Source organism: Coenobita brevimanus, chromosome 25, assembly GCF_032717465.1.
Source record: "Coenobita brevimanus isolate Jiangsu-jjx chromosome 25, ASM3271746v2, whole genome shotgun sequence".
Taxonomy (NCBI): Eukaryota; Metazoa; Arthropoda; class Malacostraca; order Decapoda; family Coenobitidae; genus Coenobita; species Coenobita brevimanus.
In genome coordinates this window covers 13,062,033-13,134,121 of record NC_136978.1, presented here as the reverse complement: position 1 = coordinate 13,134,121, position 72,089 = coordinate 13,062,033, and positions in this window count along the sequence as shown.

The following is a 72,089-nucleotide window of genomic DNA, read 5'->3' as shown; positions in this document are numbered from 1 at the left end:
GTAAGAGGAGGAGAGCTGATGAGACGAAAAGCCTTTGACTTCGCCCTCATGAGAAGAACTGTATCTGGGGAGCCTCCCCACACATGAGAGTTGTACTCTACACAGGGGCGAATAAAACCCGTGTATAAAGTCAACAACTGTGCAGGGGTAAAGGAGGTACGGAGTCGGCTTAGCACACCTAATCTCTTGAAAGCAGATTTTACAAGAGATGCAACATGTTCTTTCCAAGGTAAGTTCCGAGTGAATGAAACCCCAAGCATGTTCAAGGATGATGCAGGATTGAGCTGGATATTATTAAACATTAGTGGGTACTTCTGTTAGAAGATTGTGTCGTGTTGATAGGTGTAGAAACTGAGTTTTTGATGCATTAAAACCAACAAGATTATTTTTACCCCAGTCAGAGATACAAGCCAAGTCAGACATTAGGTGTGTCATAGCCTCATCCCTTGTTTGTTGAAGTAACTGCTGAGATGGAGGTTGTGGGAACTGAATGGAAAGGTGAAGGGTGGAATCATCAGGATAGGGTTAGTTGTACAACTTAGAAGGTCATTGATGAATAAAGGAAGAGTTGGTGATAGGACAGAGCCCTGAGGAACTCCACTGTTGATAGATCTAGCAGAAAAACGATGGCCGTCTACAACAGCGGCTATAGAACGACCAGAAAGGAAGCTAGAGATGAAGGCACAGATAGAAGGATAGAAACAGTAAAAGGGCAGTTTGGAAATCAAAGATTTATGTCAGACTGGATCGAAAGCCTTTGAGATGTCAAGTGCAATGGCAAAGCTTTTGCCAGAGTCCCGAAAGGAGGATGAGCAGGAGTCTGAAAGGTAGGTGAGAAGATTGCCAGTGGAGCGTCCCTGATGGAACCCATACTGACGATCAGAAAGAAGGTTGTGATAGGAGAGATGCATTAAATTTTTTCTGCTAAGAATTGACTCGAAAACTTTTGAGACACAGGGTGTTAAAGCAATTGGATGATATTTAGAGGGTTGGGAATGGTCACCGTTCTTTGGGACTGGCTGAATGAGAGCAAACTTCCAGCATGAAAGAAAGGTACAAGTTGACAAAGGCGAAAGAGTTTACCTAAGCAGGGTGTAAGCACAGAAGCACAGTTCTTGAGGACAATAGGAGGGACTCCATCAGGCCCATATGCCTTGTTAGTGTGAAGGCCAGCGACAGCAGAAAATACATCAGCAGAAGAAATTTTAATGTCAGATATGAGGAAGTCAGAAGGGGGAAGTGATGGAGGAACAGTACTGGAATCGTCTAAGGTGGAATTGGAGGAGAAAGTCTGAGTGAAGAGATCTGCTTTATCAGTAGAAGAAATAGCTACAGAGCCATCAGAGTAGAGAAGAGGAGGGAAGGATGATGAGGTAAAGTTGTTAGAAAGGTTTTTGGCAGGGTGCCAGAAGGAGCGGGAAGAATTCGAGTTGGAGAGTTGAGAGCATTTAGTACAGATGAAATTATTTTTAGCAGAGCGAAGAACAAACTTAGCATGATTTCGGGCAGAAACATAAACAAGATGTGATTCAGGGGTGGGTTGGCTCTGGTACCTTTTATAAGTCCTCTCCTTGTTGCAGATAGCATTAGAACAAGCGTGATTAAACCAAGGCTTTCTTGCATTAGTCAGAGGATATGAGAAGGGAATGTATGTTTCCATGCCTGAGAGAATAAATAACCTCCGTAATGCGCAGTGCACACTCAGATGGCTCCTGGCTGTGGAAGCAATAATCGTTCCAGGGAAAATCAAAGAATTACTGCCTGAGGGCCTCCCAATCTGCAGCTCCAAAGTGCCACAGACAACATTTCTTTGGAGGGTCCCCAGGCTGTACCGGACCAATAGGAGAGGTCAAGGTAATAAGGTTGTGATCAGAGGAGCCCAACGGAGAGGAAAGATTAACAGTGTAAGCAGAAGGATTAGTTGTAAGGAAGAGGTCAGGTATGTTGGAGCACTCTCAGAGGGGGTCAGGGATATGGGTAGGGTGCTGTACAGGCTGCTGTAGGTCATCAAGGATAGAAAAGATGTAGGCTTGTTCGCCAGGTGAATCAGCGAAAGGAGAGGAGAGCCAAAGGTGGTTGTGAACATTGAAATCTCCTAGAATGGAGATTTCAGGGGAAGGAGAAATAGACAGAATGTGTTCCATCGTAGAAGTAAGATAGTCAAAGAATTTTTCTTAGTCATTATAATTAGGAGATAAGTAAACAGCGCAGATATATTTAGTCAGAGAATGACAAGAAAGCCAAAGCCAGAGAGTAGAGAATTCAGAAGAATCAAATTCAGGAACACGAGAGCAAGATAAAACGTTGCGTACATGTACACAGCAGCCGACGAAGTTGGAGGAGGTTATGTATTCACCTACGTTTGTATGTCTGTCTGTCTCTTTCTGCAGATGATATCTTCAGAAGTTCTTAATGAATTTCAATGAAATTTTGTGGAAGGGTGAGTTATGGGCCAAGGAAGAAGTGATTAAATTTGGGGTCAGATCCAGATCCGGGTCATCCTGCACATTATCTTCAAAAGTTCTCAATAACTCAGTGAAATTTTGTAGAAGGGTGTGCCATAGGCCAAGAAAGAATTGTGTAAATTTTGGGTGGATCCAGGTCCAGATCCAGATTCTGTCTCCACGGATCCAGATCCAGGTCCTTTTTAATGGCAATGGCATTGGCGGAGGTATGTGCTCTCTGAGTTCTTTCTAGTTGTTATATGTTGTTGTAGCTCCAGATTCACCTGAAATGTGAACCCAGTGAACTGCAGTCAGAAGCTGCCCTTCTCCTGAAGTCCACCATTCTCCTTTTGGGAAAGGAGGAGGAAGTTGAGGGACCATTTTATAACAGAGCAGTGAAGCTGCCCGATCATATCGGTATCACAACCGGAAGCATTTCTCACCAGCACGGCTCTAGTAGGAAAGGAATTATTACGACCTCTAACTCCTCACGGTCAGCAGTCTCTCTTAAACCGAATAAATCCATGTGGAAACAGCAAGAATAAGAAAAAATCATCATCAGAGTGAAGGGTTTATCCTTACAGTCATGTGTAGGTATTTGCCGTCGTTGAATAGTGTTTTTACATTTTGTATTACCGATACATCAATTTGCATTCATTTACTTTCATATTTACATTAATGCATGGAATCTAAATCGTTTCACAAAGTTTATGACTTTTTACATTTATTGTTACTATTTAGAGACAGTTTTTTTCTGCCTGAAAGAAACTTTATCTGGAAGGGTTAGATATACCCTCCTAACCCCATCCCGTATGAGAACTCATTCATAAACGAAATCAGCCATAGTAGCATGAATATACTGAAAGATGTTACTGTTGTTGTTGTTGTTGGTAATCAGGCCAAGCAGACTCACCAACCACGGGCAAACAGCTCCCCCTGCAGGGCCGCCCTGTGCAGTGAACCGATGTTCTGTCGTGGTTAACAAGTTTGGTTCCTGGATGGATGTCACATTTGTGTCTCTCCACCCAGTTAATACGGGCACCATTGGAGGCTTCACTTCACCCGGTAATGTGGTTACTGAATATAGTTACCACCCAACACTGTACATCATTTCCTGAGTTACAGGAAATCACTAGGCTTGTCACTCAGTGTAGAGCCACATGAAGTGGAAAGAAAAGTAATAAAATGTGACAGGAAGGAAAGAGAGAAGTAAGAAAAAAGGAGGACAGACATAGAATGAGAAAGGGGAAGGAAGAAGTAGGCAGTACTGCATCATGTTAGTGGATAATAATCACCACTACCTACCACCTTGTCATCATAGTGAGGGGAATAACCAGTCTCTCTCTCTCTCTCTCTCTCTCCACAGCAGTTAATTAGAAATAATTTAGTTTTCTCTTTTTACTTTGAAACAGGTACTCATTCTAATTGGACTTCTTGTTCTCTTCCTTTTCACTGTGATTTTTTGCCTCAGCCAACAAAGTTGGAGGAGGTTATGTATTCACCTATGTTTGTTTGTGTGTCTGTCTGTCCAGACGATATCTCCAAAAGTTCTCCATGAATTCCAGTAGAATTGTGTGGAAGGGTGGGCCATGGCCCAAGAAAGAAGTGATTAAATATTAGGGTGAATCCTGATCCGGATCTGGAGTATCCCGCACAATATATCCAAAAGTTCTCTGCGAATTTTAATGAAATTTTGTGTAAGGATGGACCATAGGCTAAGAAAGAATTGATTAAATTTTAGGACGGATCTGGATCCTATCTCCATGGATCTGGATCCGGATTCTTTTTAATGACAATGCCATTGGTGGAGGTATGCGCTTTCGGAGTGCTTCCTAGTTTTTCTTTGTATTTTATCCTCATTCTCATCCTCATTCTTTTTCTATTCCTCTTTTTTTTTTTTCTTTTTTTTTTACAAGCGCGCCCCTGAGGCAAGAGGGTATGTTTTACACGTTGTGTGTGTGTGTGTGTGTGTGTGTGTGTGTGTGTGTGTGTGTGTGTGTGTCTGTGTGTGTGTGTGTTCTTACCTTACCTAATTGTTCTTACCTGATTATATCTTTACAGGAAGGAGTCAAGCCCGTACTGTCCCGTGTCTTAAACCATATTTATCGTACATATCCTTAAATTTGTGAATTGTTTTGGCACACACTATTTCATTCGGTAGTGCATTCCATTGATCAATTGCTCTGTTTGGGAAACTGAATTTCCTTACGTCTTTATCACCTCTCTTCTTATGCAATTTTTTACAGTGTCCTCTTGCTGATGCTTGTGCATATGTTAAGTAATCATTTATGTCTATTTTCTCCTTCCCTGATATGCACTTATATAGCATTATCATGTCACCTCTTTTCCTTCTCTCCTGTAGTGTTGGTAGATTCAGTTTATTTAGTCTTTCTTCATAGCTTAGGTCCCTTAAGCTTGGTACGGTATCCATCTTGTAGCGGCCCTTTGAACTTTTTCAATCTTGTCTACAGTATGTGCTTTTTGAGATGAGGACTCCAGACTACTGATGCATATTCCAGGGTTGGTCTAATGAATGATGTTATTATCCTTCTTAGCATGTCTTCATTTATGTATGTGAATGCTATTCTCATATTTGCAAGCAGTGTATACATGTTCCGTACCTTCTCGCTGATGTGGTCAGCCGGAGATAGTCTCTTATTGACAATCACACCTAGGTCTCTCTCTCTTTCTGATGTGTATAGGGTTTTATTTCCTAACTTATAATCCCAATCAGGTCTTTTTCCACTTTTACCAAACTTGATTACATGACACTTGTCCACATTGAATTCCATTTGCCATGTACTACTCCATTCATGAAGTTTATTTAATTCTTCTTGTAGCTCTTTACAAGAGTCTGTTAGTAATTCTCCTTTGTATTTTTGCATCATCTGCAAACATATTCAGATAGCTCTCATTTCCAGTGTTACTGTTTATATCATTTATATACACTAAAAACATGATTGGTGCCAGCACTGAACTCTGTGGTACTCCACTAGTCACTTCTTTCCATGATGAGTAGTTTCCTCTTAGTACTGTTCTCATTTCCCATTTTATGAGAAAGTCTTGCATCCAACAAAACAGCTTGCCTTGAATTCCTCCTTGATGGTACAGTTTCCATAAAAGTCTTTGGTGTGGTACTGTGTCAAAAGCTTTCTTGAAATCTAAATAGATACTGTCCACCCATCCTTCCCTTTCCTGTATTGTGTTTGTTACTCTGTCATAGTAGCTCAACAGATTAGTATCACATGATTTTCCTTTTCTGAAACCAAACTGTCTTTCTGTTATCATACTGAGTTCTTCTAGATGATTTACCCAAGCTTTTCTTATAAGCTTTTCTAATACCTTGCTTACAACACTGGTCAGTGATACTGGTCGGTAGTTGAGTGGATTTTGTCTATTTCCTTTCTTGAATAAGGGGACAATATTTGCTTTTTTCCAAATATCAGGTAGTTTACCTTGACTCAAGGATTTCTTGAAAATTAAAAATAATGGTTTACTTAACTCCTTTGCACATTCTCGTAGTACCCAACATGAAATTTCATCAGGACCACTTGCTTTTCCTCTGTCTAATCTACTTAACTCCTCCTGTATTACTTTTTCTGCTATTTGTATATCTGGTAGTATGTGTGGACATGCATGTTCCACATAGTCCCTCTCAAAATTTTTTTTCTTCTGTAAAAACTAATTGGAAATTCTTATTTAGTGCTTCACAAATATCTTTCTCTTGTGTATAAGTGATTCCCTCGTCCGTAATTGATTGTATTATATCTTTTACTTTGGTTTTGCTTCTAATATAGCTGTAAAACAGCTTTGGTTGATCACTACTTTTATTTATTATATCCTCCTTAAACTGTTTTTGGGCTTCCCTCCTTATTCTTGTATAATCGTTTCTTGCCTGTTTGTAATTATTATACGCCCTTTCAATATTGTGTCTTCTGTATCTATTCCACAACAAATCTCTTCTTTCTTTTGATTTTTTACATTCTGTATTGAACCATTTCTGTATTTTCTTATCTGCTTCTTTGTGCTGTGGGATGTACTTCTGGACTCCTATTTCATAAAATTCACAGAATTTTTTATATACAGCATTTAAATCTTGTCCTCTAAGCTCATTTTCCCAATCAACTTCTAAGAAATACTTCTTTAGGTCTTGATAATTTCCCTTTTTATAGTTTAGGCTCTTTTTGTAACTGTCATTGCTGTTTACTATGTCATATGCTATCCTGAAGTTATAATTTAGTACTGCATGATCGCTTTTGCCGAGTGGAGGGTGATATATTAATCTGTCAATATCATTTTCTTGCCTAGTAAATATTAGATCTAGCACTGAAGGTACATCAAGTCCTCTTTTTCTGGTGGTTTCTCTCACATGTTGTGTTAGGAAAAACTCGTGCATGAGATCCAGGAGCTTTTGGTCCCAACAGCTTTCTTGGCTAATTATATCTCGAGTATTCCAATTTATATTTGTATTAAAATCCCCAGTTAGTATAATTCTTTCCGATTTCTCTTCCATTTTATGTAGTAATGATCTTAAACTCTGAATTGTACTCTCTGCCAGGTCCTCAATTCATCTCTTTCCCATGTGTTTGATCTGGGTGGCATGTACAAATTGGCTACAATTATTTTACCTTGAGATGTGTTGATCTCTACTGCAATCAGTTCTACTTGTGATGGTATATCTATTTTTATTTCATTGACTTTTAGATTTTTCTTAGGTAATATTATAATTCCTCCTCCTTTTTTTAAATTTCTGTCTCTTCTCCATATATTGTATTCCTCTAAGTTTAGTATGTCATTGGATATCCTTGGTGTTAATTTTGTTTCAGTTAGGCATATTATTTGTGGTTCATTTTCTCTGACATAATCATTCATCTCCAGTAATTTAGATACCATTCCATCCACATTTGAGTACATCAACTTCATCATCTTGTTTATATACTTGTCATGACATGGTTTTACTACCTTCCTCCTTTTTATTCCATCCTGTTTGTGTACCACGGTACTTTGTAAAAAAAATTCTTCTTCTCCTCTTCTGATCTTCCCTCATTTTTTGTTTTTGCTTCCTCCCTTTTCTCTTTCAGTAATTCCAGTTCCTCTTGTGTTAGGCATCTTTTTATCCATACATTTTTGAACTCCTCTTTTTCCATAAGATTCTTTGCATTTTTTAGTATCTCTTCCACAGTGTTAACACTCTGGAAAGTCACCTTTAGAGGTCTTGTCTTGCTTTTCTCATATTTCCCTAACCTTTTGTGTTGCTCTATGTCTTTACTACAGATTTCCTCTGATACTTCTTTCAGTAAGCTCATTACATTTGCCATCTCCTTTTTGTCTCTTGTGGTCTTGTTTTTTTACTTCTTCCTCTTCTATACCAGTGATTACTATACATTTGTTTATATCTACTGAATCTCTGACTAACTTTGGATTGTTTTGGATTATTCTTTTCACTTCCTTTTTAATGCTTTTTTCCTCCACCCTTGTTTCTAAGTCTTTCTTTACTTTCGCCATTTCAGCATACGTGGTTTCCACATCATTTTTATAGCTTTGCACAGCTTCATTCACCTATGTTATCTTCTCCTCAATATCACTGCTCTGGTCTATAAGACTGCTTACTTGCCTAATTGTCTCTGTGTCATTTTTGAACTCTTCCATAACACTTTCGTGATTGACTACTGTACTTGCCATTTCACTCTTTTTCTTCCTAAGTGTACTCAATTCCACTGTTAGTTCACTGGTGGTTGTGTCTTTCTTGTTGGCCTCCCTTCCTAGTTTTTCTATTTCTTCCTTTTGCAAGTGCATCTGCTTCTTTATTTCATCAACTTCATTTTTGAAAGCCATTTCTAGTTTGTGTACACGTTCAACCAGCCTATTGTGAGTCTCCACTTCAACCAGTTCTTGGTAGAAATCATCATTTTGCTTTTTACCTTTATCCCTTTTCTTTTCCAAATTTGCTCTACTAAAGTATGCATCCATTTTGCAATACTAAAAGTACAGAGTATGTACTTACAATCCCCGTGTTGCTGTAGTCTAAACAAACCTCAGCTGACTCAGCACATTCTTTCGTCTTGGTTCTCTTTCCTGTTTGAACAAGGTCTTGTTTAAAGTTATTATTTTTTTCCTTTTAATAATGAAAAATCATTTAGTCTAACCTGGTACAGAACTTGACTCATACAAAGATACTAATTTAGGTAATGCCACTGGCCGTGTTGGTTCGGTACGGAGCGCCGATGTTGCACGTACGCCTCGATTGACTCCCTGTGTGTGTGTGTGTGTGTGTGTGTGTGTGTGTGTGTGTGAACAAAATAACACATTTTTATCCGATTTTAACCAGACTTGGTGGAGGGGTTGAGGGAAAGCCAAAGGATTGGCCTATTGTTTTTGAGAACAATACTCCCTATGTGTCAAAAAGTGGGTTGGTGGAGGGTTAGTGCCCCTCCCCGTAAAACAAATAACTAAGTCAAAGGGCCACCCCTTACGGGATTATGGCGTCTGGCAATAGATAGATAGATAGACGAGTAGGTTAGACGTCAAGGTCGCAGGTTGAGTTCAAGTGTTGGCTAGCAGTGTGAGTTTTCATTTAGACCAAGTCTGGGGGAAGGTTTAAGGGAAAAGCAAGAATGGAGGAATTCGATTTTGAAAATATTTAGTCAAAGGTCAAGGTTGCAGCAAGATCAGAATATGACCACTGTGTCTGTGTCTGAACAGAATAACTAAAGCAGTTTGATCTGATTTGGATCAGGCTGGGTGGATGAGTGTAGAATCACTCAAGGAATTAACTTTTTTTTAACCCTTTAACCACGGGTGTCATTCCAGAATGACATTGCAAAAACTGGACCAAACCGCGGGTGTCATTCTCGAATGTTTGTGAATATTTTGAATACCCCGTGTTTTTTCCGTGCGCCAATTGTTTCAAGGGAGAGTAGCTATTAAGTTCTTTCACTCCAGCCGACCTCCACCTCCCTCCTCCCATCCCCCGGGCCCCCACCTCCCACCCCCCAGTCCCCCCACCCCACCCCTGACCAACACGCATCAGTATCTGTCCAGCTGTGTGAGTGACAACATCGCTGATGTGGCAGTGAAGTGCGGGCAATTACAGTGCCTTTTACCTGCCTCAGTGAACACAGAGTGGGTGTTTATCGTATGTGCAGTGTTCATATATGTTTATTGTATTATTATCAGAATGAGGTTGGCATTTGGTAATGGTGTGTGAGCGAAAAATAGTGATTACAACACCGCTGATGTGGCAGTGAAGTGCGGGCAATTACAGTGCCTTTTAACTGCCTCATTGAACACAGTGTGGGTGTTTATCATATGTGCAGTGTTCATATATGTTTATAGTATTATTATCAGAATGAGGTTGGCATTTGGTAATGGTGTGTGAGCGAAGGTAATGGTGTATGAGCGAAAAATAGTGATTTTAGATCGCTCACTTCTAACGGCACTGCCCATCCAGTGATAGTCAACGAAATCATGAAACCTACATCAGTGCAAAGCCGAAGGTTAGTACTTTCTAATGGTACCTTATTTTTCGTTCTAGATTTATTCTGTGCAGAGTTATAAAGGTTTAAAGTTTGTTTACATTTTGGCTGGAACCCCCGCGGGAGAGGCCAGTCGGGTCAAAACAGTGCCCGCGGTTAAAGGGTTAAACAATAGGTCAAAGGTCAGGGTCACATGGCAAGGTCAATTAAAACTTTTTAAAATCAAACTTTGATGAAACTTTGTGGAATGGCTCAGTTCAGGCAACGATGATGTATTTTGATTGAGAGAGAAATCGACAAAGGTCAAGGTCACAGGATAAAATCAAACATATACAGTATTTGGACTTTGAATGCTCCTTCTTTTGTCTTCTTATTTTCGTTCTCCTCCTCCTCCTCCCCGTCCCACATAATCACATTGTTGACTCCCCTCCCTCGGTTGCCCTCCTCCCCTTTGCTAATTAAGGTGTGAATCACGTAGTGCAGTATGTCCATAGCTCAACTGATCTATAATCTCACCTATGCTTATTCTGTGTTTAGGATTGCTTGTGTGTACTTTTGTCTCCAGTCCCTCACCGGTACCAAACACTTCATTGATATAACTTAAATTTGCCCGTGTAGTAAAACACGTTTTTGTGTACTTATACAGCTACCAAACAGTTGTCATATTAGAGTGAATAGTTTAAGACTGCATGTAGGACTATGTACGTTTGCCTTCATTCCGACAGCTACCAAACACTTCACAATCAAATTAGCGAAAAATAAGATGACTTGTATAAAAGTTTGCATTCATTAATACAGCGACAGCAACCAAACACTTCGAAATAAAATTAGAGTACTTGATAAAGTAACAGCGTACGTGAAAGAAAAGGCTTTATGATAGTAGTTAGTTGTGAGGGAGGCTTGTTTGTTGTGCAGCTTTATTTTTAGTACTGTGGTAAATGGGGACGCTCCACGTTCACGCAGTGTAGTACAACCTTCAGGTTACTTTGCACTGTGACAAGCCAAACGGTTTTCTGTAATCTAGGGAAGCTTTTACTACGTTGGGTGGTAACCATACAATTGGGCAAGTTGTCTAGTGGGTGAAGGCGCTTCAACCGGCTGGGTCTTGTAAGAGTTACCTTCCAAGGAATGGTTCATATAATGCCACACAGATGGCGGTCGGGAATGAGTAATTGCTTACCTTTGGGCCCCTACACTCCTAATGGGGCAAGAAAGGATTAGATGATAGATAGATACCTTCAGACGATTTTACTTAGTTTAGGAGTGCCACCTGGTAGTGAGGGGCTAACGATGACTTCATCTAACTCTTCTAGTTCGTCAAACGACTTTATGCAGCTAAGACTTGCCCTCTGATATTGAAGGAATTACTTAATACTGTATCGAACCACTCTATTTCTCACAGCCAGCCCTAAGCTGAATAAACTCCTCAATCAGTAGCCACTACCGGTTGATTATATATTCACCTAAGAAGATCCCTCTGTTACTAACGGGGTTAAAGAAAGCTATATCAGATGCAATCCCCCCAGTTCAAAAAGTCTCTTCGATACTGGTTTAAATCGTCTAGAGGTAGCAAGGCTGAATTATGAAAAACATAATTTTGATGAAGGAGGAAAGAAAATATGAAAAAAAAAAAAAAAAAAATGTAAAGCTGAAACAAAATAAAGACATAGACATGCTTAGCAAAGGGTATTTATTCATTTTCTCCCTCAGTTTTCACAATTTAACTCAAATTTAACTCCCTCATTACGATTTTTTTTATTCTCGCTACCACCAGACTACTTTAATCAGCGTCGGGTAGCACCTTAACGGTGACGGTAAAAAAAAAAAAAAAAAAAAAAAAAAAAAAACGTTCAGTTTGAAGTCTGTCTTGAATCGTTTCTCGGTTTAATGCTAGGTGAAATTAGACTCGACTTCTCGTTCCTATTTCACCTAACGTGGAGCGGGGTCCTCTTTCGAGACCGGAGCTAGTGCAATAAAGAGAGGCAGGACACAAAAACTCTAGGCAACAACCACAGTCAGACACAGGAAAAATCAGCAGATATTACAGCACACTATATAGCAATATAAAACCTTATCTAGGATATGTGTATCTCGCAGGATACTTGCTTCTCTGATAGTAATGACAACACAAACAATCCTAGTGTATCAGGAGTACAGTAGATATAGGCGCGCGCAGGGACGGGACGGTGGTTGAGTCTCACTAGGAGGAGATAGGGGAGGTGCGGGGAGTGACTTGTGACGGCTAGGGGAAAGTTATGGTAATACTGGAGGGCGGCAGATATTAGCCGTGAAGTTTATATGGTTTCCACTAGCCAAAATACTTTGGTAATTGATTTTATTCTTGATTTACACTTACTTGAGATATGGGAGTGAGAGCGGGTGGTAAACAAGATTTATGGGTGGCGTGGGGGAGGGAGAGAATACCATTAATACTTCCTTTCACAATATTCTTTCACAGTAATGGGGGTATGTCTTTATAGGGGAATCTGCCGGCGGCACAGGCTTATTAATTGTATAACAGGGATGTCACTCACACGTATATAGTAGAACTCGCCTAAGTTTGCGGCTGTGGTGTGGCCCGCACCTGTGTACAGTGTGCCACGTTTTCTATACTGTTATCTCTCTCTCTCTCTCTCTCTCTCTCTCTCTCTCTCTCTCTCTCTCTCTCTCTCTCCTGGCGGGAGATGTGAGCCACCCTGAGTACTTTTGATTCTTTTATAAGTTGTTTATAATTGTGCTTTCATTTGTTAATTTGGTTTTGTTATATTTAGTGATATTTATCATTTTTTGTATATCGCGACAGATGAGCCGTTATTGAATTACCATGATTGATTTTCATTCATTCATTCTCTTTCCCCTTCCTCCATCTCTCTCACAGCCTGACAATGCCACCACCACCACCACCCCCCGTCATGCCGTCAATGCATTCAGCCTTGCCCCTCTCCTGCCTGCCCCTCTCTCTCTCTCTCTCTCTCTCTCTCTCTCTTTTATTGCAAGAGACATTTTGGATATTTTCTTTTACATAATATTGTATATATTGTAAATTTGACGTCATTTCCACACCACCCCTGAGATCAAGGCCACCGACTGGGTGTGGAAGTGTTGCCGCTCGCGAGTGAATAATGTTTTTTTTTTTTACTTCAGTATTGGCATATGCCTACTATTTTGTCCTACATATTAGCTTATGATTATAGATGTGATTATTTCTCGCCTTTAAAATTACGGTAAAAGCCAGTAAATGTGAGCATTTTTCCCTAGCAACACCTGTACAAGCTATGCTTGGGTCTATGGAGGTACGTACTTTACCTTAGGCCAGACTGGGTGTGTCAGTATTGCCACTCACAAGAATTATATGAATTATTTCTTTTACTTTGGATATTGGTATATTTCTTCTTTTTTCAGGCTCATTCTCTTATATCCATAACTGTAATATTATTACCCACCCTAAAACTACGCTAAAAACCATTAAAAGTGACTACAATTTCTTTTAGCAACACTGTACAATATGTATGCCATGTTTCTGTGTTACTGTATAAATATTTTATGCATAATAAGATTACTGTTGATTCATCCATCAAAATACACAAGTGTAGGTTTTATTCATCTGAATTTATCGTATTTGTGTTGCCTTGTACATACAGTAAATAGCTTCCGTTTCGCATCGCAAGTTGGGGAAACGTGGCACCATTGTACACAGGTGCGGGCCACACCACAGCCGCAAACTTAGGCGAGTCCTACTATAGTCAGTCAGATCTTGTTCCACACTCTCGTCCTTTAACCCCTTAACCACGGGGCGTCACTTTCGTGACGCTTGGGAGCAAGGGATCATACCGCGGGGCGTCGCTTTTGTGATTCTGTGTTATTTTGAATTCACCCGGGCTTCCAAGTGGAGGCTTGTATCATCTATCAGTACTGCCAATGTCCAACACTAGTCAGCACTCCTAATCTCATCTGTACTCCCATCCATTGTTGACAATTTAGCCATTTCTCCCCGTTCTTGACTCCCCTCCCTACCCCCCCTCCATTACCCTATCCTCTCGCCTGCCCGGCCGTGCTACACTAAGTAAATCTTCCCTGGAATTTTTCACTGATTTCATCCATTGAAATAAGCCCTATGTCCTATTCTTATACCAAATAATATATACAAGAAAGAAATAAGGTAAGTGAGAGTGCCATACACCTGGAATTGGCTAATTATCACCTGACAACACCTCACGTGCACTCGTTCGCTAATTTTCGCTGTTTTTTTCCCCTTGAAATATGCCGTATAATCTATTTTCGTAATAAATATACATGTAAGGAGGGAAGGGAGAAGCCTAAATGATATTTACATTCACCTGGAACTACCTAATTTATAATGTATTGTCTAGATTTCCTGCCAATCATTTCAGTGCTAGACAAAGCTGTTTCAAGATCTAACATTGGTAACTCTGAATATATATCTCCTAAGTAGGCCTCTAATCTATTTTCGTAATAAATATACATGTAAGGAGGGAAGGGAGAAGCCTAAGTGATATTTACATTCACCTGGAACTACCAAATTTATAATGTATTGTCTAGATTTCCTGCCAATCATATCAGTGCTAGACTTAGCTGTTTCAAGAACTAATATTGGTAACTCTGAATAACCCCTAAGCAGGCCTCCACGCTGGCTCTCCGTTATCAGTTTACTCTCATCTTCCGAAGTGAGGGTACGTATGTTTCTTCTTGCTGACTTCAAGGCCTTTTTTCACCCCCATGCAAATGGCCCTGTGACCTTTACCCCCTACTAAACCTCGTGTGGAAAGAGGTAAAGGGCTGACAATTGATAAAAGAGTGACTACGATCTTTCTATTGAGTAAAACAGTGCAAGTGGAATTGTAAATAATGTGTAAATAATGTGTAAACAGCAAATGAAAGTAATGAATGTAAATATACGTGAACAATGGAAAATAGTTTTATAAGTTATTTCAAGTGACAGTGCGCAACACAGTGTAAATAAAATAGAAATGTAAATAACGTAAATAAAATAGAGAACGTAAATAGAAATGTAAATGAGTAGTATTATAAGAATACGAGTATATACCCTAGGAGTAATGAAAGTGAAAGTTTCACTCTAGCATGTCTGAATGCTATGAGTTATGAGACTGAAGATGAAAGTGACATTCACTCTCAATGCCAGTATACAGGACGAGAAAGTGAATGCTACGTATTTTACTGAAAGAAATTGAATCCCTACAGTGACAATAAACTAATACTACTGAAGGAAACTTATGGATAAAGACTGTAGATATATATAAGTGTTATATAGTAATAGAAATATAAAGTGTGAGGGGATTTATGAATAATAAATGACAGAGTACCAAGAGCGAATTAGTGCCAGTGCGACGATCAGACGCGCTCGTAATTTCCATTGCTTTCACAGTGTTTTTTTTTTTTTAGTATGGATCCCAAACTACTTGAAAATTGTAGAATAGTGTTTATAGTGTTTGTATCTGGCTGTGGTAATCATATTACGGGTTGTCGGGAAGTGTAAAGTGGAGACATCGTTACCCTACTTCAGAGGTCTCCACAAGTCCCACGGTAACCGACGAAGGCTCAACAATCATTCCAGGAGAAAGCTGAAGGTATGTGCCATAAGCATATTTAATTTAATTATTCTAGGACTAATAACTGATTTTTGGCAAATATCTTTTGAGAGTCTGTCGGAGCCCAAATAACTCCGCGGCACACGCAAGTCATTGGTAAACAAGCCCGCGGTGTAGGGGTTAACTTCTCACTGTGATCTGATTTACCCCGATATTCACTATATGAAATCACTGCACAATACTTACATTAGGGGAAATCACACTTAACCTAAATCACTCGTGCTACAATATCACACGTATTCATCAGGGGGATAGGCAGGAACATGTCGTCCGCGATCCTGCTGGGCTAGGGGCACCGCCAATGCAAGGCGTGCCGAGAGGGCACAGGATAACTCGTAAGGGTGTCCTCTCGCGTCCTGGGCTTCCCGTGGCTTCCGGGCTTGGCTCAGGCGTGTGGCCCTCGGGACTGGGGCCGAATAGCTCCAGGAACCTCTGTGATAAGTCCCGGCATCGTGGGGGCATAGAGAGATCACGCCCGGGTGTCCTGGGGAGAACTGAGAGAGACTGTGGGCTGCGGTCTCCAGCGTCTAGGGGCACCGACAGGGGAGGGCTGCGGCAGCGACTTCCACTGGGGTCCGTCAGGTGCGTCTGCTCTAGAGCCAGGCGTAGGGAACAGAGACCAGGGGAGGCTGGGAGGCCTGTCTGGGTCACTCTGGGACAGGAAGCCTGGGCTCCAGTCTCCTGCCGTGGGGACATCTCTCTACTCACCTCTCTCTGCACACCCTCAGAGCGACCGTAGATCATCTCACGAGGGAGGGAGCGACAATAGGTCGTCTCTACCAAGACACTCTCGGAGTGACCATAGATCGTCTCACGAGGATGGGAGTGACCATGGATCGTCTCTACCGAAGCACTTTCGGAGTGATCAAGGATTGTCTCACGAGGATGGGAGTGACCATAGATCGTCTCACGAGGATGGGAGCGACCATGGATCGTCTCTACCGGAGCACTTTCGGAGTGGTCAAGGATTGTCTCAAGAGGATGGGAGTGACCATAGATCGTCTCTACTGGAGCACTTTCGGAGTGACCATAGTTCGTCTCACGAGGATGGGAGCGACCATAGATCGTCTCTACTGGAGCACTTTCGGAGCGACCATAGATCGTCTCTACTGGAGCACTTTCGGAGCGACCATAGATCGTCTCTACTGGAGCACTTTCGGAGCGACCATAGATCGTCTCACGAGGATGGGAGCGACCATAGATCGTCTCTACTGGAGCACTTTCGGAGCGACCATAGATCGTCTCACGAGGATGGGAGCGACCATAGATCGTCTCTACCGGAGCACTTTCGGAGCGACCATAGATCGTCTCACGAGGATGGGAGCGACCATAGATCGTCTCTACCGGAGCACTTTCGGAGCGACCATAGATTTGTCTCACGAGGATGGGAGCGACCATAGATCGTCTCTACCGGAGCACTTTCGGAGTGACCATAGATCATCTCACGAGGATGGGAGCAACCATAGATCGTCTCTACCGGAACACTTTGGGAGCGACCATAGATCGTCTCTACCGGGACACTTTGGGAGCGACCATAGATCGTCTCTACCAGAGGGGCGCCGTCTGGAGTATATTTTCTAACTTCACCCCTAGCTGGCTCAGCAATTCCACTCAGCGAAGGTAGTGTCCTTCTACGGTGGTGGCGGCATGGTGGCTGCATGACACAGGGGCGCACGGCCCGGGCTGACATGTGTCGCTGTTGCCCGGAGTGGTGGTGGCTGGTGGCGGCTACCCCGTGGGGTCCGTGTGGGGGTGTCGGCACATCTGCGGGCATACTAAGCTGTTTTTGGCTTGCCCTGTCGTCGGGGGTACTATGGTATTCTTCGGGGGCACTGTTTTTCAAGCCACGCATTTTACCACTCTCCCCCTGTAAAAAGTCACGTCCTCGTGGCTGGAGGTGGAACGCTTGTGTGTTGGAGGTGGTGTAGACGGGCTGGAGGTGTTGCAGCGTAGTTTGCCAGGCAACAGTGTAGGGGTTCTCTTCTTGTGCTGGGTCGTAGGTGAGGAAGAGTGTGGAGGTGGCGGTGGTAGACTGGAGGAGGTTTAGCAGGTGGTGTGGCCCATGGAGTCTGTGGTTCCTGCCAAGGGTAGGTGCCCATACGGCCCGCTTCACTCTCATCTTGCTTGGTGTGGCTGTCGGTGTGGTTGGGAGCTGAATGCTGGATACTGCGGGTAAGGGCCGGGTTTTGTGCCGTGGTAATGCGGCATTGAGTCTCTGGGGAGTACAGGTAGAGGAGATTTGGGCCTGATGTAGCTTGTTGGTGTGAAGTCGTGGAGAGGTGGGTGGTGTAGGGGTGTGTGTGTGTATCGGGTGGGTGGGCATGAGAGTCGGCCAGAGGGGGTGGTGGTGGTGGTTCTGAGGGTGGGTGTGGGTGGGGAAGTAGGCGTGCGGGGTGGGCGGGGTCGGTTAGCATGGGCTGTCGCGCACGTTGGGGGCGCGGTAGAAGGTGAGATTGTCGGAGTGGGCATGCGTAGGTGTGGAGGGGAGAGGGCGGTGGTAGTGGGTTGTCCTGTGGGGGTGGCGGGGTGGGCGGGGCACGTGGGCTTGGGTGGAAAGGGTGAGGTGGCGGAGGGAAGGGGTGAGGGTGAGCGAGGTGTGGTGGGTGAGATGTCAGGTGAGGTGCAGGAGGTGGTGGAGGCTGAGGTGGTAGGGGAGGTGGAGGGGGATGGCGAGGAGGAAACATAGAACTCGTATGTGGAAGTGACAGGCGGTGCGGGAGCAGGGGGGGGGTTGAGGGTGTGAGGTCGGTAGCGGTGGTGAGGTGGCAGGAGAGTTGGCCTGGAGGGTAGGTGGCGAGGAGGGAGTGCGATCTTGTGGCGCCATCCCAGTGTTTGGTGGTGGAGTGGTTTGGGCGGTAGCAGGGTTCTGTGCTAGTGGTGTGGGGTGGGCGGTGGGTACGAAGCTAGGAGATGGTGCGGGTGTGGGGGTGATGGCGGACGGTGTGCGGTGCTGGAACCGTGGTGGCTTGGCAGGGGCTGTGGAGTGGGATGTGGCAGGAGGTGTGTGTCGCCGGAGCCGAGGAAAGGTGGGGTGAGGTGTAGGGGGAGAGAGACCCGGTGGTGGTGGGGAGATGCGGCCTCACGGGGATGTTTGAATGCTCGGGGATGAGGAGGAGGGTGTGATAGGGAAGGTGAATGAGTTAACCGTGTGGGCGGGGAAAGCGAGCGGTGGTGAAGTGATGGTGGTGGGTGGTGCGGGGTGGGAGGTGGAAGGCAGTAGACGGGGGGAGGTGGTTTTAGGAAGTAGGTTAGGGGAAGATGAGGAGAGGGTCCTAGGAGGCCTGTGAAAAGGGAGGCCGGGTTTGTGTTGAGGGGGTATAGTGGTGTGTGGGGTGGGAAGGTTAGAACTAGGGGCAGGAATAGGGGAAGATAGAACAGAAGAGATAGTAAGAGGGGAGGAAAAGGAAAGATAACGTTCTCCCCTGTTGTAGACTGGGGGAGAGGTGAGGTGGCCCCCGCCATTATGGTGGGATGTGGGGGCAGTGGGGGGGCGCTTTTTGTGTTTCCCTTTTTGTATTTTCTTCCCCTGAGGCTTAGGGGAATTTGCGTATGGTGGGGAGGTTTGTACGCGCCCTCGTGTCATTTGGCTGCACTGGGCAGCTTCTAGCTGCTCACGGATGTCGTGGATCGGGCATCCGTGGTAGCACGGAGAAAATTCCCACGGGTTGACGGTGATGACGTCAACGGGGAATTGATTTATTTCGCCGATGCGTTGAGGGGTGGCATGGACGGCTAAAAGGCGCCTCATTAATCTGATATCTCTATCCATGTCTCCTGTTGGGTCATGGATAGTGAAGTGTTGTTTCACAACACTTGGGAGTACTCTGAGCAGAGTGTTAAATGTATGCTGATCCCGGGTTTCCTCATCTGCCTCCGGGTAGGCAGCAGTAACCAGGCGTCTTGCCTGTATCAGGGTATTATCTAAATCCCCGTCGAATGAAAAACTATCCAATTTGGATAGAGCCACTACTTTCCCTAATGATGGGGTGATGGCTTGTACAGTGAACTTTGTAAAGTTCTGCCAGGTGAGTTCTGGGACGATTTTTGGCGCTATGTTCGCTGCCGCTTTACCCAATAGTGGTAGTGTGACTGCAATTTTTTGTTGGTCATTTTCAAAGCCAATATCCAGTAAGGGTTTAATTATTGCCAGATATGTGTGTATATCATACTGGTCGGGGTCAAACTTGGGTAACTGAACGTGCGGTTTGGTTGCCACTTTGCCAAATATTTCCTGATTACCTCTCTCTTACGCCCGGGTCTAGAACCACCGCTGGCCACCAGTGTAATGCTAGGTGAAATTAGACTCGACTTCTCATTCCTAACATGGAGCGGGGTCCTCTTTTGAGACCGGAGCTAGTGCAATAAAGAGAGGCAGGACACAAAAACTCTAGGCAACAACCTTTACACGTATATTACCACAGTCAGACACAGGACAAATCAGCAGATATTACAGCACAATATATAGGAATATAAAACCTTATCTAGGATATGTGTATCTCGCAGGATACTTGCTTCTCTGATAGTAATGACAACACAAACAATCCTAGTGTATCAGGAGTGCAGTAAATATAGGCGCGTGCGGGGGCGCGGGAAGGGGGTTGAGTCTCACTAGGAGGAGATAGGGGAGGTGCGGGGAGTGACTTGTGACAGCTAGGGGAAAGTTATGGTAATACTGGAGGGCGGCAGATATTAGCCGTGAAGTTTATATGGTTTCCACTAGCCAAAATACTTTGGTAATTGATTTTATTCTTGATTTACACTTACTTGAGATGTGGGAGTGAGAGCGGGTGGTAAACAAGATTTATGGGTGGCGTGGGGGAGGGAGAGAATACCATTAATACTTCCTTTCACAATATTCCTTCACAGTAATGGGGGTATGTCTTTATAGGGGAATCTGCTGGCGGCACAGGCTTATTAATTGTATAACAGGGATGTCACTCACACATATAGTCAGTCAGATCTTGTTCCACACTCTCGTCCTTTAACTTCTCACTGTGATCTGATTTACCCCGATATTCACTATATGAAATCACTGCACAATACTTACATTAGGGGAAATCACACTTAACCTAAATCACTCGTGCTACAATATCACACGTATTCATCAGGGGGATAGGCAGGAACATGTCGTCTGCGATCCTGCTGGGCTAGGGGCACCGCCAATGCGAGGCATGCCGAGAGGGCACAGGATAACTCGTAAGGGCGTCCTCTCGCGTCCTGGGCTTCCCATGGCTTCCGGGCTTGGCTCAGGCGTGTGGCCCTTGGGACTGGGGCCGAATAGCTCCAGGAACCTCTGTGATAAGTCCCGGCATCGTGGGGGCGTAGAGAGATCATGCCCGGGTGTCCTGGGGAGAACCGAGAGAGACTGTGGGCTGCGGTCTCCAGCGTCTAGGGGCGCCGACAGGGGAGGGCTGCGGCAGCGACTTCCACTGGGGTCCGTCAGGTGTGTCTGCTCTAGAGCCAGGCATAGGGAACAGAGACCAGAGGAGGTTGGGAGGCCTGTCTGGGTCACTCTGGGATAGGAAGCCTGGGCTCCAGTCTCCTGCCATGGGGACGTCTCTCTACTCACCTCTCTCTGCACACCCTCGGAGCGACCGTAGATAGTCTCACGAGGGAGGGAGCGACAATAGGTCGTCTCTACCAAGACACTCTCGGAGCGACCATAGATCGTCTCACGAGGATGGGAGCGACCATGGATCGTCTCTACCGGAGCACTTTCGGAGTGACCAAGGATCGTCTCACGAGGATGGGAGCTTCCATAGGTCGTCTCTACCAGAGCACTTTTGGAGTGACCATAGATCGTCTCATGAGGATGGGAGCGACCATAGATCGTCTCTACCAGAGCACTTTCAGGGTGACCATAGATCATCTCACGAGGATGGGAGCGACTATAGATCGTCTCTACCGGAGCACTTTTGGGGCGACCATAGATCGTCTCACGAGGATGGGAGTGACCATAGATTGTCTCTACCGGAGCACTTTCGGAGCGACCATAGATCGTCTCACGAGGATGGGAGTGACCATAGATCGTCTCTACCAGAGCACTTTCGGAGCGACCATAGATGGTCTCACGAGGATGGGAGCGACCATAGATCGTCTTTACCGGAGCACTTTCGGAGCGACCATAGATCGTCTCACGAGGATGGGAGCGACGTCTCACGAGGATGGGAGCGACCATAGATCGTCTCTACCGGAACACTTTGGGAGCGACCATAGATCGTCTCTACCGGGACACTTTGGGAGCGACCATAGATCGTCTCTACCGGGACACTTTGGGAGCCACCATAGATCGTCTCTACCAGAGGGGCACCGTCTGGAGTATATTTTCTAACTCCACTCCTAGCTGGCTCAGCAATTCCACTCCGCGAAGGTAGTTTCCTTCTCCTACAGTGGCGGCGGCGTGGTGGCTGCATGACACAGCCCGCACGGCCCTGGCTGACATGTGTCGCTGTTGCCCGGAGTGGTGGTGGCTGGTGGCGGCTACCCCGTGGGGTCCGTGTGGGGGTGTCGGCGCATCTGCGGGCATACTAAGCTGTTTTTGGCTTGCCCTGTCGTCGGGGGTACTATGGTATTCTTCGGTGGCGCTGTTTTTCAAGCCACGCATTTTAGTCGGCAGCATTCATAAAAAGGTAATCGCAGCAAAAGGATCAATCAGCCATAATTATACTATAACTGATTGGAAATCAAAGTCCGCATCGTAATTTTTGTGAGGGTTGATGAAAGTCGTGGAGAAAGTGCATAAACTGTTTGTGGGAAATTTACCAAAAAAGTCTGGAGTGTTTTACTATACTTATTTTACTATAACTTGGCCTGAAATTACAATATTTCCATCTCGAGTGCTGAGCTGTAACAATAGATTAACACTACAGTATGATGCTACTCCGAGGAAGTGTTTTGGAAAGAATATAGAACCTTAGCATCGTCTTACTCTGCCACCGAGCTACGAGAAAGTTATCTTCCAAAGGACGAAAATCTTGGCACAAGTCAAGGTGAAAGGACTGTACTGGAATGGAAGGAAGCTATACTGTTGTATGAGTTTCAGGTGCCTCGTATGTCACCTTTCATGTTTCACCTCCTCTATGTTGCACTTGTATCATATGCCGCATGTTTCACCTGTTTCACCTACCACTTGTTTTGCTGGCTGTTTTTCACCGGCCTCTTGTTTCTCCTGTTTCATCCGCTTCCTGTTTCACCTGCCTCCTGTTTCACCCGCCTTCTCTTTCAGCTGTTTCACCTTTCTCTCGCATCGCCTCCTGAGGGTAAGTTTGCAGAGAAGGCCAGAAGTTGAAGACGCTGCCTGAAACATTGGAGATGGCTGGGGGCGTCGGAGAGAGAGAGAGAGAGAGAGAGAGAGAGAGAGAGAGAGAGAGAGAAGTGGGGAGGCGGGAGCAGGAGCTGACACTGTTCACCAGAGATCACAAACAGCACACCGTATCTCTGTGGACTGGCTTTCAAAGATATGAGATATCCTTCTCTCAGAATAATGTTGCTGTTTCCTGAGTATCGTATATTGATGATTCAAGGGAAGGTTAGTTTACGTGAAGATTGTTCAGCTGATGATCTGTGTATTCTTACCATTGAAACAAAACGCTGATGACAGTGACAGCTGCCTTTTAACTGCTCCAGACATTATTACTGGGCGATAAAGATCGTGAGTTAAATAAGGTCTGATATTGATCTGCTGCTGTTACCATATAATCAAGTACTCGTACCTATTTCTTGATCGGATCGTCGGCGACTAAACCGACATCATAGGCTTTCCCCAGTGAGGAGGGTGACTAGACACCCAACAGGACGAATAATAAGACCTATTTAAGAACGAACGAGCTTCTTAAGCCAACGGCCATGCAGGAGTCTGGTGCCCAGGGATTCGACGTCCCTCTCCGTAGGCTAGTGACCCATCCCCTTACTTGGGAGTTAAGGATGACTTTACACCCATCCGTGTAATAAATGACACTGTCACACACAAAAAAAGGAGGGACCAGAAACACTTGATGTAGAATGACCTTTACCCAGGTTTGCCGGGAGATCTCAAGTGCTGGCGAGACTCGGCCCTTGAGGCTCAGTCAGGATTACAAACATCATGAAGGATTGTGGACAAAACCTTTGGAACCTCAGCAGTCATATGTAGTGGGGAGAACCTCCCAGCACCATTTTTTTTTTTTTTTTATTATGTACGTCATGATGATGCTAAGGACTCACGAGTTTGAAGTTCCGTAAGAGGGTTTAACCCACTGAGCTATATAGTATGGAGATGCTTTTTCAGGGGTAGCACCGCGTAATTTGTGTCCGCCGCCAGGGCGGCGCTGGTGTAGTGGCAGCCATGTTACATCACGCCTGATCCCCGCTGTTTTTGTACTGAGCTCCTCAGTGTTTTTTTTTTTTTTTTTTTTTTTTTCAATTATTCCGGAATATATAGTGCCATGTGCAGCTTACGGATGCAAAAATGGGCACAAGAATTGGATGCAAAAATGGGCATAAGAATTCATCGAGAGAGATGGCATTACATTTCACAAGTAAGAAAATATATCTTACTGCTAATTCTATAAGATTACTGTCACCTGGGGAGGGGCGGGAAGATTGTCCCCTAGTATCCCTGCACGTATGAGGTGATTTAAAGGGGCCCATTTATCTCCAGTCTTTCACTCCTTGTCCTCAGCTCATCTGTTCACACTCTTGTAGATATTTTCATGTTCCTTCCGGCCTTTATCAATTTGGACATTCGGTTTCTTGGCATGGATAGTCTACGGACTTTCCACACCAGTTCAGCACCACTGCTTCGATGTAAAACAGCTTCAGCATCACTGTCACTTCAGCGTTAATACCACACTATCTTTTCATTTTCTGCCATTACCTTTCTCTGCCTTAGTACTATAAAGGGTAAGTTTATCACTGCAGGAACCTATGGTGGTGTTTTATTTTCTTGGCTAAATGTACCCCATTTAATTCGTTGAACCAGACAGAAAAAAAAAAAATCATAATCCATATACGTTTTATTAGCGATGAGTGCGGGTGTTTCAATATGGCGGCCAAAGTCACTCGTTCGCGGCGGAGATAGCCCCTCCATACTATAGAGCTCAGTGGTCTAACATTTGGAGGGCACCATGGACGGGGGCTTCAGACGTCCCAAGCCTTTCTAAAGATAATCAACTACCTTTGTTGCTATGAGAGTTGAAGCGATGGGGACAACTTGACTGCAGTCTCTGAGGTAAAGATGCCCGGTCATGTTGAGTGCAGTAGAGATGGTTACACATACTTCTGGTCTGGTCGTGACAGTGGTACAGTACCATATTAGAAGTATTGTTGTGGCGATTTCTGCCCGCTTTGTCTATTCTGTCAACGGGGTTACTCAAGTTGATCGACTTATAATGTTAGTAATATTGGAACGAACCCTTGGCCTCATCTCTTATTGCAGTGTAGCCTACGCTTCTCTTAAGGTCAGTGATCTGGAATAGAAAGAATTGTTGTGCACCATACTGAACACACTTGCGATAAAGTGCCCCTCACGGGATACACTAATGGTATTGAGTGAATTCAGTGCAGCTACTGGCATTGACAGGAAAGGCCGTGTGGCATGTGTAGGTGTCCATGGCTCTGGAACCAGAAATTCTAATACTCCATACCTTCCTGATTTCGCAAAATCGCAAAATCCCCGCAAGTTATGAGCCTCCAAAGCTGACGAGAATACGGACATGGGCAATTATTGTACTGTACACTGAAACCGGCAAAAAATTATGGAGAATTCGATCAGTCTCTTCATTATGGACGTAATATTCATTTATTTTTGGTACCTCCATATGGTTATATTAAAATTAGGAAAGACTTCTTGCTGTGAAGGGGTTAATAAAGGCCGTATCTATCCCCTCTAATTAGACACATCTCGCCCTATAGTTAATGGAATCGAGATGACAAGAATTAAAGGTGAGAAATCCTCGTGCTGAAGGGTTAATGTGTGACTAATTTTCTTTTATTGGCTGATGTTCCTTCTAGAGTTCTCCTTGTACAATTTTCATTTTTCCCTCTAAATCTGGTCGCTCCTTTGGCCTCCATGTTTTCGTTATCTCTGTCGATGAGTTTCTTTCCTTTATTGTGGTTTATTCTGTCTGTCTGGCCGTCTCTCTCTCTCTCTCTCTCTCTCTCACACACACACACACACACACTGTGTACATATGTGCGCTTGTGGTGTAAAGGTGCTTGTGTGTGGGAGGGATACAGTCAGGTTTCATATCTCTCATGTTTTCGTAATGTTGCCGGTAATGTATTGCTGCTTTTTAATTCACCGGGTCGGTCAGGATCACCTGATGGTCGTGATGGTCAGCTTTTACCCTCCCGGAAGGGAGCTGAGAGCTCCTATAGTCCGATCTAAGGGCAAGGCTGTGACCTTCACACACGCACACACCCGCCCCCTTGCTCAAGGGGGACAGTAACCACCCACTTCGTCAGTGAAACTTTTCGCAACCTGAGCGAGGCGCGAACTCCCGTCCACCAGTTGGCAGGCGAGGACGTTACCACTGCACCAGCGAGCGGTGTGTGTGTGTGTGTGTGTGTGTGTGTGTGTGTGTGTGTGTGTGTGTATGTGTGTGTGTGTGTGTGTGTACAGTACTTAAGAGTGAGGGAGAAGGAAGAACTCATATATTGAAGAGAGAGAGAGAGAGAGAGAGAGACTGACATACACCCCGCTACCATAACAACCGGGAAGTGGGGGGCATTTGGGAGGAGGAGGGTTGAAAATGCATGCACGGCTCTGATTCGTTTCAGTCTGGATCTCTCTCTCTCTCTCTCTCTCTCCTTCTCTCCCATAGCTACGTAGTTGGCATGAATAACATACAAGATAATACTTAGGTGTAATGTCTAAAAGTAACTCAGTAAGGTGTTATATCTTAAAAACCACTCAGAGTACGACCTTTATTCCACTACCCCGTATTTAAATATCACGTTGAGCCTTATTACTGAGTGCTAGAAAGTGTAAGCAAGTCCTTCGTTTTTGACGGTCATTTATGGAACACTTGTAACTGTTAGATGCAGTTGGCCTGCCTCCTACATTACACAGGTCAGGCATGTTCTGTCATCGTCACATTCTTCAAATACTGTTGTAAAAAAATGGGAGGTTGTTTACATATCCGTGCTCTCAGTTTTAATAATAATAACAACAGTAACAATACGACCCTCGATGCTGCCATTACACTTTCATTTTACGCCCGCACACTGCAGTGATCTCATAACTGTGCGTATGCTGACCATAATACCCGGAGTTTTTCTCTCATTGTACGCAAGCTAACTGCACTATGTACTCGTACCATGTCATCCCTTCAGTGTATAAGGACGGCACAGGCACAGTACCATGTACTGAACAATACTTACAGCGCTCTGTACACCAGGCAACAGGCACAGGCTAGCTAGACGCTCCTCAAAACATCCTTTAGTTTCCTATCACTGTGTACTAGCTAGATGCACCGTACACAATGTAATGATCTCAGTGTAGCCTACACAATATAGCACACTTTCAAGTACAACACTGCTTTGTTCAACACACACACACACACACACACACACACACACACACACACACACACACACACACACACACACACACTGTAATGTAGTAGGCTATCAGATACGATGCTAATCTCTTCGCTGCCTCATCTGTTAAAGTTTTTAGACCGTGCCAGTATTACCAAGTGTGTGCAGCAGTAGTAAGAAATCTAATACACTTAATAATGTAAAATTAGTAAACGCGGTATATTTTAGTAATGAGATGTGTAATATAAATAGACGCACACGTTGTTTAGTACAATCACTTAAACTTCAGATAATGAAAAGTTTTAATTGCCTTACGGCGCTAACAGCTTCACCAAATTTGCCTTAAAAAACTGCATAGCACGCACTTCCAGAATTATGTAACCACAGTTTTTTTTTTTTTTTTTTTTTTTTCCGAAGATGTAAGATTTCCTAGTTAAATTTGAGAGTCAAGTTGCCAGAGTCACGATGTTAAGGCTGCCAAGAATGACATGGTGATGCCTTGTGATCCTGCGCCGAAAATAACTGGAACCGATCTAATCTGACATGCGAACTGAAGCTGCTTCAAAGGAGGCTACTTTCACAGAGCTTCGTATTCCCAGGAGCTTCGTCCATCTAGCTTGTCATTATGCTTCTGTTAGGAGTAAAAACGTGGTACTATGAATTTTCCTGCCGTTTCGTTCTTCTCATAGAAAAGACTAAACGATATCGCATATGCATTGACAAGAAATTCTATTATTTGAATCCCGATATCGCCAAAGTCTGCACAGTAAGTAGTTGAAGTCTCATTTACCAGTGCTCTCGCAACTCGCTGCCCGTAGTTCATGATGCTTAGATGCTGTGCAGAAATAAGGTTCGATTCCTGCGTGTCCGAGTCCAATGCCTCATCCCACAGGACAGGGGGAAAGGGAATGTGAGTCGGGACAGGATGAGGATGTAGAGCAGCGTTGGAACAAGTTAGCAATTCTGAGATGTGTGCGTGGAAGCTAAGCTAATATTTGCCGTTTTTGTGAATTTCAGACCCCAGAGAGATACACTGTTCTGGTGCGCCGTTCATACAAGGTATGTGGAAGTACTTTGATGCTTCAGGATTTGCTTATTTTAACAGCATTAGGCGGTCAGGTGCCTGATGATTTGGCTTTCCTTTATGTAGTATATTAGATTCAGTTAGTCTGCACTGGTTTGTATAATTGTGTCTTAAACTATTGTTTTAGATTCTGATTTATCATATAAGCATGGATGACGTACTTGTATGGTGTACTGAGCATGAGAATCATTGGAGGAATGGGAGTGTGACTGTATGACCTTAACGCAAAACTTGTGGCGGATGGGGGTGAGGAAGACCTAAGAGGTTGTCTTCCACCTCATCCTGAGCGTTCTGTTTTATTATATCTTATAGTGTTCTTGTGCGTTACTTTCATGTTTATATATTGACACAGATTGCATAGATAACTTGCAGGAATATAACAACGCACTAGATGCGAAAAGATAAGGAAAACTGCCAGGGAGCCTTCTTTACCAAGGAATCGGGAAAATCTGGAATTTCGTTACAATGTGGATAATGGATGGACCATGAGGAGGTACTAAGATGTGGTATTTGCACAGTATTGGTGAGTGCAGGGATAGAAAGATGGCTGTGTCGCTATGTAGCGCGGATGGGGCATGAAAAGTGAGATGAGATGGACATTGTAGTATAAAGACTAGTAATTTTAAAAGTACTCCAGACAGTGCATGGAAGGTTGATACTCTCTGAAAATTAATAAAGGGAAAATATCTGAATGGAAACAAAGATTGAAGGGAAGAATGGAGTGAAATGAAAAGACAGGTAGTGGAAGTGGGATGGGTCATTTTAACAGGACATGAAGGTTCACATTACGGGGTGACAAGTGGCAGGAGATTAGAGTCATTTCAACAGTTTTGCCTCAATAATTGTTCTTGTATTGATTTCATATGTTGGTTGCTATCATATAATTTGAGCGCGCGCGCGCGCGCGCGTGCGTGCGTGTGTGTGTGTGTGTGTGTGTGTGTGTGTGTGTGTGTGTGTGTGTGTGTGTGTGTGACCGGTTTGGAGAAGAATATGGACGAAGTAAGGTTGAAAAAGACGAAGGGAAAACCAAGCCTGTGGGAGGTTATCAAATGACGTAAAAAATAAAACAAGAAAATGGTGGAGAATGATACAAGACGTCTTATGCTATGTAGAAGAGGTCAGGAAGGTATGTTTTATAGCTAGGGTATTTACTTGTAATTTGTATTTAGGGAAAAAGTTATATGATGATGGTGATGAAACTGATGATGATGATAACGATGGTGGTGGTGGTGATGGTGGTGATGGTGGTGATGGTGATGGTTTACTGTATCTAGTATGGAGAATAATTACGATGGACGAACTGGGTTAAAAAAAAAAATATGAGCCTTAGGGAAATAATTATATCACATAAATCTGAGAAAAAAGAAAGTGTGTGTGTGTGTGTGTGTGTGTGTGTGTGTGTGTGTGTTTGTGTGTGTGTGTTTCCCTACTCCTTGTCCCTCATTTTGCGAGGATGCTGTTTCTCTCTCTCTCTCTCTCTCTCTCCCCCCTTCAGCATACTACGTCGGTGTTGCTTGAAATTCGATGAACGTTAGCTACGAGGAATGAATGAATCTCCTTGGTTCCAAGCCTTTTTTTTTTCTTTTTTCTGAGAGACTTGGGCCTCACCCTTAATATGAATTTTAACGAGCTTTAGCTATGAGGTAGGAATGAGTCTCTTTGGTTATTATTTAAATCAGCCCTTCAACCAGATTACACTTAGGCTCTTATTCTTGTCGGTTACGGAAGCCCCCTAACACCTCATCCTTAGCAATTTAGTTGTCCAAGGACAATTTTGATGAAAAACTTCCCACAGCCACTGCCTAGCCCTGTAGCTCCACTTGAAGCCGAGCTATACCTTGAGGTCAAGGTCACTGAACTTGTGCATGTCACCTTAGGTCATCAGTCTATAACTCCACCAAGTTTGGTGGCTCTAGCTTTAGTCCTTCATGGAAAACAAGGTGATATCCGAAACGTCCTGAAAACTCCCAGTTTTTTACCCTGGGCGATCTAAGAGAATAATCAACCGAGTGGAACTGTACTCCTTTCCGCACTGTGTCTGGCTTAAGGCTATTTTGTAGTAAAATTTCTGTTTCCTAGCTTAAGTGGTTCTTGAGATAGCATGGCTGACTCACTTTTCTGTGTTCCGGATAATATCCGGAGATCCGGATGACTGGTTGCCACCATAATTGGCCAAAAGAAGCGGACAGCTGTCCGACTGTTGACCAAATTTGAAGGCTGTAGGCCAAATAGACTTTGAGATAACGCAATTTTAAACTAATACTAATGATAATACAGTAATGACAAGAATAATAACGACATCCCATAGGTATGTGGGAAGTTTTATGACACCACCAGCACCAATAATAGTTTAGTTAAAACAGTTTTGATAATAATAGCTGCCATCTCCAACTCTCACTTCCTGCGCTCATGTCGCAGTGAGGCTTAGCATGACGCAATATGCATAACCCCTACATTCCAGGCTTTCGTAATATCTGTTTAGCTTATGTGGGTGTCGTTATATTGTGCTATCTCCTATTAGTGTGTATCATATCACAGTTCATTTCTTGGCTTCATATGAGAGAGAGAGAGAGAGAGAGAGAGAGAGAGAGAGAGAGAGAGAGAGAAAGCCAGGGCAGGGCTGGCAGAGGAAGCAATAACATGGTAAGAAGGCAAGGCATGGAGGAGAGCGGAGGGAGGAATGCGAGTGCCTGTGGGGGAAGTGGTGTCATCTGCAAGGGATATGACACGTTGCAGCGGGCTTCCTACGTGCCATGCAACTTCACATGTCGCCACTTAGGTGCACATACCCACCGTCTCCACACACACACACACACACACACACACACACACACACACACACACACACACACACACACACACACACACACACACACACACACATACACACACACACGGCATCGTCGGATGTGGACGTCTGTACCGGCGCTCCATACAATCTCAACACGGCCGGAGGCATTACCTAAATAAGTATCTTTGAATGAGTCAAGCTCTGTACCAGGTTAGACTAAATGATTTTTCATTATTAAAAGGAAAAGAAATAATAAGTTTAAATAAGACTGGTTGAAACAACAAAGAACCACGATGCGTTGAGTCAGCTGGGTTTGTTTATACTACAGAAAGACCGGGAAAGCGTGCACACTGTAAGTACATACTCTGTTTATTTAGTATTACAAAATGGATACATACTTCAGTAAAACAAATTTGGAAAAGAAAAGGGATAAAAGTAAAAAGCAAAATGACGATTTCTACCAAGAACTAGTTGAAGTGGAGACTCACAATAGACTGGTTGAACGTGTACACAATCTAGAAATGGCTTTCAAAAATGAAATTGATGAAATAAAGAAGCAAATGCACTTGCAAAAGGAAGAGATAGACAAACTGGGAAAGGAGGCCAATAAGAAAGACACAACCATCAGTGAACTAACAGTGGAATTGAATACCCTTAGGAAGAAAGTGAGTGAAATGGGAAGTACAGTATTTAATCACGAGAGTGTTATGGAAGAGTTAAAAAATGACACAGAGACAATTAGACAAGCAAGCAGTCTTATGGACCAGAGCAGTGATATTGAGGAGAAGATAACACAGGTGAATGAAGCTGTGCAAAAGCTACAAAAATGATGTAGAAATCACGTATGCTGAAATGGTGAAAGTAAAGAAAGACTTGGAAACAAGGGTGGAGGAAAAAAGCATTAAAAAGGAAGTGAAAAGAATAATCCAAAACAATCCAAAGTTAGTCAGAGATTCAGTAGAAATAAATAAATCAATAGTAATCACTGGTATAGAAGAGGAAGAAATTAAAAACAAAATCACTAGAGACAAAAAGGAGATGGCAAATGTAATGAACTTACTGAAAGAAGTATCAGAGGAAATCTGTAGTAAAGACATAGAGGAACACACGGGTTAGGGAAATACGAGAAAAGCAAGACAAGACCTCTAAAGGTGACTTTCCAGAGTGTAAACACTGTGGAAGAGATACTAAAAAATGCAAAGAATCTTATGGAAAAAGAGGAGTTCAAAAATGTATGGATAAAAAGATGTCTAACACAAGAGGAAATGGAATTACTGAAAGAGAAAAGGGAGGAAGCAAAAACAAAAAATGAGGAAGATCAGAAGAGGACAAGAAGAAATTTTTTTACAAAGTAATAGGATTGCAGGTACGAAAGTGGTACACAAACAGGATGGAAGAAAAAGGAGGAAGTTAGTAGAACCATGTCATGACAAGTATATACACAAAATGATAAAGTTGATGTACTCAAATGTGGATGGAATGGTATCTAAATTACTAGAGATGAATGATTATGTCAGAGAAAATGAACCACAAATAATATGCCTAACTGAGACAAAATTAACACCAAGGATATCCAATGACATACTAAACTTAGAGGAATACAATATATGGAGAAGAGACAGAAATTTAAAAAAAGGAGGAGGAATTATAATATTAACTAAGAAAAATCTAAAAGTCAAGGAAATAAACCTAGATATACCATCACAAGTAGAACTGATTGCAGTAGAGATCGACACATCTGAAGGTAAAGTAATTGTAGCCAATTTGTATATGCCACCCAAATCAAACACATGGGAAAAGAGACGAATATGAGGACCTAGCAGAGAGTACAATTCAGAGTATAAGATCCTTGCTACATAAAATGGAAGAGAAATCGGAAAGAATTATACTAACTGGGGATTTCAATACAAATATAAATTGGAATACTCTAGATATAAATAGCCAAGAAAGCTGCTGGGACCAAAAGCTCCTGGATCTCGTACAAGAGTTTTTCTTAACGCAACATGTGAGGGAAACCACTAGAAAAAGAGGACTTGATGTACCTTCAGTGCTAGATCTAATATTTACTAGGCAAGAAAATGACATTGACAGTTTAATATATCACCCTCCACTCGGCAAAAGCGATCATGCAGTACTAAATTATAACTTCAGGATAGCATATGACATAGTAAACAGCACTGACAGTTACAAAAAGAGACTAAACTATAAAAAGGGAAATTATCAAGACCTAAAGAAGTATTTCTTAGAAGTTGATTGGGAAAATGAGCTTAGAGGACAAGATTTAAATGCTGTATATAAAAAATTTTGTGAATTTTATGAAATAGGAATTACATCCCACAGCACAAAGAAGCAGATAAGAAAATACAGAAATGGTTCAATACAGAATGTAAAAAATCTAAAGAAAGAAGAGATTTGTTGTGGAATAGATACAGAAGACACAATAGTGAAAGGGCATATAATAATTACAAACAGGCAAGAAACGACTATACAAGAATAAGGAGGGAAGCCCAAAAACAGTTTGAGGAGGATATAATAAATAAAAGTAGTGATCAACCAAAGCTGTTTTACAGCTATATCAGAAGCAAAACCAAAGTAAAAGATATAATACAATCCATCACGGACGAGGGAATCACTTATACACAAGAGAAAGATATTTGTGAAGCACTAAATAAGAATTTCCAATTAGTTTCTACAGAAGAAAAAAATTTTGAGAGAGACTATGTGGAACACGCGTGTCCACACATACTACCAGATATACAAATAGCAGAAAAAGTAATACAAGAGGAGTTAAGCAGATTAGACAGAGGAAAAGCAAGTGGTCCTGATGAAATTTCATGTTGGGTGTTACGAGAATGTGCAAATGAGTTAAGTAAACCATTATTTTTAATTTTCAAGAAATCTTTGAGTCAAGGGAAACTACCTGATATTTGGAAAAAAGCAAATATAGTCCCCTTATTCAAGAAAGGAAATAGACAAAATCCTCTCAACTACCGACCAGTATCACTGACTAGTGTTGTAAGCAAGGTATTAGAAAAACTTATAAGAAAAGCTTGGGTAAATCATCTAGAAAAACACAGTATGATAACAGAAAGACAGTTTGGTTTCAGAAAAGGAAAATCATGTGTTACTAATCTGTTGAGCTACTATGACAGAGTAACAAACACAATACAGGAAAGGGAAGGATGGGTGGACAGTATCTATTTAGATTTCAAGAAAGCTTTTGACACAGTACCACACCAAAGACTTTTATGGAAGCTGTACCATCAAGGGGGAATTCGAGGCAAACTGTTTTGTTGGATGCAAGACTTTCTCATCAAAAGAGAAATGAGAACAGTACTAAGAGGAAACTACTCATCATGGAAAGAAGTGACTAGTGGAGTACCACAGGGTTCGGTGCTGGCACCAATCATGTTTTTAGTGTACATAAATGATATAAACAGTAACACTGGAAATGAGAGCTATCTGAATATGTTTGCAGATGATGCAAAAATACAAAGGAGAATTACTAGCACAGACTCTTGTAGGGAGCTACAAGAAGAATTAAATAAACTTCATGAATGGAGTAGTACATGGCAAATGGAATTCAATGTGGACAAGTGTCATGTAATCAAGTTTGGTAAAAGTGGAAAAAGACCTGATTGGGATTATAAGTTAGGAAATAAAACCCTATACACATCAGAAAGAGAGAAAGACCTAGGTGTGATTATCAATAATAGACTATCTCCGGCTGACCACATCAGCGAGAAGGTACGGAACATGTATACACTGCTTGCAAATATGAGAATAGCATTCACATACATAAATGAAGACATGCTAAAAAAGATAATAACATCATTCATTAGACCAACCCTGGAATATGCATCAGTAGTCTGGAGTCCTCATCTCAAAAAGCATATAGACAAGATTGAAAAAGTTCAAAGGGCCGCTACAAGATGGATACCAAGCTTAAGGGACCTAAGCTATGAAGAAAGACTAAATAAACTGAATCTACCAACACTACAGGAGAGAAGGAAAAGAGGTGACATGATAATGCTATATAAGTGCATATCAGGAAAGGAGAAAATAGACATAAATGATTACTTAACATATGGAGAAGCATCAGCAAGAGGACACTGCAAAAAACTGCATAAGAAGAGAGGTGATAAAGACGTAAGGAAATTCAGTTTCCCAAACAGAGCAATTGATCAATGGAATGCACTACCGAATGAAATAGTGTGTGCCAAAACAATTCACATATTTAAGGATATGTACGATAAATATGGTCTAAGACACGGGACAATACGAGCTTGACTCATTCCTGTAAAGATACAATTAGGTAAGAACAATTAGGTAAGAACACACACACACACATACACACACACACACACACACCATTGAAACCCTGTAATGCCAAATTTTGTGACTTATAACCATTTCTTCCTCCTCCTTCTATCCTCCCTTCCTCCTCTTTTCCCTCCCTTCCTCCTGTCTTCACTTCAGTCCCCCTTCTTTCCATTCTCGTCCTTCTCTTTCCTCCAACCCCCTCCCTTCCGCCCTCAAGTTTCTTCCTCCTATCCCCCCTTCAGTTCTCTCCCTTTCTCATCTCTTCCCGCCAAATCCCTCCCTTCTATCATCCCTCCAACTCCCTTCCCTCCTCTCTTCCCCTCTACCCTCTCCCTCCCTCCTGTCTTCCCTCCTTTCCTCCTCTCTTCCCTTCGTTCTTCCTTTCTTCCCTCCAACTCCCTCCCATCTTTCTGTCATCCCTCCAAGCCCCTCCCATCCTCCTCTCTTTTATGCAGCTCCCTCCCTTCTTCCTCTCGTTCCCCCAACCCCCTTTCTTCTTGCCCTCTTCACTCCAACCCCAACCCTTCTTCCTCTTTCTCCTCCGACCCCCTTTCCTCCTCGTCTCTTCCCCCCAACTCCCTCCCTTCCTCCTCTTTTCCCTCCAGCCCCCTGTCTTCCTCCTCCCAACCCCTCCTCCCTTCTTTCCGTCTTTTCCCTCAACTTCCAATCCTCTTATTTACCTGGGAAGAGCCAATTAGCGGGAAGAGAGAGAGAGAGAGAGGGGGGGAGAGGGGGAGGGGGAGAGGTAAGGGAAGGGAGAATGTGGAAGGAGGGAAAGGGAGGATGTGTGAAGGAAGGGAGAGAGAGAAGAAAAGGAGAAGAAAGAAGAGAGAGAAACGTAGAGATAGGAGGAAAGGTGACGAGGAAGGGAGAAGAAGGAAAGGGAGGGGAAAGGGGAGGTAGGGTGAGAAAAATAAAGAGGGTGCAAGAAAGGAAGGGAGAGAGGGAGGAAGAGAAAAGGAGACAAGAAAAGGTATGGAAGGGTGGGAGAAGGAGTGGGAAAAAGAGGAGGGGAGAAATGACGGGAGGAAAGTGAGGAAGAAAGGAAGGGAAGTGGGAGGAGGGTAGGAAAAGGGAAGGGATAAAAGAGAAAGAAGGGAAGGGCAAGAGGGAAGAAGGGAGAGGAAAACTAGAGGAAAGAAGGAGGGGGGAAAGGGAGGATGAAGAGGGAAATGAAAGGGAGGAAAAAAGGGAGTTAGGATGAGTGAAGAAAGAAAAACGAAGGAAGGAAGGAACAGGGAGAAAGAGAAGGAGAGGGAAGGGAAAGAGAGGGAGAGAAACGCGTGGGAGGAAGATTTTGAGAAGTTTCTTATAGGAGGGAAGGAGGAGGGAGAGGAGAGGGATTTATTTTGAGAGAGAGAGAGAGAGAGAGAGAGAGAGAGAGAGAGAGAGAGAGAGAGAGAGAGGGAGAGAGAGAGAGAGACTAAATTTACCCCTTCACTGCTTGCCTTTTATTTCCTTTGCTAACGTTTACATTGGACATTGGAATATACTGTAATGATGAAGCAGTTATTTATGGCGAAGAAATTATTAACCACTATACTTCGTCAGGCACGATCTTGGCGTACACAGCAGACTCCGTCCATCTCTATCCATGTGTCTGTCTATTTCTGTCCATCTATCAATCATCCCATCCTTTGTTGCCCCCTCAGGAGCGTAGGGGCCCAGGACTGGGTTACTTAGTTCGTACATTCAAGGTGAGTGACCAGTTGCCTATCCCTGAGTAGCATTGTCAGCTATATAATCCAGTCACCCCTCATACCTAAACCTTATAAGCGCCGTAACCCACTTTACCACCAGGAGTCTTGTGGTATAATGAATAGAGTTGACGTCCTTAACAACGAAGAAGTTAAAGGAATGCTTGACCATAGTACATTCTCTCTCTCTCTCTCTCTCTCTCTCTCTCTCTCTCTCTCTCTCTCTCTCTCTCTCATTTCATCCTTGTTTCCCTCCCTCCTCCTTTCTCCATCCGCCTTAGTCACATGCACTCTTCTAGTCAGTCTATCATTTTCCATCCTCTTCACCTGGTGAAATCATCTCGGAGTATTCCATTTAACACTTTCACTTACATCCATATCAACACCGACAATTAACTTTGTATACTGTTGTATTGTTCCTGTTAAAACGCTTGACAGTTTGATCTAACTCGGAGAAACGACCATTTCAGATGGTTGAAAATATAATATCGGTAATTACAAAAGATCACACGACATAACTGAAGAAACTAATAATGCAAAATAGAAAAAATATGGGAAACTTACAAAAATAAAATGGAATTACGAAAAAATATTACAAATGGCCCTAAAGTAATAAACCAGATGCAGTGCAAAAGCTATTAAAAATTAGGGAAAACCCGTACCCGTATTAAAACAAACAAACAAACAATTGGTAAACTATGAAAAAAAGACAGTGGTGAAACATGCAGATGTATCAAGGATTCGGAAAGATATGAGAGAGAAAAAAAAAAAGATAGTAAAAAGCATTATTTATCATCCAGTAGGGTATGCGGCAGGAGCATGTGTCCCGCTCAGGGAAGATGAATGCTTCTCCTGCATACTATGCATAGTCTCGGTTCACACTAGGGCAAGGTGTAGCATCCGTTGACCCAACAAAAAGTAGTACGAGGGTCGTTACATCGTCTCATGTGGTACTACAATGAAGGTGACGTGGAGCCAAGACCTGGTAGCTGGCCTTGCACAGCACTCCCGGGCATGGAACTCAGCCACATTTATCAGATATAGACAAGTCTGGATAAAGACTACTATTTATACATATCTCCAATACACAGCTCGTCACCTTGGGGGCTCTGCCCCATCCGCATTCCTAACAGCTCACCGTGTAGAAGGACCCGGTTCCGACCCTGGCTAGGAGCTGTTTGTCATAGGAAGGCAATTATTTGCTTTTGGTCGATGGGTGTGCTTTCCCAGACGGACGGGATAGAGCAACCACAACAATATATCATCGGGTCATTTAGTGTTTCTTCAGAAGCGTAGGGGCCATGAGATAGGTTTAGTCTAACATTAGGCAGGGAATGACCGGACACTCGTTCATTCATACTGTATTGCACATGTTGTTACTTAATTTGTAAAATATAATTATTTTTCTGTACAACCTGAAAAAGTTCAGCCAGTTTCGGACACTGTACTCTCTCTCTCTCTCTCTCTCTCTCTCTCTCAATATATATATATATATATATATATATATATATATATATATATATATATATATATATATATATATATATATATATATATATATATATCAGCAGCAGCAGCTGCAGCCATTGGAAGCCCACTGCTGAACAAAGGCCTTTCCCAACCTTCTCCACGAATTCTTTGACTGAGCCAATCCCTGCCATGCTTTGCTTGCAAACTTCTCTACCTCGTCACTCCAACCCCTGTCTGACATTTTCTGCTGCGCTTACAATCTCTGAGTCCAGTCAGTCAGCCTCTTTCTCCGTCATATATATATATATATATATATATATATATATATATATATATATATATATATATATATATATATATATATATATCATGAGTGTACTTATATGTATGTACAGGACGTATGTTTGTATATGAAATATATGCACACACTGACAATTTTCAGCTTGCACCAAGCAAAGAAATCAGCTATGCATGCACTATCGTTCTCTCTCTCTCTCTCTCTCTCTCTCTCTCTCTCACACACACACACACACACACACACACACACACACACACACACACAATTACTCATCAGATTTAATCATACACACACCTACACACTTCCATATGACGACGCCCACACACACCTGCTCTAAGCTCGAACGGAAACGGATATTCTTAAACTCACTCCCACACGGCTCAAGCACACACACACACACACACACACACACACACACACACACACACACACACACACACACACACACACACACACACTATGCATCATTTGCCCTATTTTTTCGCTCCTGTTAACTTATCTTCTTAATTTAGTCTTCATTCCTCTTTGTTTTAGCAATATATATTTCTTTCCTTCTCATAAGCAGATGTCATTCTCTCTCTCTCTCTCTCTCTCTCTCTCTCTCTCTCTCTCTCTCTCTCTCTCTCTCTCTCGACTATGTGGCTGTCTGTTATCTGTCTATTTATCTGTCTGTCTGTCCATCTGTCTGTCTATCTGTCAAACAAGCCTCCTGTATATCTATATTCCTCTTCAACCTATTCATAAATATGACATCATCTCTCTCTCTCTCTCTCTCTCTCTCTCTCTCCAGACCGACCGCAGCGCCACAACCTTGCACCGGCAGTCAAGAGAACTACGTAATGGCGCCTGCAGTCGTTATCATTTCCATTTTTTTTTTTTTCAGTTTTTCTTTCTTTCTTTATTTTCTTTTTTTTTTTAGTAGGATTTTGTTTTGAGTTTTTGTATTGTAAATATTTGGAGATTTTGGACATTCTGTAGGGTTTTCATTTGTTGGGCGTATTTGCGTGGTTGGTAACGCCAGCTCCATTTTTTCGTATTTTTTTCTAGGAGAGAGAGAGAGGAAGGAGGGGATTATGTGTGTGTGTGTGTGTGTTTTACGTTTCGGCAGTTCCCCTGTTTTACCGTATGATTATTTGCCTACTTTATTTCATTAATCGGTGAAGTTCACATATTCTTTTTCATTCCATATTTTTCTTTTATTCCTGTCTTTACTCATACGTGTTATTACTGTTGTTGTAGTTCATATTAATGGTAGATAGGAGCGCCCATCAGCCACTCACTCGATGCAACGCTGCCTTCAGTTGCCTGCACGAATCAGCCAAATGGTTTCCTGTAAGCCAGAAAACAATTTAAATATTAATCCTGTAACCAACAAATAGACGCTTGGTTGCTTGGTGGAGTAAGGCGCTGCAGCCGGATATGACCCTTATAGTTCTAATTCTTAGAGGTGTTAGGGTTAATGCCGCTCAGGGATGGGGGGATTGTTCACACTTGCATTATATATATATGTATTGAGTAGACTAGCTTCGGATCCCTACTCTCCTAATGAGGAACTAAAGACTTCGATGTTGGGTGACTTGATTAACATTCCTCTTTCTTCAATCTCTGCTTCACCAGTCATGCAATTTTATATACAAAAAAAGGAAGATCTGAGGGCTGATATGTGCACAACTTATCCTTCCTTAAGAAAGTTGAGCAAAAAGCAAGCCAGAATGACGATCTGTTCATGTCGAGATGCCTTGGTACATTTCGTTTCAAAGAGTGGAGATCGTAGGCAGTGGAAAAGATAGATTTAGGACTGAGACACTTCCAGAGATGACCATTTGCGCACAAAGACAAGTTCACCTAATATGCCACAGCGTTTAGTTCGTATTCACAAGATATCGTCACTTTCCTCGTTGACGCATAACAAAGAGAATCATGTTTGGGCAGAGAAACACGCCAAGTCTTTCAATTTACGAATATTAGCAGAAAAGGGAAATGTATAGTACCTTAATTCACTTCAACTTGGCGGAGATTTTCGTCCCTTTGCAGCCTTCCCTCACGTAATGGCCGAATAAGACAATTCTGCGGCTCTTCATCATTTCCATAACACTTCGTGACCAGCGCCGTAGTCTAGTGTTAATGCGTTGTTACAGCTCAGCATTCAAGAAGGAGAGATTGCAATTTTTCCCCTAGTAAAAGTGAACAGGAGAATTGAAGAGGTCAGTGATTAAATTAAGAAAGATTGTTAGATAGATAGATACATAGATAATAGATAGATAGATAAATAGAAAGGCTACTTCTTAACCCCTGAAAGCTGGTGACGTTTTTCTTTCTTTTCTACATAACCTTTCCACTTGAAGGCGATTTAATGTGTCTGAAGATATCTCTCGTACTGCCAGGGTTACTGAAGGCTGTATATCTAACCATTTTAGGGTGAAAAGTCTCTCCTGCAGTAATAAACGCGTCTGTGAGAAAATAAGGATGAAAAATGAAAAATGCGTTGAGTTGGACAGAAAAGGTGTATGTGTGTGTGTGTGTGTTATTACGCCATTCATCAGCTGAGATTGTCTTTTTTTGTCTGTTTCTTTGTTTATTTTTTTTTGTGTTTGGTGTGCTTGTTTTTATCCATGTTTGTCTGTGTTTTGTGTTTGTACCTTTTCTTTTTACGAATTGCTTAAAAGTCAGATCAATTTTCACATCATGGAGTAATGAGTCTGTCATACAGTTTCACATAAAAGGCAGCAAATGAAAAAAAAATAACATTGTCTCCCCCTGTTGTGTAAAAAACTCTTAACACATCGAACTAGTTCTGCAATAGATGCACACTCGCTAAGAAGCCACGTTGGATTTCGAATTGTTCATTCAGCAACAGACCATATTTATGTTATTAACCATCCAGCCTAATCGAGAAAGCTTAATAATTTAAGAGACCTTTCTGTATGGCATCTATTGATGATGAAATATCCTTTGACTCAACTGAAAAAGCGCTAGTGGTAACAGCAGTTCAAGGATAGGGTTACGAAAAAAATAATCTAAATTTTGGAATTCTGGTAAAGAAAATAGCTCTTTTCAGAGAAACTGAACATAAGAAAACCAGAATCAGTGATTTTGAGATAGGTGGACTCACCGAGTTTAACCCGTCCAAGCGGACGAAGTCTGTTCAGTTAAATGATATATTTTTATCAAACCACCAGCAGACAGTTTTATTAAAAAAGGGAGATGTCCTGTACTGAATATGTAAATGAAAGCAATGTCTAACCTATCTAACCGGAAAAGTCTGTCATAAGCTGCTTGAAGTAGTTTGGAGGCAGCAAGAATAAAATATAATGCACGTCATCATGGTGAAGGGATTACAAGCCTTGAGGTCACAGGGAGAGGGATACATAGATGCAGGAAGACAGATCTAGATTTGACCTGTTGCCTGCGAGAAGGACTGCAGGTATCGGTTAAACATTGCATTTGAGGACTGATCAGAAAAAAGGTGAGAGAGTGTTATTGGACGGGTGCTGCGCTCCCGTCGTAATCAGGGAGGGATATAAGCAGACAGGTTAGAAGACTAGTGATCACTGAAATAGCAATAGTAAAAAGATAGAGATGCAACAGTGCAGGTGTGTGTGTGTGTGTGTGTGTGTGTGTGTGTGTGAGAGAGAGAGAGAGAGAGAGAGAGAGAGAATCCTCATAATAAATTAACAAAATTCAAACAGATATCGGCAAATTATACAAAGCACGCCTAACAGAATACATGCCAGTGTCCATGACGACGAAATAAATGGAAAATGTTTATTGACCCCACAGTTTGTCAAAGTGGCCATGAGGTAGACGCAAACCACCTAACAACTGAACAAAACCAGCAGCCGGAAACACAAACAACAGTTTTGCACGCTAAAATTACAGAAAGCTGAAGGGAGGTGGTACGAGGATGGGAAATGGTGAGTAGAAAAGCCTTTGCCTAAAGAGTGTTATAAGACCTGTATGTGTTGAACCCCCTCTTACTTAAAAATAGTATTCTACACAGGGGCGAATAAGCCCTGTGCAAAGTCAGCAACAGGGCATGGATAAAGAAAATACGGAGTCTTTTTAGCGTACCCAGTCAGTGAGAAACGGATTTTGGAAGGAAGGTAATGCGATTTTTCCATTGTGTGTTCCGAGAGAACGATACGTCAAGGATATTGAGAGATGATGGAAGACCTAGTTGCTTTCTGTTGAATATTAAGGGATATTCGAGTGAAAAATCTTGGCGGGATAAATGGTAGGAAGACAGTTCGTGATGCATTCATTTTAATTTCGTTCTTTGTTTAAACAGTATTCCTCATGACTGCACGGTCTTGCACTCTAGTTCCTTGTCTGTGTTTAATAAAGTAATCTAGAAAGGGAGTTAGCTTCAGATAACTGCTAAATGGCATCGTCTTTATATAAGATCTTTTAGTGTCATTGTAGGTGGGGGTGCTCAACGTAGTATTACCCACAGGTGACCCTACTGTCAGTGACAAACCGAATGGTTTCTTATAATCCAGGAAACCATTTACTACTCTGGGTGGTAACCATGTAGCCAAATGAACACCTGGTGGTCTAGTGGGTTAACGTGTTCTTGTCATGTGGGACCCGTTAGGGTTTCCATCTGAAGAGTTGTTTGGGTTTATTGATCACTTAATGCCACTTATGGGCAGGCAAGGCATGTTATCCTTGCCCTAAATGTCGGGACTGAGTAGTCTAGCCCCGGGCTCCTACGCTGCTAATATGCGGTGGTTTTAGCAGAAGAAAGCAGGACGTGGGTTGGAAAGGTGAATGAACTTCAAAGTGAGGTGTGCATGGTTAAATATCTTGAGAGAGTGATAGAAGAGTGGTTTAAAACGGCATACTGCGTTATGAGAGAGGGTACAATAGAGGATGGAGTTCGGTACAGTTGACCTTAAAAATGCTAGGGGAGTGTGTGGGATGGGGAGTGTAGGTGGAGTAAAAAGCAGCAAGTGTACCGAGTGGTGGAATAAGGAGGTCGCAGACCTGCTGAAACAAAAAGAAAAGTATGAAACAGACACTGCGCTAAGGCCGTGCCATAGGACGCCTCCACACGCGTGATGGAACAAGTGCTGGGAACATGTAAACAACACAGTAACGAACAAGCCACGAACATGCACGGAATAGCAGTGTCAAGATCATGTTGGCAACATCATGATAAAATCTCAGTTGTCGTGTATGGACACACGTATCGCATCACCTCGGCTGCCAGTTAAATCGAAACGCACTGAAACATAGTTGCATACATCTGTCCAAATACTGCTCCAAACAGGTATCCAAACATGTTGCCAGCTGTGTTGTCAACGCGTGTTTGCGGACATGTGTGGACGCGATTTAGGCTTCGAGGCCGAAGCCAAAGCTTTTAGAAATTCACGAGGTCGAGGCCGAACCCTTTCCAAGGAAGACCTGTAGAGGCCTAAGCAAAAACATATATACTCTACTGTTATACAATCATACTTCATGCTGTGTGAAAATTTGACTTTACTTTGAATTTGCTTGCGTTACCTTCATTTAGATAGAGAATGCAAAAATGTTTTATGGAAATCTGATTTTCCAGATATAAAAATAGACAACTGAGCTTCTGATGCGGTTCTGAAAATATATGCTTACATAAAGGTAAGGCAGACGAGGAGACATCAAGGGTAGAGCCAGGCGGGCAAGACTGTAGATTGAGAAGGGTGGTTAGTTAAGTTCTAAGTGAGTTAATCTGTACGAAGGCATGGACTGCCACAAATACCTGAAGAGAGACATACATCTTGATATTATATTTCTTTGTACCAAAATTTTAAATCAAACGATAAATAGCACCCAAATAAGTTTCAATACAACAAATTGGAGAGGACATAGGAAAAGGAAATTGGGGAGCTGGTACAGGGGATATATTTCCACAACTAACAAAACCATTGTATGGTAATACTAAATTTGTTGTTGTTGTTGTTACTGTTGTGGCCCTAGGCTCATCTGTAATGAGAACCCAGCGGATTGCAGGCTTCAGCTGCCTTTCTTGTGCAGTCCATCCTCTTCCTTCCGGGGAATAGGGAGGGAGATGATGGATGTGCTGCGTTGCCTGGTTATATTGGAACCACCATATGATAGCGTTCCTCTTCAGCACCAAATCTTGACAACAACAAACTTTTATAAACATGAAGATGTTTCGTACAGATATGATGTGAACGGCCTGTCTTGATTATTTAATCGCACAGAGGCAGCGAGCCAGAATGCGAGTGTGCAGCAGTGAGAAGCGACGCAAGGGAACTGTTTGAAAAGAGAGCGAAATGAAAATGCAAAGGAAAGAAGATTGAACGAGAGAGAGAGAGAGAGAGAGAGAGAGAGAGAGAGAGAGAGAGAGAGAGAGAGAGCCATGAATACAAATCACCCTACTATAGCACATAAAGGGGGAGAGAGAGAGAGGGAGGGACTGAGCAAGCAGGAGAGAGGCAGTTGAAAGCAGAATAAATACATGCTTGAGGATGCAAGGAAAGGATGTGGGCTTGAAATATTCTCGTTCTCTTATTCTTTCTTTCTTTCTTCCTCCCTGTATTCATCAAATCCCTCCGTTTCCTCTGATTTTCCCTTCCATCTTTCTTTCTGTTTTCATATTTTTTCTACCCCTTCTTTCATTCATATATTCTGTTTGTTTCCTGATATTTGACAGTTGTTTCCATGTTATTTTTCTGTTTTAAAGCACAGTTCTTCATCTTGTTCTTCCCTTCCTTCCTACTGCCTTTCTGTGTGGCCAAATTCCTTCCTTTTCTTTCCTTCCTTTCTTTATCAGATTTCCTTCTCTTCTTTCCATCTTCTTTTCTTTGTCAGATTCTTTCCTCTTCTTTTTGACTTGCACATCTTCCTTCGGATTGCTTCCTTTTCCCAACTTTCTTTGTCTTTACCACATTTCATTGTCCTTTCTATATGTCTCCCCCAGTTTTTTCCTTTTTTTTTCTTTTCGTCATCTGATTCCCTCCTCCCATTTTTCTTTTCCCTTTTGTCTTTTTATTTCCCCATCAGATTTCTTCCTCTCATGTTCATTTACATCAAGACCGGACAAGAGCGGCGCGCGCATATAATATTTTGTTGCTATTGTTGTTTTTTATCGTAATTATTTTTGTTATTGTTGCCTTTTTTTGTCATTGTTTTTGTTGCTGTTGTGGGAGAAGTTATTAATCGTCACCATGGCCTAAACTGCCTTTCTACAGCGCCCATCTTTAACAGCATTTCTCCCATTCACCACTATCCCAGCCCATTCCCGCCCACTCCTCTCCACCCACCCCATCCTTTTCTTATTTCCCCCTCGTATTGAACTTTGGAGATTTACATTTAACATAGAGAGAGAGAGAGAGAGAGAGAGAGAGAGAGAGAGAGAGAGAGAGAGAGAGAGAGAGAGAGAGAGATTTATAAGAAATTCCAGATTGATATGCCCGTTTTACATTTTTCAGTTTTCACCAACATCCCTCCTGTCAATCTTTCGCTCTTTCCTTCCCTCCCGTCTTCATTTAAGTCCTTCATCTTTCTTTCTTTTCCTATTTGTCTTTACTTTTCATTTTTCCTTCTTTCTTTGTCTTAACCTATTTCATCCTATTCCTTCCTTCTTTGTCTTTACTAATTTGTTTTTTTCTTCCTCCCTCCTTCCCGTCATTTTTTATATCTCCACTTTATTTCTTCTTTCTCTCTACCTAATTTCTGCTTCACTTTCCTCCCTTCTTTCACTCTTCACCACATTTCCTCTTTCATCTCCTTCCTTCTTCCATTCAGTATTTTCTTTTTCTTTTTTCCTTTCTCTGCTTCTCTTTCCTCCTTTCTTCCACTCTTTACCTCAGCTTTTCTTCTCTCTCCTTCCTTCTTTTTCTTCTCTCTCCTTCCTTCTTTTTCTTCTCTCTTCTTTCTTCCTTTCTGCCTTCACCTATTTCCTTTTTTCTTCCTTCATTCTTTCTCTCTTTACTTATTTTGTCCTCTCATTCCTTGCTTCTTTCTCAATCATTTATTCTTTCCCGCTTTCTTCTTCGCCATTTTCATTTCTCATTTTTTCCATGTTTTTATATTTTTCCTTCATTCTGTCTCATCAGACTCCATTTTCTAACTCTTTCTTCCCCAATTCTTTCCCCTCAGTTTCCATCTTTCTTTCCTTCTGTCTTCATATATGCTCCTCTCCTTCTCACTCTTTCATTTTCATCTCGAAATTCGAATCTCAATTTTTTCCTCGTTTTCTCTCGTGTCTTGTTTCTTTCCTTCTTCTTTTTATCTTTCTTTTTTTTCCAGTTTATCTTTTCTTTCTTTCCTGTTTCTCTTCTTTCATTTTTCTTTCTTTTCTTTCATTCCTTTAGTCTTCTTTCTTTCCTTTTAATATTTTCTTTCTTTTTTCTTTCTTTCTTTTTTTCTCATTCTTCACCAGATCCTTTCTTCCCATGCTTCTTTCTTAAATTCCTTCCTCTTTTTTTTCCTGTTTCTATTCATACGTCCTTCAGGCTCATTAATCCTGAAAGGTGTTGCTGCTCCTCATGTTCCTGTATGGCTGATTGCCCAAGGGACTGGAGGTGGGCGGGGGAGGGGGAGGGAAGCTTTCTACTGCTACCTCCTTCATAAACCTTTGTCAGTAGAAACAGATTTAATTTCTTCACTTCGAGAGGTCTGTGTATATGTGATTCCTGTTGCCTCTATACGATTTTATTCAGCATTGGAAGGGCGTGTGGTAGTCAGAGGGTTAATAAAGATCACACCACCAGATGGACTAGTCTCCCCTGAGCTGAATAAAATCGTCTGTACTCTATAGAAAACGACGTCTGACCACCTTGTAAGTTTTGTGATTCTCTCTCTCTCTCTCTCTCTCTCTCTCTCTCTCTCTCTCAATATACGGAATGATGTGCTTGCGAAGGTAAATGTATTTGCTTTTATGCGCCGTCGACTGCGAAGGTCAGATGAAAATGCTCTCTCTCTCTCTTTCTCTCTCTCTCTCTCTCTCTCTCTCTCTCTCTCTCTCTCTCTCTCTCTCTCTCTCTCTCGCTTTAATGATCCCCTCTATTCACTTGATTAGAAGCAAGAATCACCCAGCTGACGTGACGAATGGGTCTGTGTTTAATAGAGAGAGAGAGAGAGAGTGAGAGAGAGAGTTTGTATAGTGAAATTGTGTTGGGGGAGGGGGGATTGCCGTTACTCATGGAAAGTAGTCAGTCCTTACAATGTTGTTACAGAACTGAAGACGAGTTATTCATTCTCCTTTTATATTAACTCCCGTAAGGCCGTCTACGGCGGCCTACGGTGGTTTGGTCCATCACCCTTGTATTATTTTTCGGAACCTTGAAATAAACGATATGGATGAACAAACTAGTATGTATTAAGGCTTGCAGGAAATGGACTTGGTTATGTTACAGAAAAACTATTGAGGGTAACTAATTTAGTTTCGTAAACAAAATATTTTTCTGAACTTTGAAACAAAAATAAAAACTTAATGCAAAACCGGGGGTCGTAGGGAATGTTGCTGCAAAGTTTCATCAAAATCAGTCCATGCATCTTGGATGAGTAGCTGGACAAACCCTTATACTGACAAATAACGGTCCATTGTTATATAGATTCTTTTGCTGTTTTCATTTTATATGTCTGAAAACGTCCTCTTGGCATAGGCTGAAACTGAGTAGTAGTAGTGGTAGTAGTAGTAGTAGTAATAGTAGTAGTTGCAGGAGCAACAGCAGCAGTAGTGGCACCAACAGTAGCAGTAGTAATATTAGTAGGAATAGGATTAGTAGTAGTAGGGGTAGTAGTTGTAGTAGTAGAAGTACTCGTAACAGTAGTAATCATTGCAACCCCACGCTCAACAGAACATGAACCCAGTGGACTGCAAGCTAAAGATGCCTTCCTCCTGTAGTCCACCATTCCCCTTTTGGGGGATAGGGAGGGAGATGAAGGACGTTTGTATAACTGACAGGAGTAGCGTGGTTAAACCGGTGCCACCACATGAAGTCGTACCTCTCCAGTACCATTGAAACCGAGTGAATAACTTGAAATTTTCTCCTCGTCTAACACCAATCTTCATCGGTATTTTCTGAGCGTCCTTATTGAGTTACCGTTGTCACTTTAACTTGGCCTGAAGTTGCAATCTCTCCGTCTTTAATGCTGAGCCGTAAAAATAGCTTGATACCAGAACATTATGATGCTGGTAATAAAGAAGTGCTATGGAACGAATGTAGAGCTGTAGTATTATCGCTTCCTGCCCCTGAGCTACGTGAAATTAGTGCAAAGGGACGAAAATCTGGGCCGTGTTAAGGTGGAAGAATTGTATGACGTTGCGGAGGAGAAACGACAGGGATTATAAGACAGATGGCCGTATGCCATGTTGCTCTGGAGATTTCATAGGACACCTTCCTTACTGACTTATTTTGCAGTATTATACCTCAGTATCCTTTTGTGTGTTATTGATTTAAATTATGTCGATATAAAAACGATATAAATAACATGCAGGAGAACGCCAGTGTGTAATACGCAAAATGTATTGTTAAAGAAGAGGATCCACGAAATCTCCTGTGCCAGTTAGAATACGATCAACTGTACCCTATTTACACTAACGTGCCTAGATTTTCGTCCTTTTGTAGCTTATTTCACATAGCTCGAAGACAGAAAAAGACAGTACTGTGGTTCTACTTCCTGTTTACAGCACATCTTGGTGACTAGCATTATATTCCAGTGTTAATCTGTTGTTACACCTCAGCATTCAGGATAGAGATGGTAATTTTAGGTCAAGTTAGAGTAAAATGGGTATAGAATTACCAGCCTGAGTCGAAGTTTCTGAAAGCTGCTTTTTCGCCGAGGCAGTCTGGATCTGGATACACCTGCACGGGGCGACAGCGTGTCCCGAGGGAGGCGCTGATGGAGGAGATTGCCAGTCCCTCTCCAATATCACCCCCTTGGTTTTTTCGGTGCTGGGAACGAATATGCTCTTTCCACTTGAACCTGACCTAAATTTGCCATTTTTCCATCGTGAATGCTGAGCCGTAACATGAGATTAGCACTGCATTATGTTGCTGTACTCTTTTCACTTTTACTTGGTCAAAAATAACCATCTATCCATCTTCATTGCTGAGCTGTCACAAGAGATCAGCAGTACATTATAACGCTATACTATTTTCACTTTAACATACAGAAATAGCCCTCTATCCATCTCCAGTGCTGAGCTGCAACAGTAAGTTAACCGTACAGTATTTTGCTAATCACGAAAAAAAAAAAAAAATGCTATAGGAGGAATGTAGACGTAACATTGTCTTAATCGTGCCATTGTATCACGTGAAAGACGCTTCAACAGGACTAAGATCTGGACCAATTTAAAGATTGTAGACAGAATTGATTGTGTATATTGAGAAGATAAAACAGTTGTAGCCCGATTGGACCCATTTTAACTGCACCTCCAACGGCTGTATGGCGGGGGTAACAGTCTGGTGCTAAAATCCATCAGTGCTGACGTCGCTTCGGTTAGGGTAGAAGAGGTTAGGTTAGAGTAGATTAGTGTAGATTACGTTACATTAGATGAAGCTAAGTTAGATTAGATTAATAATAGGTTAGGTCAGATGATACTGTACAAAGTTAGGTTACAATAAGTTTGTTTAGTTCAGGTTATCCTAGGGTAGGGCAGGGTACATTAGTTTATATTAGGAAGGAATGTTAGGTTAGATGAAGCTACATCAGTTTGTTAGGTTAGGATATACTTGGTTAGATTAATAGGGAGAAAGGACTGGCGACGGATTGACCTTGAAGCCGAATGAACCTGAATGCCCCAGCGGATGCCACCAGACCCCCTACCGCGGCACCTTTTCCTGTCATCATCATCATCATCGCAGCCATATTGTCCTCATATTTCGTCCGCCTTAAGTCAGTGATTTTTATATATATATCCCGGAGCTCAGTGGTAGAAAAAGATAAAGCTGCGGCGCAACATCTTTCCCCTAGCACTTCTTCGTTACTACCACCTCATTGTAGTATTAATCTCTTGTTACAACTCAGTATTTAAGACGAGAAGACGGCTGTTTTGGACTAAGTTAAATTGAACACAGTATAGGATTGAACTGAGACACTGCTTAACGACGAAGAATTTGAGTCACTTTGGAATTGTATTTTTTCCCCGTTTTGTTCTTTTTTTTCTTTTTTTTTCCCCTGGAAAGAACAGATTTGTTAAAAGCACATTTCCATTCTTTGATTTTGTCTTCTTTATATATATATATATATATATATATATATATATATATATATATATATATATATATATAAGAAATCCCCCGCCATCTCCATGAAGCAGCAACAGTGTAACTGTACAGTAGACACGAATGATTTGGCTGTGGTATGTAGCGCCCGCCACAGCAGCAAATTAACTCAGTTCCCGTTTGCAAGAAGAATTAGAAACATAGGAAGCTTGTGCACGCACGCAAGCACGCGCGCACGCACACACACACACACACACACACACACACACACACACACACACACACACACACACACACACACACACACTATTTTTCCTTTCTTAACTAAGATTTGTTATTACAGAAAGAACGTTTGATTAGATTCTGCATTCTTTTTGTCCCTTCTGCAGAGTTACGACACAGAATGGATCATAAGTTTGTTAGCGAAACCTACCTCAGTGTTATATTGTATCTTTGGGGTTGTTTGTGATTCTACCTGTGGTCGGACTTTTATTTGTCATATTTAGTTATTCAGTTGCGGACACGAATATTGCTCCACTTTTTGGTCGAAGAATTGCGAAACGCTTAAACTATATTCTGACAAGTTTGTTGAGGTTTGAAGATAAAGTTTCAAAACAGTAATTGCTCACTATCTTGCTGTTTATCGTAAGGCATTGGATCGATAATAGAATCAGCAGTAGTACATTCGGGCATATAGTTTCGCCTGCTGTTGTACTTAGGTCATATGCTTCACATGGACTTTATGTTTCTAGGAAGAAATCAGTATTATATTGTCACCTTGTACAGTCAGGGACAAAAGTTGGCTTGCTGCTCCACTGCGTCTGCGTCATACTTAGGGCAGGTCCGTCACTTTTCTCTTTGACACTTCATGACCCGTGTTCTCGTTCAGTAAGGAGGCTTCGTTGCACTCCTTCCTCAGCTGTTTATTTTTGGATCCGGCCAGTTACTATCATCTTGTATGTTATTTATGCAGAGTATGACGATATTAGAATGCTTTAAGCAACTCGGAAGACGATAGCAACGTATAATAAACAAAATAAATCGCTTAGTTAGAGATGTTTGGGAGCTTCCTTAACCGACGAGAATGCGGGAAACATTTAATAATCTCCCTCATTTTAGAAATATTAATCACTAGAGGGATGTGAGATGTAGAGGAGAGGATATTTATGAGGCGAACTTTCTTTCCCAGTTCCACATACTCTATTTCCACGACTGTAGCGAGATATATTGTCACCTTATACGTTTTTGGACATAAATATCGATCCAATTCAGACCGATAAGTATGGAAACGGTGAGCAGTGACTTTCAAAACCCAGTATTACGATCTTTGGAGCACTACAACTTTCTCAGAATATTGTGTTAATGTTTCGTAATTGGTTAACAGAAAAGTGGATGATATGCATGTCTACTTAATACTGTTTATGCCTCTTCAGTCCGGCGATGCATTATTTCTTGTAATCTATTCTTTTATTTATTTATTTTTACTTAGGGTAGTAGGAATTAGTGAAGGTAATATCCGATTCTCCCAGTTCAAAAAATAAAAAATAAAAATAAGCTGAAAAAAAAGCGTCTGAAAGTAGTAAAATAAAGAAAAAATGCAAAGTACGTCATCGGATTTATGGGGTTGGTAAGATGGTAAATATATCTGATTGGATTTTTAGTTTTTTTTTTTTTTTCATGGTTTTTCGACATTTCCTAAAGGAGACTGTTTGTAATTCCCCCTTTCATACGGGAGGATTTTCTTAACCTGAAAAAAAAAAAAAAATCGTCTAACAGTGACAAGAATGAGGTCAAAGTGAGTCATCGTGGTAAAGAGATGAGAGAGAGAGAGAGAGAGAGAGAGAGAGAGAGAGAGCTTTGTGAATCCATATTTTCCCCAATACCTTGTGACCTCTTCCCTACCTCATTATCCCTCTCCCTCCCATCTCCACTCCCCGCTCCCTCACCTCCCATGCTCTCTCTCCTCCCATGCTCTCTCTCTCTCTCTCTCTCTCTCTCTCTGCCTTCCCCCGTCCCTCCCCCTTCTCCTCCCTTCCCCTCCCCTCCCCTCTCTCTCCTTTCTCTTTATTCCTTTCCCATTCAGTTCCATGCTCTCTTTCTCTTTCCCTTCTCTCCGCCTTCCTCCCTTCCTCTCCCCCTCTCCTCCCGATGCTCTCCCCTCTTTCCCCTTTCCGTGCTTCTCTCCTTTTCCTCTGCCATGCCCTCTCTCTCTCTCTCTCTCTCTCTCTCTCTCTCTCTCTCCCCTACCTTTTTCTTCTCTCCCTCCTCCTTTCTTGTTTCCCTCCATTCCTCTTTCCTCTCCTCTTCTCTCCTTTCTTCCATCCTTAGCCTTGTCTCTCTTCCCTTCCTCTCCCCTCTTTCCCAGTTCCCTTATTCCTCTTCTATTTTCCTTCCTCCTTTCCCTTTCTCTCCTTGCCTTCTTCCTTATTCCTTTCCCCGTCTTCTCTACTTCCATCTCTCTCGCTTCTCTCCCTTTTCCAGCTCCTTTTTTCCCCCCTCCCTCCTCTCTCTCTCTCTCTCTCTCTCTCTCTCTCTCTCTCTCTCTCTCTGCTCCTCTTACCCCCTTCCATTCCCCTCGTCCCCTCCCCCCCGAACCCTGCCAATGTAATCAACTTCATCCTATAGCAAGAGTTGAAAGGTATATTTGCAAGAAACATTCATATTATCAGTTTATTTCTTCACATTTTTCTTTTTATTTTTGTGTTTTCCCCATGATTTGCAATATTGATCTGGTATTGAATAGTGGAGTTCCCCCCCCCCTCTCTCTCTCTCTCTCCTTTTGCGATTTTACCTCCTTGCCTTTCTGAATTGTTGTCCATTTTCTCTCTTTTTATGCGTCTCCGTTTTCTCTTTGTCAGTATAATTTCGTATTGTCTGTTGTTTTTGCTGTTGTGTTGCTTGTCAGTGTCTTTACTTTGCCTCCTGGTGTGACTGTTCTCTATAATTTGTTTGTCTGTTGTTTATCTCTTTTTCTGTGTACTTTATATTTTTCTCAGTCCGTGTCTTTTGTATCTAACCATCTGTCTTTTTATGTCCGTCTACTGATTTTGTGCCATTTTTAGTTCATGGTCTTTCTTCTCGCTCTTTATCTCTCGGTCGCTGAATTATATTGTGTAAGGTTAGAGATCGTGTATTGACAGTTACATTGCATTTTCGCTTGGAATGATAACCTCACTTATATACAGGTAACATCCTCTCTCTCTCTCTCTCTCTCTCCCTCTCTCTCTCCCTCTCTCTCTCTCCTGCTCCTATGCACTGTATTAGTATTAAGGCATATTAGTATTAAGGCCGGACCACCTCGTAAGGACCGTAAGGTCTGTATGGTCTGTGTATCTGTGTAACACTCTCTCTCTCTCTCTCTCTCTCTCTCTCCAAGATGTACTGCAAATGCACCAGTGGCAGTGAGTCTGAATCTCCCTCCATTCTAAATGCTCTTTTTTTTTTTTTTAATCTCTTGTTTCTCCACTCTGTCGATCCCTACATCTTAGCATTTATTTTATACTAAAATTTATGCTTCCTGGATAATGATGTATATATGAAAGCCACCTACCAAATCTACATTATCTATACTATAAAACGACATTCAGCTGAATGATAATCGCTGCCGCGACTGCTGAAACAGCATCAGTAAAATACGTCGAATAGGGCAACACGAGTCCGTGACGTCTTGCATATATGAAAGAAGTCTTAGTTGTACAGAATGTTTTTAGACCGTAACTCGTGCACTGGAGCTTGAATCATGCTCTACATGTACAATACAAGGAACATCCCTGGTTGTTACGAGGTGTTTTGGAGCGTAACACACTCATGTCCGACTCTTTGTATCGGAGTTATAAGTTAAGAAGAAAAAAGAAGGAAGGGCAATTCCGATATATATATATATATATATATATATATATATATATATATATATATATATATATATATATATATATATATATATATATATATATAACCCGAATTCAGACTCCTACGAACGTTAGCGAAGCTTTACGAGTAGCTTTGCACTAAGAGAGAAGATATTTTTAGTCCGTATGCATAAAGCGGGGCTAGCCCCTATGTCTTACGCATTCATTTGAACTTGGGCCATCCTTTTCAATAAACTCGTTCATATGTATTTCGTAACTCATCCATGTATATCATTCCATCGTCATTATCAGTTCATTAGCTTCGTTAACTTCCATCCCTCGTTTTCTCACATTCATTTCCCAATGACATCCCCCTTCTTCTTGGAGCGCACGTCTACCCCCACCTTCAAACCCATCCACATAAATTCTTCTCGCCGCTTGACTTATATCCATTCCCACCAGATGACCATAACATCTAAGCACACTCCTATGCCTATGCCCCGCAACTTCTTTCCGATGACATGATTTATTCATCATACCTCCACTTATTTTCTCAAGTTTGGAGATACATTTCGTACTGGAAGTGTTACATTTAGCCATAAATATCCCCTCCAAGACAATTTTCCTAAGTTGAATAAAAATTGCTTAGTGATTGCTAGAATATACGTCGTCGCGTTGAAGGGGGTAAATCGATAGACGTTCTTACTTCACACCTTTACAGACTCTCTGTTCATCGTCCTATCCATTCTACGCAGCCCACACATTCCCCAAAAAAGAATACCGTTTCCATCGCTCGTACTCTTGACGTTTCAAACTTATACCATGCCGAAATCTCACACCGAAACGTTAACCTCCTTCAGTTGGGTGACCTGTTGTTTTATTTTATTTTTGCTACCACGAGACGATATCATTCAACTGACGACAGAGTTTTAGCAGTGAAGGGGTTAATAAAGGCTATAACTAACTCCTACACTCGAAAAGTTTCGACAAAGCTGAAGAAAAGCGTCCGGTGATAGCAGTAGTAGTCGCAACTCAAAGCTCATCTGGAAGTGGACCCGGTGCCCTGTACGCTGATGGTTCCCTCTTCCTGCAGTCCATCTTCCTTTCGGGGGATATGGCAAGAGGTGAGGGACGTGTGTTTGTGTAACTCCACCGCGCAGTAATATCGGTGCCACCACTTGAAGGCGCACCTCTCCAGCACTCAGTTATATAAATAATAGAACAAAACGTCCTTGGGGTTAAGTGCTTAATGTGGACACTAACACACCTTCATGAAATAATCTTGTATCCTCCTTACCCAGTCCTCGTTTTCTTATCAGGGCCTTCATATCATTTCTCTCTCTCTCTCTCTCTCTCTCTCTCTCCACTTTGATTCACAGTACTGTTGCCTTACTGCATCGGTATTTACTTAAACAAGAGAGATGAAACGGTGTTATTAGGAATGTAAGTGGAAGTGTTAGTAGCAGAGACGTCAATAGAACGGATATTAGGAGACGATGCAGCAAAATTTAATAGTAGTAGGAGAAATGTCTATATATGTTAAAAGGAATTAGTAGACGTGAGAATATAGATTAGTGGACGCGTTAATACAAGCGTTAATAGTAGATAATAAGCGTTAGTATGAGAAGTGTTAGGGAAATAGTAGTAGTAGTAGTAATATTGTTAAGGAGATGCCGCCAACAAGAGATAAGGTAGGTCTATTAACTACAGGTAAGAGGAAGTGGGAATGTAAAATAACTAAAACAAATGCCACTGAAATGAAAAAAATGAAGTCGAATAATGAAGAGAGAGAGAGAGAGTGTGTACTGTAGTCACGTGTACTGGCGTGTTGGGTGGGGAGGGATTGAAAGGATAGAGGAGGAGGAGGAGGAGGAGCAAGAATGGAGGTATAAAAGTCTATGGTCTCGCAAGCCATAGGCTATTTCCCTTACTCAGGAAACGTGATCGGAAGTTCGACGAGATCTTTGTCGCATCCTTATTGCTCTCTCTCTCTCTCTCTCTACCCTTGTGTGTGTGTGTGTGTGTGTGTGTGTGTGTGTGTGTGTGTGTGTGTGTGTGTGTGTGTGTGTGTGTGTGTGTGTGTGTGTGTGTGTGTGTGTGTGTGTGTGTGTGTCCATCCATCGTCCCGCACGTCTATCCATCAATCCAGACGTCTATCTGTATGTCGGTTTCTGTTCACACTTCCTTTCAGCATCATCTTCCGTACCCTCTCCCTCTCCCCCTCCTTCCCCTCCCCTCCTTCTTTTTCTCCCCTCCCCCTCTTTCTCCCCTCCCCCTTCCCCTATGCCTTCCCTCTTCCCGCTTCCCTTCTGTACCTTCTCCCCCTCCTTCCCCTCCCCTCCCCTCTTGCGTCTACTGGTACCATTAGTGCGGAGTGTTTGTCTTTGCCCCTCCGTGTCACACTTCCCCTCCCCTTCCTCCCCTCCCCTCCCCTCCTTCTCAAGTCAGCCCCCTCCACTCCCATATCACTCTTTTGAACCCTCCTCCTCCTCCTCCTTCTTCTCTTTACATTTTTCATATCTCCCCTCCCCTTCCCTACTCTCACTCCTTCCTTATCCACCCCTCATTCCTCTCTTACCCTTCCCTCATCCCTCCATATCACCTCTTCTCCTCCCTCTTTACCAAGTCACCTCACCTCTCCCCTTCCTCCTTCTCTCCTCTGTTCGTCCCTCCCTCTCCTCTCAGCCCTCTCATCCTCCTCTCACTCCTCCCAGTTTCCCCACCTCTACTCACGTCCATCTTTCCTCTCGCCTCACTCTCTTGTCGTCCCCTTTCTTTCCCCTCCATACCCCTCCATATCTTCCCTTCCCTTCTCGCCCCTCCCCAACCTCTCTTGCTGTGTCTGTCTCCTCCTTTTCCTCTTCAATCGTCACCCCTTTCCCTGCCAAACCCTCCCCTCCCCTCCCCTTTTTGTCAACTCCCACTCCTTCCTCTCTCCGTCCCGTGGCTTCTTATACACGGAGCAGAGTCAAGAAATGTAGGTAGGTAGGTTGGTAGGTAAGTAGGTAAAGTCTCACCAATCTAAAACCAAGGTTTGGGTGGGGTCTGGCGCTGGGTGCAGCCATGCCATACTTCCTAAACGAGCGATGAGTAGATTCTGTTATATATGTAATAGGCATCACAGATAGGTACACACATATTAATACAATATAAATGTAAGTATTCTAGCATATCAAAGGAAGGTAAACTTGTAATGCATATGGCTCTTGTACATCAATAAAGAAACGTGGCATACATATTTTACCGTGGTGCTGAAAAAAATGTAGTTACTTTTACCGACTTTCACGGTAGTTCTAAGTTGGGTAAGTAATGTAACAATTACGTTTATAATATAATTTGAAGGAATCAGTTGAACATACGCTATTTTCTTAATAGAAATAAATAAGTTAAAACACTCACGAGCGGCAACATCCAGGCCCATACTGGGAATCATAAATAATATATGAGAGAGAGAGAATGCGATTCTTAAATTCATTATTTTGGTTATATATATAACTTAAATTAGTTTTTCTTTACACACACACACACACACACACACACACACACACACACACACACACACACAGAAGTGGGTGAAGTCATGTCAGGCCAGGTGACGAGATGTGAGCGGCGAGCTCTAACGGTGTCAGGTCAGCCACTAGCCAATCAGAGTATAGGAAACAAGGCAACGATGTACGCCGGGAAATCCCCGGCTGGACTCCACGCAAACCTTGGTTTTAGATTGGTGAGACTATAGGTGGGTAGGAAGGTAGGGTACAGCGACAGTAAGGAAAGTGGTTGTGTGAGTAGGTATGGAAAGCAGGTTGGAGGATAGTGAGAGTATAATGGTAGGTAGAGAGGAAGGTATATTACACGGTAGGTAGGTGGGTAGATTACGTGGATAGGTAGGTAGGTGAAAAAGTAGGAACAGGGTCTGATTAAGCCGGCCCCTAATATTACTAAGTCACCCCCTCCTGTGCTGGTAGAGAAATAACCTAAGCACAGTATGGCTCAAAAGTTCATAATACAAATCCTTCAACTAACAACCTTTTTAGTAGGGAGGCATTGTTTATCCCTTCACCCCGATGACGTGATTCTATAATATTTCCCTCCCGTCACTGGATGATTATATTAAACTTAGACATTTTATAGTGAAGGGTTCTGTGAAGGATGCATCTAACCCCCTCCAGTTCGAAAAAAAATCTCTTTAAAATTGAGTGAAATCGTCTAAAAGTAGCCAGAATAAAGTAGAAATTAAGTCATTGGGGTGAATTGCTTAAGGTTGTTTTAGTCAGACCAGTGTTAATCCCTTCAGTCCGATGTATTTTTCATTTTTTTTTTTTTTTTTACTTTTAGACATTTTTATTCAGCTTGAGATTTTTTTTTTTTTTTCAGGTGGGACACTTGGATTTAGCCTACATGAACCTCTTCACTACTAGAAATCTGTCCTGAGTTGCATGAACTTGTCTGGAGATACTAAAAAGAAAGAAAAATGCACCAATAGATTGAAGGCACTAAGAAGTAGTTTCAGGTCGTTCAGGTAAGTGTATTCTGATTCACTGTACTGTGACTTACTGTGACTTGCTGGTGGTAGGTGGCGGCGACCATCATCCACTCTTTTGATGTAGTGCTGCCTATTCTTCCTTCACCTTCATCATTTTTTTTTTTTTCTATATGCCCTCCACTCTTTGTTTCTCACATCCTTCCTTTATCTTTTTATTACTCTTCTTTCCACACTGAGTGACAAGCCTAATGGTTTCCTGTAACCTAGGAAACCATACACAGCGCCGGGTGGTAACTATATAACCAAATGACGTGGTGATGTGGAGCCTACCATTGTGCCCTGTTAACTGCGTGGAGAGACTCAAATGCGGCTTCCGTCTGGGAATCAAACTTCCACAGGTAAGAAAAAGTCAGGGTTATGATGTATTAAAACGTGTCAAGAAATTGTTTTTGTTCCTTACATATTCTGAATATGATGCCCTTCATACAGGACGATGACGATGCTGGGTTTGAGAAGTGTTACCAGCAGTGTCTGAGGTGCAGCCGAGGGTTCCTGGATTTGCTTAAGCAGACCCCCAGGCACTCTTGCTTCATCCCCACTTCCCTAGTGCTCATAAACCTCACCTGGTATGTATTATGAAGTCTCAGTCAAGGGTATCACATTCAGTTACTGTTTTCTTTGATCAGCACAGTACAGATCAGTTTTATTAGTTAAGGTTTCTGTGAAATTATATTTATCACATACGTTTCCAACAGTGGAAGTCTGTTAAATAATATACCACTGTAGTATTCTAGTGGTTGGTATCTAATTTAAAGTTATTTCTGAACCCAACCAATGCTCTTGATGCTCTTCTGTTGATATATATATATAGATAGATAGATGATATAGATATCGATATAGATATAGATAGATAGGTAGGTAGATAGATATTTATATAGCTAGATAGATAGGTGTGAATATATATATATATATATATATATATATATATATATATATATATATATATATATATGCCTTATATACTTTGTAGAAATATCAAATACATTTTTTGGAATGTTTTTCCAGACATAGTACCTTAGTAGCCGCATGAGGTTACTGTACTTTTTTGCTTGCATCCATTTCTCAATCTTTGCTCCTTCTGCAACTAGTCATGTAACATTTTGAATGACACTACTTCCTTGGTGGATACACTTTGCACACTGTATTTTCTTCAAGTATAGTATTTGGCTCATGTAGTAATTTGATTTTGACTTTCCTCTCTTCACTGTCTACATCTTGGATACGTGAGTGCAGTCAGTTCCATTTACTTTCACCAGAATAACTTTGATTGCATTCGTTCCTTTTGGCAATATTATAGTTCCTGTGAGTGCATCAGTTCCTTTTATATACATATGCCTGTACTGTATTTATATATTATTATTTTGAGCACATCATTTGCATTTTGCTTTCTTTTAGAATAAGTCCTCAAGTATGTCACCCATTTTCACAATAATTTTTTATTATAATTCCACAATTTAAAAAAGAAAAAATCAGTTTCATTGCCCCTTTTAAAGCTGACTTGAACTTCCCATAATTTACTGTAACTTGTATGGAAAAAGTTATATTTTGGAGCTCATCCATGGCATACGGTGAGGACTGCTTGTGTTTCTTGTTAATGCATCAGTTCCTTATAACTTGCTTATTATCAGCATATCAGTTACTTTACCTTATATGTACTTATTGAGAGTAAATCAGTTCTTAGTAGGTTTTGTGTACCTATTGTGAGTTCAGTTGTTCTCTTCAGCCTCTTTTTAAGTATTGTGAGCTCATCGTTTCCTCTTAGCATATGGTTGCTGTGAGTGCATTGGTTCCTTTTAGTATTAATTCTGCAATGGCCAGCATGAACCTTCAGATGGGAAGCATATACCACGTTACCTGCTATGGTTAAGATTCATCAGTTAATTTTTAGGCATTCCAGTTGTACAGACTGTGAAGGGACAGATAAATTTTCAGGATTTGTCAAGGTGTTTTCATTTCTTGATCATTCATAGTGACCATGATTGTAGTAGTTATGGTACTATAATTACATTTACATTAACATTGTGGTGGTGGGTGGTGGTAACCTTCATCCACTCACTTCAGGTAGTGCTGCCTACTTCTTCCTTCACTTCTGTATTCTGTTTGTGTTTCCCCACCTCTCTTCCTGCATCTCCCTTTCCCTCCTGTCACTTTTTATAACTCTTCTTTCCACTTCAGGTATAGCTGTACACAGAGTGACAAGCCTAATGTTTTCCTACAACCCAGGAAACCATTTGCAACGTTGGGTGGTAACCCTGTAACCAGTTAACGGGGTAATGTGGAGCATGCTTTGGTTCCCCAGCTAACTGGTTGGAGAGACAAATGTAGCATCCAAGCAGGATCCAAACCTCCACACTTTTCCCTGCACCTCTCTGTTGCTGGGCGCTGTCAATCGCAAGGGAACACTGGTTCATTGCACAGGACAGCCTCGCAGGAGAGGTTGCTTGCATGCGGTTGATGGGTCTGCTTGACCAGACAGACTGGGGTTGATCAACAGAAACATTAACATTGTTGTTTATTATTACCAGTAAGTTAGAGCTGCACTTCTCAGGTATGCTGCACGGTAAATGTTTAGATTAATGCATGCTTTATGGTAAATATATTTTTTCTAGGTTCCAAAAGTAGGATGGTAGAAGTAAAAAATTGGAATGTTTATCAGCTAAAGAAAAGAAGAATCTGCGATTATACCAGTATTTTATTGTTACATAGAGGTAATGAATATAATGATGATGATGAAAAGTGATTATTTGAGTGACTTTGAGGGTTAGGTGGTGTGGAAGGCCAAGAGGTAGGTGGCTGTACAGCGTAAGTAGGTAAGTGTAAGGTAAGGAAGTTTTGGAAACAGAATTAATGAAAGATAGAAAAAGAAGGCTAGGGTATATCTGGATTTTTTTTCTTAAGAGAGCATCTTCCGTGCTTAAATAAAGAATAGTGTTTGTTAAAAATGTGGGGAAGGAAGACTAGAATTTAGATAGATGAGTGAATGGATGTGTTGTGTGTTTCATTGGACACTTTGTTTTTTATGTTTTGACTTTGTTTCTTTTTTTCCTGACATTTCTGGATCATACCCACTCTTGTTGCCTGATGCTCGTGTTATAAGTAAACTTTAGTCGCGTGTGGAAAATTATCATGGGCTGTACTTGCAGGAAGAGCAAGAAAAGGAAAGAATAAAATATTCCCGAGTCTCAGGTTTTTCCTGGGGAGAGGAGGAAGTAATTTACAACAGGGAATCAGTTGTAAATGTCTTGGAGAATTCCTGCAGTCCTGAAGGTCTCCATACAGGACCTCACCTCGCATCTTACTTATTGTCAGATTGTTTTCATCTCACAGAACTGGTCCATTCCCACTATTTCAAGTTAGATGTGATTGCTTGAAAATCGATTAACCCTAGTTATGAGGCGGACATCGGTTTCCTTGGTTATGGTTTGTTTTCACCCTTTGGAATGGTCGACACCAGCAACTTCAGTGATTGGTCATGGCTGCTTGAAAATAGTTAAGCCATAATGAAGATGGGAATGATTCTCCCTGGTTATGGTTTCTTATCACTTGTCAGAACTGGGCCACTCCCACAGCCTGAAAGTTGAGGTTGCATGAAGTTCAATAAACTGTATCTTAGGTGGCAATGCATCTCCTTGGTTACAATACTGTACTCCATTCACTTTAACATGGCTTTAAATTGGCATCTCTTTATCTTTAATGTTGTGCTGTAAAGATAACCTCATTAACATGAGTATGGAGCTAGCCACGAAGAAGTGCCGTAAATATTATAGGGTAGATAGATAAATAGGTAGATAGCTACTACAGTACATTTGGATATATATATGTACACATCCAGTGCACTCATAGTTATGCACCTAATTGGTACCAGAGTCGCGTCGTGACACTAAATATCGCGAAACTCGTGCGTATACTTTACATGTTTCATTCATTCATTCATTGCCAGACGCCATGTATCCCAAACGGGGTGGCCAACGGCTTAGAGTTAATTGTTTTACAGGGAGGGGTACTAATCCTCCACCAACCCTACTTGACACATAGGGATGCCAACAGCATCTGGTGTTCCCAGGCGGTCACCCATCCAAGTACTAACCAGACCCAACGTTGCTTACATGTAATACGTGGTAATTGGTTCCGGAGTCAGCCACCTCATTCCCTCTTAGCTACCCATTAATGACACAATACCCCTACTATGAATTACTGATCCGTGCCAAGAGCACACGAGAGATCACCCAACAGTGTATATGTGTACCATCCTGTGTTTTTTCCTATATATCCAGTAAATTCAGATATTGCTGAGATTACTATAGGAATAATTGGAATACATAGGTAGTTCTATTCGGTACAGTTATTATTATTATTATTATTATTCAGAGTTTGAGAGGATGGATGAGCGATCCCCATGGATATTTATTTATTTATTTATTTATTTATTTATTTATTATTATTATTATTATTATTATTATTGTTATTTTAATGGGTAAAAGTGGTTGTTTTTGTGCACATATGTAGAATAATACTATTGTTTATTTACCAGTAGAGAAACCCAGACTATGTACGCTTCTTCGTCTATGGTATTTTATTTGGAAAGCTCAGCAGCTCCTATGACTCACTCCCGGCACAGAGAGAGAGAGAGAGAGCTGATGATGATGAACAGACTAGGAAAAGAAAATAGAGATAATGAAAGATTAGGATGGAAGGGATGGAAAAGGAAAGCGACTGGAGAGAGGGAGGGAGAGAGAAGGTGAGCGAAGGGGAGGGAGAGAGAAAGTGAGAGAAGGGGAGGGAAGGAGAAGGAGAGGGAGGGGAAGAGGGAGAGAGAAAGAGAGGGGGGGGAGAAAGTGAAAGAGTAGGATGGAAAAGGGAAGGAGCGAAAGGGATAGAGAGACAAAGAGTAGGAGAGGGAGAGAGAAGGAGACGTAGAGAAAAAGAGAGAGAGAGAGTACCTAGCTCTTTTTCTGCCAGGAGTGAGTCATAGGAGCCGCCAGGTAACAAATCTAACCCTTTTCTATGTTATTTTTAGCGATACCGTAAGCATAAGGTAGATTTTGGGGCAACCCGCTCATCTGTCGGCAAAATATTTCATCTGTGAGAATTATAATACAGCTGTAGCGGTGTATGATACAGCGATGGCGGTTTAGGTCTACCCAGCTCCCCAGCCAAGTCCCTAGATGTATACTTCCCCTCCCCCCATTAATTCATATGTATACTCCTTCCTGTGCTTGTATTTAGTATGCTGTCTTACTGGTTACATACTTCACTATGTATAACTCATCATATTTCTTTCATACTGTCCATCTGTTAGTAGTTATTTTTTTATCTACTCTGTGTATACCGTAACATATTTCATCTACTTCTATGTATACTTCTCACGCATACCATGCAGTAGGTATATCTTTTAACTCCGTATTCTCATGTATACCTCCTCTATACTCACACATGTACGGCTAGCCATGTGCATCTATGTATGTTTATAATCCCACATGGTTGTATCTCAGCGCACTTCATCAATCAGTTTTCGTCTGTCCACACAGCGTAGGTCTATTGAAGCTATGGTTGTAGATAGATAGATGAACAGATAATCCACCCAATAAATAAATGATGTTTGACGTCACTCTTAGGATTTGCACATACTCAGGCCAGAAACAGATCTCTCTCTCTCTCTCTCTCTCTCTCTCTCTCTCTCTCAGACATGACCAATACATTGGTTAAGAAAGGTCCCTAACACCTTTTCCTTAGTGATTTATGTTTGGATAGGGTTGGTTAATATAAATTTGTATGTTACCAGTGCTGAGTATGGTAATATTGGAATGATTTTAATGTCACAAGATGATACCAAGGTGTAATAATCAAAATAAATCACTTAGGAAGAGGTGTTCGGGAGCGTCCTTATCCAACAAGAGTCTTTAGACTTTGGCAAGTGTTTTTCTTACAGTAAGCAAAATAGGTTACTTAGAAGAGGTGCTAGGGAGTGACAAGAATACTTTTACATGCATATTTCTCACAACAGACACGTTTCCCATTTATACTTGTCCAGCATGGGGATGGGTTAGCTCCAGGCTACAACTCCCTTCAAAGACACCGAATTCTACAGTGGCAGGTCTTCAGCCTTCTTGATCTCTAGCAGCAGGTCTGGTTAGTCTCCTTTACAGTGAAGTCTTTTGAAAATGTAGGTGAAATTCTTCCATCTATCCCACAAGGCACTGCTAGTATTAGAAATTGTGTTGCCTCTCTTGTCTCACTCTTCATGGGCTTAAAATCGGTCATATAAAATAGTATCATTCCACAGTAATGACATCGGTACATCGTTCATTTTCTTTCGTTTTGTTTCGTTTATAAAGGCTCCAACATGCTTCCTGCCTTGGTCACCTAACAGCGTCTCTCCATGCTGCTCCATCTCTGGCAGTCTCCCTATTCAATCCTTTGTCCCTGAGGTCACACTCTATGACCTCATCCCAGGTCTTTTTCAGTCTGCCTCTCGCAACTCTACCCCTGACGTTCGCACTTCTCACACTCTGCACCCAGTTGTCATCCTCCATCCCCACCACATGCCCAAACCATCTCAATCTCCCCCTCCTCGTTACAACACCAATACACTCCAGTTCCATCCTTCCAAACCATCTCAGTCTACCCCTTCTCATCACAACACCAGTACACTCCAGTACTATCTTTCTTCCCAAGTCATCTCAGTCTACCCCTCCTTATCACAACACCAATACACTCCAGTCCCATCCTTCCTCCCAAACTATCTCAATCTACCCCTCCTCATCACAACACCAATACATTTCAGTCCCATCCTTCCTCCCAAACCATCTCAGTCTACCCTTCCTCATCACAACCCCAGTACACTCCAGTCCCATCCTTCCTCCCAAACCATTTCAGTCTACTCCTCATCACAACTCCAGTACACTCCAGTCCCATCCTTTCTCCCAAACCATTTCAATCTACATCTCCTCATCACAACGCCAGTACACTCCGGTCCCATTCTTCCTCTCAACTCTTCCATTGTAAACCTAGCCCCCACAGGCCTCACGCTCAGGGACGCACTACACATCCATCTAATCATCGTCATTTCTGTACGTTGAGCTTATGAATATCCTTTTTCTTTACTGCCCAGGTCTCACTACCATACAGCATTACACTTCATAAACATGCTGCATTCAAAATAAAATAAATTTATCATTGTTAGTTGCTATGGACTAACCGAACATGACTAATTATTTGAAGTCCACAAAGAGAGAAGCAGAAGTGACAGGAATTTTTAGTTTGACTAGATTTGTAGACACACTGTATGTACGAACTGCATAACAGATTACTAATACTATCTGTCTATCTATCTATCTGTCTATCTCTATCTGTATCTATCTGTCTCTCTATCTGTCTTTGTCTCTATAGCTAGACGCCTGAATCCCGTAAGGGGTGGCCACAAACAAATTGCCTCCATGTCGTTCTGTCCCATGCCATTTTGCTGCCCTCCCCCCAACCTACATCCCCGTCTTTCATAATACCTCTCCATTCAGTCGCTCCATCTCATCCTCGGTTTTTCCCTCTCTCTTCCCCCCCTTCCATATCAGACATACACACCTAGTTAGTCTCTCACTCTCTATCCCCCCAACTTCCACCTCCCTCTTTCAAATACCTGTCCACTCCATCCCTCCATCTCACCCTTGGTCTCCCCAACCCTCTGCCCCCTCCACCTGACTTGTGTACTCTCCAGTTAGTCTCTCCAAACATATTCACACCATATACATCTCTTTCTGGCCAGTATCTAAGCACTCCAATATAGCTAAGGAATTTGACGTGCAATTATTGTCCCGTACAGTACAACTTGATTCACAGATTGTTGCTGCTAGAGACCAAGTAGAAGAGATATTTTTTACTAGAGATCAAGCAGAAGAGATATTTGTTACTAGAGATCAAGCAGGAGAGATATTTGTTTCTAGAGATCAAGCAGAACAGATATTTGTTACTAGAGATCAAGCACCCATTATTTGTTTTATAATTTTAACGACTTTCCAAATAATTTAATATTGTATCCCATCATTTTTAGCCTCATAGCAAGGAGATATCTGATTCCCTCTCCCCCCAATCTCTCTCTCTCTCTCTCTCTGTCTCTCTCCTGCTGCTGCCAGATTATTTTATACAGCTAAAGGGATATCACATGAGTTTCAGTGAGCCATGAGCCAAGGTTCTGAGTCGGGGATTAAGTCTCCGTGGTTATTAGTCAAACTCAACCCTTTAGTCTAACCACACACAGCCCATAGTAAAAAAAAGATGTTAATGAAGACTGTATCTAACTTTCAGAGTACTGGTCAGCCTTGGTTATATAAGAAAAAGATAGTCTCCTTGGTTATTAGTCGGGTGAAATCTACAGTACATATACCCTCTCCTGTCAAAAAATCTACCCAGAGCTCAATATGTCTGGAAATGGGAGCAAGGAAAATTTTGACATATTGCAATTTTGAAAAAGTTATAATAGAGTAGCGTATTGATGCATTAGTGCCGTGTGTACATACAAGTAGGTCTGTATCATCTATGTATCCTATCCATGTGTTATACAGTGTCTTGGTATATATATGTATCTGAGAACTGAGGGAGGTGATTGTATGGTTGATGAAGCTCCCTAACATATTTTCCTTAGTGATTTATTTTGTTTACCGTATTGTCCTCTTGTGATATATTTTCCAAACATTACCTTACCCAGCATAACCTACAAAATTATATTACCTAGCCATTTCCAAAAATAAATTACTAAGGAAGAGGTGCTAAGGAACTTCCATAACTGACGAAAATAAATGTTTTCTCCCATAAGACTATCAGTAATTATAACTTGGCATTTTCTCCCATAAGACTTTCAGTAATTATAACCATTGCATTTTCTCCCATAAGACCTCCAGTAAATATCCCTTGGCTGAGAATTAGACATGTTTTTATACCATTTATTCTCAAAATTAACCATATTTTCACCACCTCGATTTTTGGACACATTTTTGGTGACATTTTGTATATATGGGGAGTAGCCAGTGTTGTCTGAGTGCATTATGGTATGTATAATCGGAAACACTGTATCAGAATCGCAAAGTCCATGTATGTGTGAGACTTGCGGAGGTCACTTCTCATATACTGTATTGTGTTATGGTTTGCATAAGTTTACAATAGCTCATTTGTGTAGACTAATAAAGTTGAATGTAGTACTGTAATTTGTATTTTGACCATTCTGTAGTGTAAGGGATCTACTAACATTTAATCTACCGTATAGGACAAAAGTTTGTCTAATACATCACCTCATCTACTTGTCGCTTTCCCCTGCTGACTGTTTCACCTCCTCTACTTGTTACTTTGCTTACCAAAGTTCATGTACTGTTTCACCTGCATGTCACTTTCCTCTGCTGACTATCTATCTGTAGCCAGACACCTTAATCACGTAAGGGGTGGCCACAAATAAATCTCCATGTCGCCCCGTCCCCTACCATTTCGATGCCCTCCCCCCAACTTACACCCCTCTCACTCATGCACCTCTCTTCTGACTATTATTGCCAAGAGACTAACATGAAGCGGAGGATTTGGGGTGTAATTTGTAGCGCACGACCTGCAACTTAGAGGTCCGTGGTTGGATTCCCAAGCTGACCACAAGAAGTTGGGAGAAGGTGTATTAACAGTGCAGATTACTGGTAAGTACTAAATCCCCTTGCAGAATCATGGGGTATCACTGTGTTGGCATGTACATAATACTTAATGAGACTTACCCACACTGTTCATTGTATATATACAGTAGTCATGATATTCCCACACCCCAACCAGCCACTAACATTGCCTTATATGCAGATGACCGCCATTTCAACCACACATCACACTTCAGACCACCATAACAACCACACACCACACTGCAGACACCATAGCAGCCACACGCCACATTGTCACACCACAAAAACCACACGCCACATTGCAGACCACATCACCATAACAGCCACACACCACATTGCAGACACAGCACCCCCACTGCAGCAAGACTACCTTTAACACACAGCAGACTTGGGTCGAGGACAAGAGGACAGTCGCCCCAGCCAAGTCCACCACCACACGTCACCAGCAGTAAACGTGGACACAGGTACATCCTCCACATCGCAGTCCACTTAATTCACACCCCCACATCACAATCCACTTAACCCACACCCTCCACATCACAATCCACTTAACCCACACCCTCCACTAAGGTCTTGGAGTGACACATGAAACTAGACACACCCTCATGGACCTTGAGCAAGAAATCAAGAGGCAGTGCACCCCCAGACTCCGTGCACTCGGGGCAGCTACAAGGCTAGACTTTGGGCCTCGCTCTACAGACAATAGGTAGACAGATACATAAGACCACTTAATGTCTTGTACCTCACTGACATCGGGTCCCATCCTATCCGATACTCACAACACCCTGCAAACCATACATACCAACAGCCTACACATCACCACTGGGAGCACCAAAACCATTCCCACAGCTCACTTTCACTATGAAACTGAAGCCCTCCCAGAAGCTACCTTGATATGAGGGACACATAACCATTACACAACACCCCGCTCATTACACATACACGACAAACACAACACACACAGGCACATAGAACACTCACCAAACATTAACAAAACCTTCACAATATTATCCCACCTTCAGATATTCCAACACCAGCAATGAAGAAACACCATCACACAGACACAGCAGTACAACAACTCAATCATAACACCATCGTACCAGCCACCCTCCTGACATACACCTATTGATGTCCTTAAATACAGATTGAGTTCATCAGCACATTACCGAGCCTTCCTCAGCAACCAGCTTAAATTTGGGTTGGGTGGAGTCACAAAAGAGACACGCTGCTTTTAAAGTAGGTCCACACAACACAGACTGGAGCGCAACACATGAAGAGGGAGAGAACATCAACAGTGTGGGGGAACCTGTGGGATAATTTCATAAGGGCAATTACCTGTGGTCGATGGGTCTACTCGATCAGATAGGACTGAGCAACGAGGCCTATTACATTACCTATATAATACAGTCCTTCATTGCCAAGTTGACATTAAGCTTCTCTTAAGGCTGAAGCTCCGCATAGGAGAGTATCAGAACGAGACAACTGAATGGGAAGAAAAAGACAGTGAGAAAAAAAGTGAGTGGGAAAACAAGACAATTGAGTGCAAAAAAAAAGTCAGCTGAGTGGAGACGAGAGGGAAGACAAGACGGTGGGTGGGAGAAAATGGGAGAAATGGAGTTCCCCCGAGCTAAGCCCTGTATTGGACTATATAGCCCCGCTAGGGTTACAGGAGGGAGCTACCCCTCCCGGCACGGCAGCCCGGGCGAGGCTCGAAGACGGTGGGTGGGAAAACAAGACAATTGAAAAAGAGACCGCTGAGTGGAGACGAGAGGGAAGACAAGACAGTGAGAAAACAAGACAATTGAGTGGAAAAAGAGACAGCTGAGTGAAAACGAGAGGGAAGACAAAACAGTAAGTTGGAAAAGAAGACAAATGATTGGAAAAAGAGACAGCTGAGTGGAGACCAGAGGGAAGACAAGACGGTGGGTGGGAAGACAAGACAATTGAGTGGAAAAAGAGACAGCTGAATGGAGACGAGAGGGAAGGCATAAAATCCTTAGGCTGGAGCGTCATGTGTTCCAGTTGGAGTGAGTTGAGAAGGTGAGCGAGACTGCTGCTGTGATGTTGCCCGGAGAGAGAGAGAGAGAGAGAGACTGAGTAAGGAGGTTTGGTCACTATATGCTGCTGTAGTGTTTGCCCTGAGTGAGTGAGAGTGAATGAGCGTTTTTTGTTTGGTTTGGTTGGTGTTTTATGACTATCGGCCATATTGTGGCCATTAAGCCAAAGAGTCCATAAAAAAGATAAATGAATATAATGAATATCGTCTATATACACTAGACAGGAAACAGATGGCAGACACAGAAACAGTGGCAGCAAAACTGTTGGTCGAAGGCTCGCTCAAACGGTGGTGAAACCGGAGGCAGAGTCCGAGTCACGATCGGTAGAGAGATGTAACTGTACAACCTCAAGGGTGTATGAAAGTATCTTGTATACATCAGGGTCGGTGATAGCCTGGAGGGACCCCCGGCGCAGCTCGGTGAAGGAGAGCATAGCCGTCCGGAAGTCCCCCTTGCTGAACTCTCTTTCTAGATCCCAGAGGTGCAGAGTCCATATAATGCTGTAACTGTATCTGGAACTGGTCGAGGCCAGCGTGGTAACGATGCAAAATCACCCCAGGTGAGTTGCCGGGCTGAGCCAGAGGGCTTGGGACCCTCCAATGCCTGCCCCACAGAAGGAATAGGAGCCACGGCAGCAGGCACCACAGGAGAGACAGGGGCATCAGATGCAGCCGTAGGTGGTGATGAGGGCACGGCATCCCCAACCTCCATAGGAACCTCAGGAAGAGGTCGGGAGGCAGACCGGCGGGAAATAGCCCGGCCCAACAGCTGGATCCTAGTTGGAGGGGTCGAAGGCTGCAACTGCAACACCCTCGGGACCAAGGTGGTGGGGGTCGCAAGGGGCCCGGGACGACGAGAATGGGCCCTCCTCCCATGCCTCCTCCGCACCATGGGTGAGCTTGCAAACGACTCCGGGATTAAAATGGCAGGGAGCCCATTGGCCTGGAAGATGGCCTGCAGTCGCCAGGCAAGGACTGCCATATCCCCCCTCCCCCCGAGAAAGCCTTAGCGACCTCCACACACATGGTGACAATGGTGGAGGCAGGAGAGGCAGACTGAGGGCGAGGACGGCGCCGGTGACGTGGGAGGGCATGGGGA